At 45.8% G+C, this 60,948-nt stretch overlaps 2 protein-coding genes across 5 annotated transcripts; both read left to right on the plus strand.

Annotated features, from left to right (window-relative positions):
- Window positions 1-7,674: 7,674 nt before the first annotated feature.
- Window positions 7,675-22,543, plus strand: UBAC1 (UBA domain containing 1; the record flags this gene model as incomplete). Its single annotated transcript, XM_079544831.1, has 10 exons — window positions 7,675-7,812; window positions 13,246-13,366; window positions 14,781-14,854; window positions 16,123-16,230; window positions 16,734-16,836; window positions 17,527-17,635; window positions 18,931-19,162; window positions 19,854-19,940; window positions 20,080-20,218; window positions 22,428-22,543. The coding sequence occupies 10 exons, from the start codon at window positions 7,675-7,677 to the stop codon at window positions 22,541-22,543; spliced, it is 1,227 nt and encodes a 408-aa protein (XP_079400957.1).
- A 9,041-nt stretch (window positions 22,544-31,584) lies between these two features.
- On the plus strand, window positions 31,585-58,309 carry CAMSAP1 (calmodulin regulated spectrin associated protein 1; the record flags this gene model as incomplete). 4 transcript variants are annotated; one of them, XM_079544535.1, is made up of 19 exons in its annotated part: window positions 31,585-31,614; window positions 37,279-37,441; window positions 44,840-45,102; window positions 45,292-45,453; window positions 45,690-45,770; window positions 46,707-46,739; window positions 49,684-49,825; window positions 50,389-50,528; window positions 50,625-50,721; window positions 51,151-51,328; window positions 52,034-52,128; window positions 52,702-52,786; window positions 53,193-55,626; window positions 56,323-56,459; window positions 56,547-56,755; window positions 56,840-56,942; window positions 57,293-57,408; window positions 57,642-57,760; window positions 58,007-58,309. In XM_079544535.1, 19 exons carry the CDS (start codon window positions 31,606-31,608, stop codon window positions 58,307-58,309), a joined length of 4,869 nt encoding a protein of 1,622 aa, XP_079400661.1. The 4 variants fall into 4 exon arrangements, with proteins under 4 accessions (XP_079400661.1, XP_079400659.1, XP_079400658.1 ...); XM_079544533.1 differs by lacking the exon at window positions 31,585-31,614 and adding an exon at window positions 37,089-37,145; XM_079544532.1 differs by lacking the exon at window positions 31,585-31,614 and adding an exon at window positions 48,348-48,407.
- Between the last annotated feature and the right edge of the window lie 2,639 nt (window positions 58,310-60,948).

Genomic DNA, 60,948 nt, shown 5'->3' on the forward strand with positions numbered 1-60,948 from the left:
ATCCCAGCAACCCAGTGCTGCCCAAACCCAGTCTGATAGAGACCACGCTTGGGTGCCTCAATGGGCCTTCGTCCCAGCAGCACATCTAATACCTTTGCAGAAAAACCACCCTATTTTCTCTCTATGTTGAATGAAACATGAGATTCCTTAATAGAGAGGGAAATTAAAATCTAGTTTTATTGCAGTTCCTGTAACTGGTATCTAAGCTATTAATAATCAATCCATTCTTGCTTAAAAGCCAACATTTATCACGCCAGCTAAGATGAGCTGACGGGCACTGGGGGGAAAGTACAATTGACTGCAATTACACTTTGAAAAATGTTATCTGTGCCACTGACCACTGGGGATAAATGATGAGATTTCATTTGTTTCTTCGAGCTCGAGCTGCTCCTTCCCAACTTCTTCCTTTTGTTGCTGTTTCTTCCCTCTGGCTGCAGCTTGGGCAGGCAGGGAGGAGCTGAGAGCCTGCAGTGTGTGGGGTTGGGGCAGAGGGGAAGGGGTCAGGCAGCCCAGAGGGACCCTGCATACAGCAAGGGACACGTGGGGACACACTGCTCCCTGCACGTCCCTACGGGATGCTGCACATGGGACAGCACTCCTTGCACACCCCTGTGCAACACTGCACACAGGAACGTCACTCTGTGCTTCTCCCATGGGGTTTATTGGTTTTCTCTTTGTGTTCTACAATGGGGAGGAAGGGGCTGGTGCAGGAATTGCTTGGCCTGATTTGCTGGGACTTGGGACCCCATCCGGCCATCACCTCCTGCAGCAGAGTTCTGCACTCCTGACAGTTCTCCAGACTCCAAACTTTTCAAATGAGTTTTTGCAATTTAAAATTAATAATTGTTCTGTCTAGAACGGGGATAATTAAATGCCTGTTCATCCTCATTATTGTCAGCCTTGTGATTTGTTGTTTTCTCTGTAATAAAATTAACCGGTTTAACTAATGGGTGCCAAAACTCGATAATTAAAGCTGAACAAATAATTTGCAGCAAACAATTCACCCGCTGGGCCTGGCAGGGCTCAGGGCTTCTACCAGGGCCTTTCCCGAAGCTTTCTAAGAAAAAAGGGCTCCCATAGCAGGACGGGTTGTGCACAACCACCTGGTAATGAGGAATAGAACCGAAATTGGAACAGTTTCTGCCCTGTAAGAGCAATGGTGCACTGGCAGGGGCTGCCCATCCCCAGGCGTTTTCCAGTGCTGCACTGCGGGATGCGTTGGTGGCGTGGCTGCGGCTGGGCCTGGGGATTTCAGAGGGCTTTTCCAGCCTGAAAGGTTCCATGATTGCATGATTCTACGACTCCATCCTGGCTGCCCATCAGTAGAACCCAACGACGGCGTGTGGCGAGCCCAGCGCCTGTGATGGGGAGGGGGAAAATGCCACCTCCAACCAAGAACTGGACCTTAAAATGACTGCTATTGGCAAGGCTCCACTCTGCCGGCAGCTGAAGGGCCGTTCAGAGGTCCTGGAATTAAAGACAGAGGTTTTGATGCCCGTTACAACACAAGAGGCCACGGATGAGGCAGCGCCACGAGGCGCAGCGCAGTTTGCCGCTGCCCCAAAGGGTTTCGGGGTCCGGCGCTGCGTGAGGAGCAGCACAGCTCTGCCCCCAGCTGTGCACGCAGCCAGCGGGGCTCAGATGGAGCCGATAGGAAATGCCTCCTCCCTAGAACTTTAAATTAAAAAAGCAATGTGCTGTTTATTGGTTCTTGCCAGTGCCTCCGGAGCGGCGGGCTCATAAAGATCATATTACAGTACAAGCCATTATGCAAAGAGTTTACTATATATACATTTCTAAATGCTTCAGCAAACAGCAGCCTGCTTACGAGCAGAGCAGGATAACTGGTTCGTTTGGGGTAACAAATGATCCTTGATTTGATTTTAAATGCAATGACAGCAAAATTTATTTCTTATTTAATCACTTGCCGGAGCAGTTGAGGATGGGATGGCATTAAACCACACAATGCAGCATATGAGTACTGAATCCACTGAAATAGGCATAAGAATATATTATGTTTATAGGATAGAAAAAGATTGTACAGCAATGCGTATAACGAGAATGGGTATTTTTGTCATTTATACAGTAGCTTATATCATTATTTCTTCCCACTTCCAATTTTTCAGTAATAAAAATACAGGGGATGTGATTCTCTTTGCATTACAGATAAACCATCTTGATTCTTTATTAAATATTTTTATTAATCTGAAGTACTACAAAGCATTTGAGCAGATAAATCAGGCTCCGAATAGTCATTTCCTCTCCGCTATGGCTCTATAAAGTGGATTCATTTATGAGCGTGCAATACCAGAAAAGAAGGTTTCCATATTCATTAATGCATTCCCTTATGTTCCTATTTTCACACCCGCGCCGTGCAGGAGCGCTGGGCCAGCAGATCCCCCAGCAAAGCACAGCTCAGCCATCTCACTCTGCTGGCGGGGTGACCGTGCTGATGCTGAGTCCAGTTCCTGAGCCCAATCTTGGCACTGGAGCCAGCAGGCAGCCCTGGGGCTGGGGAGGGAATGGGGATGGGATGGGGATGGGGATGGGATGGAATGAAGAATGGGGATGAGGAATGGGGCTGGGGATGGGGATGGGGATGGGGATGGGGTTGAGGAATGGGGATGGGGTTGAGGAATGGGGATGGGGATGGGGATGAGGAATGGGGATGGAATGGGGATGGGGATGAGGAATGGGGTTGGGGATGGGGATGGGGATGGAGATGGGGATGGGAATGGGATGGGGATGGGGATGAGGAATGGGGATGGGGATGGGGATGAGGAATGGGGTTGGGGATGGGGATGGGGATGGGGATGGAGATGGGGATGGGGATGGGATGGGGATGGGATGGGGATGGGGATGAGGAATGGGAATGGGGATGGGGATGGGGATGGGGATGAGGAATGGGGATGGGGATGGGGATGGGGATGGAGATGGGGATGAGGATGGGGATGGGAATGGGGATGGGGATGAGGAATGGGGCTGGGGATGGGATGGGGATGAGGAATGGGGATGGGGCTCTCCCCATCACTGTCTGCATGCAGAGGGATGTGGTGATGGAGAGCTGTGCTGCGTTGGCAGCGCTCGGCAGCAACCGTCGCAGGAGGTGGGGGAGGCACAGAGGGATTAAAGCTATTTAAAACACAGCCAGGTGTGCAAACAAGTTTATTCTATTGTAGCAGCCAGCACATGAATCACGGGCACTGTGGAAAGGTTACGGCGTTATTTAGGGCTGCCAGGAAGATGTGACATTTGGTGAATGCCTTTGCTGAGGATGTTCCCTCCATGGATTCCGTGAATATCCACTGGGACCTCAGAAAGCCACTGCCCTGCAGCCCCATCCTGCTCCCAGCACCCGGCACCCAGCGGGGCTTTGGCATTTCAGCGCAGCAGCTGCCTGACAGCTGTTGGCTGTTGGCAATAGGAACACTGGAGCGGGGCAAAGCGCTGCTCCCCTCGCAGCCCGGCGTCCCACGGCCCCTTCCTGCCCTCACACTGCAGCTGATGAGCGGCACAGCAGAGCACAGCTGCTGGTTTTCCCCTTTTCCCCACTGACGGTGCTGGAAGTGGTGCAGGAGAGGTGGCACTGAGATTGCTTTCTCCCAGCTGTTCATCATCAGCATCGGAGCTGCCCTGAGCGGATCAGACCCAGCACAGCTGCAGGGAGCAGAGGAAAGCCCACGGGCAGGGCGGTGGGACTGCATCCAGGATGAACCCTAGCTCCAAAGCAGCAGCATCTCCTGGGGCCCGAGGCTGAGGAGTTTGGGAGGTCTCATGGAAGCGGCGCGTTGCAGGAAGGAAACGGTTATCGATGCAGAACGCCGTCCTCTCACTTCCCAGGCTGTTAGAGAGAGAAAGGACAGAGTGGAAGAGTTTTACACCTTTGCAAAACAGTGCTCAGGAAGGAAATGAGCAGCCAGGGCTTGTAATTGAGATGGATGAAAAGGCGTCCGGCTTCCCCCAAAGCGATTCAGGCAACGTACTTGAGGAGAATATGAAGTGCGCCGCTCTCTTAAGATCGCCACGCTGCAGCTAAATTATTAATGATGAGGAATGATTTCATATTTAATCTAAAGACTATTAATTACACTGCAGAAGAGCAACGCACCATCCTGAGAGCCCCTTCTCACCAGCTGAATAATTCAGCGCTGCCCCATATTTTACCTCCATGTCGAGGCGGGCAGCGCCGCGTTCCCATGCAGTGCGGAGGTGTTCAGGGCTGGAGGGGGCAGCCTATGGGGATAAGGATGACAGGGACAGATGTCAGCCCCCCATGAAGGCAGTAGGGCTGTGGGGCTGGGGGGGGAGGCTGCCATGGGGCTGAATGGGCCGGGGTGCAGCTACTCCCACGCCCAGCACAGCCCCGCTCTGTGCAGATGCAGAAGACAGATGTTTATTTGTCCAGGATTATTTGCTGATCACTGTTACGGTGATCCAAGATGATCATTAAAAAGGGCAATGGGCTGTTTAATAATAATGCTCAGAGCACGCAGCGTGCCTCGCATTATGAGGATGTTTAAGCACAAGCCCAATTAAGTCCCTTGCATCCCTGCAGAATTACCCCAGTTGTGCAAACTATTAGCCAAACTCCAGGCTCCTTGCACTTGAAGGCAATCCTGGAGGCTGGCACTCTGCTAGAGACCCATTTCTACCCTGAAGCTAAATTAAAATCCTATTGCGCTGGCGCTGCTAATATTTCCTGCTCTTGTTTCCAACAATTAAATTGTGACATCCTGCCAAAGCCTGCGAGGAGCCCAGGAAAGGATCTCCACGAGCTGCAAAGAATCCACAGCCTGCCTCTCTGCCCCCAGGTAACTGGTGGGGGGAAACAGAGGGAAGTAAAAGGTTGTTTAAGGAAGAGATGAGTATTTGGTCACGGCTTAAAAGTTGGTACTTAGAAATTCCATGAATTTTAAAATAAAGACATTGTGAGATTTGAACTTTCTTCTGAATGCTCGCAAGCAGCGGTGCCTAATACCTTCCCTGGCCATTAAGGAGCTGAGCTGGAGAGCAGCAAGCACTAAGCACCACGCTGATAGAGCAGTTACACACAGTAATAGAATTGTGTTTGGAGAGCTGCAAAGGCAGGTATGGAGACCATACATAAACAAGGCCATTACCAGCCAGAGTAAGCGGTGATAGAATTTCATGAATATCCCCACAAAAAGCTTTGTATATTTATAACAACCCACAGAGTCGTTTGGAGCTCAGTCAGGGCCTTTCGGAGTGATTCGGGAGGTAAATTGCGCAGCAGGGCTGTGCTGCCCTGCCCAGCTATGGGAGACGTGGGCTGCTGCCATGGGGCAGTGCTGGGACAGGGCACGGGGGATGGAAGCTGCTATGGGGCAGCCTTGGGGGCGCCCAAAAGGAACGATTGCTCCTCTGTCTGCCCACTGAAGTGGCTGAGGGGTGACAGACCGGCATTTCCACATCTCAGGAAAAGAATATCCAGGATTCATCGGCCTCAAAGCGCCAGGATGGGGCTTGGAATCCACACACCAGCCCTCCTCGGCATATTTATTGCTTCGATTTAAATAAATAGCTGCTTCAAACTCAGAAAAACTTCTTGCTGCAAGTTTTGCAAAACCCGAGCACGCGTGATAGCAGGCATGTAGCTCAAAGACGAGCCTAATAAAATGCTAATTGCAATTCATAAATTATATTGGGATGCCTGGGACTGTCGAAGATCCTGGATGAAGTGTAGTGTTCAATTTATCCTGCGCACGTTGCCGACAGTGCTGCCAGCCTCCTTCTTGTCCCCCTGTGTTGTTTTGTCATCTCTGTACTATCACCAATTCATCACAAAGGCAACTGAACTCTCCGATGTCCACCCACTGGGTGACTTTGTCTGCGCTACTCTATGACTTCTAAATTAAATTGTCAAAACACATTACTGAGAAAAATATTGCGAAGGGAAAGTTCTTTACCCTTTTATCCCATCTTAGGAGAGAATCAGTTTGACTTGAAGAAAACGTCGGCTTCATTATCCCTCCTGCTATCATATTTCTTCACTCAGCAGCGGCAGAAGAGAGTCAATAGGGAAGACTTGGATGACATGATGTAGCATCCCACAGGAGTTGTCTCAATAAATTCTGAGAGTGCCCAGAAATGCTGCTGGGGGGTACAGGGGGGAGGGCAGGGAAGAAGAAGGGATAATTTTCACTCTCTTTATTCCTCCCACTCTCAGACAATTTAGAAGAGATTACGGACCCGGTGGAGACTTCCCTGCTCCTCCCGCACCCGCCGGTCGGGGTGCAGCTCCTTGGGGTCCCTCCATCAGCAGACATCTGCCCAAGAGGGGCTGAGCCCAGGGCACCTGGAGGAGTCCTCACACGTGGGATCCCCCCAGAGGGCTGCCAGCATGGGGGAGCAGCTCCAAAACTGCTCCAATTCGCACCAGAGGAGAAGCCAGGCAGCACGGCCGGCTCCATCTGGCTCCTGCAGGGCTGGCGTCGTGCTCAGTACTGTGGGAGAGTCTGATGCTCGATGTGATCCCATAAAATCGTTCATCTGCAGACATCAAACAAAGGAAGCCATTCCTCCAAGGTAAAGACATGTTAGTTGCCACCTTGTCCCATTCACACGCTGGTCTTTTTGGGGCATAAAGTACCAGTCATAGGAAGCAAGTAACGCATTGTGCGCTCATTCTTTTGGCTTTAGACAACATGAACATAATAAATATATACTGTTTATTTATTCTACTGCGGTGCGAGTGCAGGAGGCAATGCCCACGTTTAAATGGGACATTTTTAAATGCTCACATTTCCTCGGCCGTTATGCATTAGCCATCAGTACTCAAATTGCCTCGTATTTGCAATTTTATGGCTACATTTCATCAAGCACACGGGAGCTGCATTCAAAGCATGAGAATAAAGCACTCCACTCGCGTTAGGCTCTGATGCAGGCGGTGGCTGCCCAGCAGAAATCTCTTTTTCCCTTTTTCTTTCTTTTTTCTTTCTTTCTTTTTTCTTTTTTTTTCTGCAGCAGTTTCAATTCCATCTGCAAATCCGAGCTCAGGGTTGAACTCAACCTGCGTGGAAATCAGTGCTGGAACGCGTCCCGACAGCTCCCAGCAGCGCCGGGGTCACCGGGTCGGTGTTCAGCCTCGCACCCAACCCGACCTTCAGCCCCTCTGTCGCATCCCAGACCCTTCAGCCGCTCCCCACAGCGCTGCGCTCCGGCCCATCACAGCTCGGGGCTGCGCTCCCCCCGCCCGGGCTTCTCTTCAGTGCCGCGTCCGCACGGGGCGCCCTCAGGCTGCGGCCGCCCGGCGCCACCTGCCGACGGAACGCGGAACCGCGCTCGACGCTGCCGGCAGGGGGCGGCATTGTGGGCGGCCTGCGGCTCCCGGCTTGCAGCGCGGCGGGAGATGCGGGGGGGGGGGGGGGAGGGCGCCTCGGCTCTTTCAGCCCCGCCCCCCCGCTCGGCTTTCACTTCCGCCGCCGAAAACTCCAACTCCCAGCAGGCACCGCGCCGCCGCGCCCTTCCGCTTCCGGCCGCCCGGTGCGCCCTCGTCCCCTCAGCGCAGCGCCGGGCCCAGCGGTGCCGGCGGCGCGGGTTCCTCGCGGCTCCTCCGGGGCTCCCGGGGTCACCTTCATGGGCCGGCGGTAGCGCGGCGGGGCCCGGGGCCGTGCTGAGGCGTCGGCGGGGCGGGGAGGAGCGGGACCGGCGGCGATGTTCGTGCAGGAGGAGAAGATCTTCGCGGGGAAGGTGCTGCGGCTGCAGGTGTGCACCATGGAGGGCGCCGAGTGGCTGGAGGAGGTACCCGAGGACACCACGGTGGAGAAGCTGAAGGAGCGCTGTCTGAAGCACGTAAGGAGTTGCCCGCCGCCTCGGGCCGAAATCGGTGCGAAAATCACGGCCTGGGAGCGGCGGGCGGAGCCCGAGCCGTGCGGGGTTACGGGAACGGCCCGGAGGGACGGCGAGAAACGGCAAACGGAGAGAAAAGCGGCTGCTGAGGGAGCGCCGAGTGACAGCGGAGCCCGTTTTGTCTGTTGGCGTTGGGGAACGAGCAGAAAACGCGGAGCGGTGGGGGGGATTTTCCCCTTTTGGAAGAAGCGCCCGCAGCCGCCGCGCTGTGTGTGAGCCTTTGGGCACCGCGGGCTCTGTGGCATCCTGTGCTCGCAGCGGTGCGGCCCTCGTGGATGTGCCGAAGGGGAGATGGGTGCTGGCTGCCTGCGAGAGAAAATGCTTAAAATGCGCTGGCGGTCCGTAAAAGTTGGGCTGGGAAATGCGCGGTTACCCCATTCCCATTTATGTCTATGGGTGTTAAAGGTGAAAGCGAATGGTTACAAAACTGCGGGGCTGAATTTCGAACGCGGTGTGAAGCTGTTGCTGATGCCAACGTCGGCTCTGCCTGCCTGGAATCGGCAGCAGGTCGGGCTGTTTGGGTCACAAACTGCAGCTGGGAGTCGGGCAGCTGTTGGCTTGGAAAGCAAAGGGCCTCCGGACGAGCAGTTTGTATCGATTGCTTTTAGTGGCTTTTGCCTTTGAAGTGTTACAAACATGTTAAGAAATGCTCTTAGTAAAGCAAAGTACCGGTGTGAGAAGCTGTGACAAGCAGCAGTCTGAGCGCTGTGTGAAGGCTGGGAGTTGGCTGCCAGTGTGGCCCGCAGCCCTGTTGCCCTCTGCTTTGTGCCTTCTGGCTGGTTGCTTCCAGATAGAAGCCTTGGAATCTACAGCTCACAGTGCACGCTGTTCCTCTAGAGCCTTGGTCTTTGTGCTTCTTGATTTGGGGATGAGAACGGCTGCAAATGGGTTTGCTTTATTTGTGGGAGGTGTGATCCTTTCTGAGGCAAAGTGAAGATGCTGTGCTCCCCACGTTGTGACATTCCTGAAGGAAGTGCTCCTGTATTGTCCCTGTTCAGTGCAGCTGAAGGATTAGACAAAGACGTAGGGTGGGGTAATGATTACATGCATATGTGCAGAGCTGAAAAGCCTTTAATTATCAGGAAACATAATTGAATAGATGCTTGCATTGCAGTGCGAGTCAGAGTGGAAGACAATTGATAACTTGGCAAGATGTTTGATTTCATTCTCCTGGCTGCTTTGTGCTAATGGTTTGGATTTGCATAACCATTATGGATAATATATAGTTTTATGGAGGGGATAAATAGAAATGGAAAAATCATGACTCCTGATGCGGGTGCATTGCAATGAATCTTGATGGCACCTTGAGGTAATTTATGCAGCCGTCTCTCCTCAGATGCTGATTAGTGTATTCTCTGAAGTCCTTGAAACCATTCTTTCAGGAGGTGAAGGGAGGCAATTCCATTAGAATGCCTAGTTTGGGGTTAGGAAGGTGGGTGCTGTTCCTCTAGCATTTCAGTGCTTACTGCTCTCTCTAGTGTCACTTGTGATGTGTTTTTTCTCTCATAACTGATGAGAGGGTTGGGTGGTATTTATTTTTTTTGCTGTATCTGTTGCCCTGTAACAATGTAGTGGTGGTCCTATGCCAGGAAACTGCTCCCTTCAGTAACACTGTCTGGTCTGTGAGTAAACACCTGGCAGTGTTGTTTTCTTTCCTAGTTATTTCTGTATGCAGATTTCACAACCAAAGTGTTCTCATGGAGCAGTGCCTTTCCTCCGTGCCAGGCTGAGGTCGCTGTGCAGTGCAGCTGGCAGGATCGAGCCCCACGCTCCCCTGTGGCTTCCTTAAAAATCCACTGTTGGTTTCAGAGCCAGAACTGAGAAAGCTCAGTATAACCACGGCAGCCCAAGCGTAACTTCCATATGTGTTTTCATGATCTGTGATTCTTGTACCCAAAGCTGACACTTCAAGCTCTGCTTTGGCTGAAGGTGCCATGGGAAGTCCTGGTTCTAACACTTCAGTTGGAGAACTGTAAGAACTGCTCCTTGCTGAGGCTTGGTAGTATTTCTGGTAGAAATTATGGCCGTGCACTTGAGATGTACCAATGCGATCTGTGAGCTTTTAATGCTCCTGTGCTTCTGTCCTCCTTTCTCTTAAGCTGCCTCAGTGGTTTTCATGTGGGTTTTAAGGTGTGTTAAAGGTTGTCCTAGGAACAGAGGTGTGAGGTGCTAACTGTCAGAGCACAGGGATATGGGAGGTTCCTGACCCTCTGTATGCTTTGCATACTTGGAGGGTTGCTGATTGTTTAAGCCACCCAAGCTTAGTAATAAGGAGTGGCAGAACTGTGCTCTTTTTTTTTTTTTTTTTTAAAGCGTCGTAAATAAATAAAAATCTAAAAATAAGCAACAAGCTTTGTGGTCTGTCAGGATTCCAAGCTCTGCAAATAGCATTCAGCGTTCATCACCAGGGCTTGTAAGTCCAGCAGTTGCTCAAGCATCTGCAAAAATAGGTTTCTCACCTGTGCTGTAGGAAATGCAAATATTTGTGCTGGAAGCAAAATCGTGAGGCAACAGATCCTCTCCTTAGGGTCCTTCTTTATGAAAAGATGCAGGAGAGCTCATCTTCCAGCATGCTGCACCTCTGCGTGGTGCCACAGCCACCTCCCTCTGAGCAGGGAATTCTCTTGCTGTGGGTCGGCAGCGCTCTGCTCTCTGGGCAGGATGCTGTTTTCAGCCTGTGATACAAGAATGCTGGCTGTCGTCTGGTGTTCCCAGGAAGCAGGGCTGTGCAGCCAGGTCTGATCAGCCCAGCTGCCCATTCCAGGTGGTTTGCTGAGAGCTCGCACAGGTGCTGCTGTGAAGATGGCCTTCCTGTTTCCAGGGCATGTTAAAAGAGGCCAAGATGTGCTGGGTATTTCACAGAGCATTCCCTCTCATAGAGGTGCTGTTTTCATTTGCCTTACTGTTCTACACGGTTGTCAAGCAGTGATCAAAGAAATGGGGAATAAGAACAGATGATTGCAGGACTTTTGTTTTAAAACAGCTTTATTGTGAATTCATAGGGTTTAAGCGAGTCTAGTCTTTCACTTACACGTTGATGTCATTAGTAAGTGTTGTGATTGCATGCACACTGTATGCACAGCTTGGTGTGCCAGGTAGCAAGCAGCTGTTAGGTACATCCTTTGCTCCCCCCTGTGGGTGCTTCCCAGCTCCCAGTTCTTCCTTTCTGGGCTCTGACTCTGAGGATCTGTAAAAATAGTATTTTGAGCTTGTTTGGAGATATGTCCAACTGATGTATTCCTAAGTATAACTTATCAGATCAATTAGAGGAGCTACTGCCTGTTACTTCTAAGCTTTAATGCGTTGTTTGGCTTTTGTTCAGCAGTTAATATGCTGAAGGATTGGTAAGCAGCTGCTGCTATGCAAAGCAGGACTCTAAGGTTCTCACCTTAATCCTGCCGAGGCATCAGAGCAGCACGGAAGTTGAGGTGAGGAACTGAAGGTCTGTGTTGAGAACAAGTGTAACCTTTGGGGAGAAAAGCCAAGGAACGAACAAGTTCTCCAGCAGCAGAAAAAGTGACGATGGATCCAAAGGGATTCCTCTGAGGGGGGCTGCATTGTGACCAAATGCTATGTTTGAAGCAAAGCACTGATGTCGGTGGGGCTTCTGGAAATGGCTTCCTTACCTGAAGGGTGGGGATGTTGTTCTACACGGGGTAGAAGTGGCTCAATAGAGATGTGTTCTGAAAGAGGAGTCATCGAGAGCTGTTTTCTGTGAGCAGAGCAGGCGAGGTCAGAATTAAGTGTCCTATTTTGTGGTGAGAGCAGCAGCATCCATTTCAGGGTTCTGGTAGGTGGTTATTTTTAATTCTGCCTTTCTGGAGTTGCATCCATTATGCTTTGTTTTTTTCACCCAAACAAATTAGAAGTCTCTAGATGCACTGATGTAATGTTCTTGAAATCTCTCGCTGTGGATCTGCAGCCACTCCAGTGTGAAGATGAGTCAATTCAAGTTCTGCATGCGTTTTTCTTAATTTTCTGTTGCAGCACTAAAATACCAGGAGATTTAAACCATTCAGTAAGGCTGGGGCTCAAATGCTGGGGGATTCGTGCTTGATTACATAAACAGCATGGCATTTCAGCTTGTAGTTTTCTTAGGGGATCAAAATGCTCCCTTGCATTGTTGGTGGGATATGTGGGTCCATCAGGCTCTTTGTCCCAGCAAAACTCCTCAGCTGTAGGCAAAATGTGTGTTTGGTACTGGGGATCAGCTCTCTATATTTGAGTTTCTGTGCCTAGAAAAAGGAGAACTTGTTGTGCCTACACGCACAAATATTCCTCATGCTCCTTAGTGTAGCTCTAAAACAAATCTCTGATGATGCTCGTATTGTGAGCTTTTGGGGATTCAAAGTGGAATTTTTGGTGAATAAACACAACGTATGATTTAGAAATGTAATAGAAAGTAGAGCACAGTGTTAATATATGGAGATTAGCACATGCTGATTATTTATAGTGGGGAAGAAAAGTTGTGAAACTGACTTCTGTTCAGTGCTTTCAGCAAGAAGCCCAGACAGGGCTCCAGCATCAAGGCTTTGGCTTCAATCTGCAGACTGCTGCCTCCTTCCCAATTTAAGGTCAGGCACTCCAAACTCGCTGCTGCCAGTTGCTTGTTTGGTCTGACAGTGTGTGTAAATAACAATTACTGGATGAAGCAGAGTCTCTCTGTTCTGACACAAGCTGCAAATGAGAAGTGTGCTGCATTATTGCAGTCCCCTCTCTGCAAAAACACTGGCAGTGGATTTCCCCTCCAGCTTCACCACACAACTTGTTACTCCTCAGCTTCTCCCTGAGAGCGAGTGACCTTTGTGACCTGCTGCAGAGCTGACACTGCAGCTCCATCCTCGCTGTACTCGCAGTCTCCATGGGCTGAGCGTAGGACCAGGCACTCTGAGTTTGGATTATGATGGAGATGCACCGTTCTGCAGCAGTCTCCCATCTGCTCGTGTAGACAGGCTGTGTGTGCCCTTGGAGGGCTCGTGTGGAATGAATGGGATGTAACATCAGGTCTTTGAAACTGACAGTTGTGAGTAAGTTCTGTGGAGTGTCATCATCAGTTAGAACTTAAACATAGCTATTGATTTAACAGCATTGAGGAAGGAAAGCTAGAATCCTACCTTAGCTGGTTATTCTTCCCAGCCAGGAGCTTGGATGTGCAGGCAGAAACCAACCCCATTACAGCACAGTTCAACCCTCAGTTTCTTTAATAATACATTATGTTCACATGTACACCCCTGGTGTGTTGTGCCATTACTGAAGCTATTGGGAAGGAGGAAATGGTGGCACAGTTTGCAGGTGGAGAATCTTAAGTGTGAAGTGCAGTGATTCACACAATAGGTTTATTTCTTTCTTCTGATCTTCAGTATTTGTCTTCTGCAGTGTGTGCCTGGGAGCTTGGAGGATCCGAAAACTGTGACACATCATAAGTTGATACATGCTACTTCTGAGAAGGTGCTAACAGACACAAAAACAGTGCTGGAGGAGAACATTCAAGACAGAGGTAAGGTTGTCCTTTTTATCTCACCAGCCTGGAAACGAGAAACTGAGTTGTAATTTGTGACTTTTCGTTAGCAGCACTCTGTTTTGACATGGGAAACTAACAAGGTGACAAAAATGAAGAGACTTTTTCTCCACTTCATGAGAATACACAGTGAATGGTTTTCGTTCCTTAACTCCTTTTAAGAGTCACACAGGATATAAAGAGTGTTCATTAAGTCAAAATGTTAAATTATTTTTCTCTCCCATAAAGTAATGTCTAAGCCCTCAAGGCAGCAGTTATCCTTCACATTGATCCAAAAATGGCCTGAGCATTTCAAGAAAGGCAGCCTGAAACCTTTGGGGCTTTTCTTGAGGTCTGCAGGTCAAGTGGAATGTTGTTTGCTGAAGTACATCTGAGCATCACGGTTTACATCCCGTTCAGTCCTCTCCAAGTGTAGCTCAGAACTCCCCACACTGCAGCACTGCTGACTGCAACAGAGTGTGTGAACTTTACAGATGTCAGGGATTAACATGAAACAAAAGAAGGCTTAAAGATGAGAGCTGTCAGGGTAGCTGGAGTCACTTTTTACTGGACGGCTTAAACTGATGGTCCCTTGTGGAGACAAAAGGCAGTGGTCCAGAAAGTATGAGAAACAGGACTGCTGTAAAATGGGCTACTGCCTGAACCAGAAACTGCAGGAGTAGTGTTCCTGTACTTATGCAGGAGTTCACACAGGTTGGAAAGCTGTTGCTATGATCATCAGCAATTTTGTCTTTCTCTTCCAAGGGAGTGTCACCCTTGGAGCAGGGCAGGAGCTGAGAGCTTAGGCAGGGCACAGCTTTATTTTGCTGATTGGTGATGTATTGTTTCTAGGTGAGGCACCAGCTCCTATAGACCTTTGAATTGCAGTTTGTGGCCACTAAGCAGTATTAAGCTGTCATGCGAATGCTTCTTTACCCCTCCTTCCCCTGCAATGTGCTCTACCTTTAAGTGCCTAGCTGCTGTCAGGGAGGCAGGATGGCAGCCAACAGCTGACTGCCACTGGCTGACTCCACTTGCTGCTGGGCAGGGCAGCCAAAAGTCAGCGTGTGAATCTTTTCACGCTCTTGTCAGCTGGATAAGTGAGGGTTAACAGCCTGCACCAGCTGCTGTTCTTGGCTGCTCTGTGTCAACGAAACTTGTTGCACAAAGCATGATTTGTTTGCTTTTTACCCTCTTAATGTGATAGACTGAGAACTGCGTGTCAGGCTCTGTCTGGCTGAAGGACTGCAGATGCTGCACCGGGCTGTTCTGGGCTCTGAGCTGAGAACCTCTGTGGTAATAACTGAGATGCTACAACAGTGGAGTTAATAGAAAAGTCATCTCTAGGAAAACTTGAGTTCATGACTTATCTTGCAAGAGCTGTTTTACATCATCAGTATCGTTCTCTTTGTAGATGTCTTGCTCTTAATAAAGAAGCGTGCGCCGCCTCCGCTCCCCAAAATGGCAGATGTGTCTGCAGAGGAGAAAGTGAGTTTGAAAAGATTCCTTGACTTGTCCAATTTGATTAACTGCTTTATTAATGAGCTACAGAAATACTGTCACGGTGTATTCTTTGTGTAGGGACAAATACACCCAGTTAAGCAGTAAAGTAAATATTTCATCCTCCTTCCGAACTTTGAAGAATTATTTTACTTTTTTTTTTTTTAACTTGGATTGTGAGAACACGTGCTGTGGAGTAAGACATGCAGATGCACTCTGTGCAAGTGGTGTAGATTTCATCTTCAAAAAATATATATATTTAGTGACTGTATAGCAAGTGCCTCACTGCATCTCTGTTGAAAACTTTATAGAAATCCATTAATTTGCTTGAGGCTGTGTTCTGTCTTCAATAATGTCTGGCTTATCATCCCCTAACGAGGTCCAGAGTGTTGTCCCCATGCTATTCTTGTTTGTTTGTTTTCTTTTCCTCAGAATGTAGTTTTTAATGAGGGTCAGTGATATGCAGGATGACACTCAGACACGAGTGGTACTGCAGTGGGTGTTACTGTGTGAACACTTGGAGCAATGCTTGTGCCTAACGCTGTGAATTCCTGGGTCTGTCTGCCTTCTTGCACAGCTTTGTTTTTTCTTGCTTCCTGTAGGTATTGGTGTATGTCTCTGTATCCCTTCCTGTAGGTATTGGTGTATGTCTCTATCTCCATTATGGTCTTGCTGTGCAGAATGTCACCATAAGAGCCTAAGATATAAGACTGTGAAATGTTTATGTTTGTACCCCTGCTATGTTTTGTCCTGGACTATTAGCATGTTCTAAATGTCAGAGGCACCGTATATCTCTGCATGATACTTGCAAGCAATAAAGCACTTCCAGTGTGAAGCAGTTAAGTGTTAGTCTGTTCACAGTATTGATACAGCTCTTGGCAAGCCCTGGATTTGAAGAGAGTGCTCTGAGCAGATAGTATAGAGTATGGTCCTGGGAATTGAGGCCCTCCAAGTTCTCTCCATGTTTGGCACATCACTTTTCCTCTTTATGCTGGAATTTCCCCATGTTTAAATAACAGAAATAGATACAAGGACTGAAAGTGGGGCAACCCAGCAGGTCCTGTTTTGCTCTATAATTGCAAAGTGACGTTAGTGCTATTAATCCATTGTATTGCTAGGCTGCTGTTTCTTAGTTGCAAGTTACAGAGCACTGCTTGATGCCTTGGTAAAGAATATGAAACTGCTCTCAGCAATGCTATGTTCTTTGTTCTGTGGATAATGGGTTATGAAACCTGACCGTGTTTCCCATCCTTCAGAGGAAACAAGAGCAGAAAGCTCCTGATAAGGATGCTATCCTCAAAGCAACTGCAAATCTGCCCTCTCGCAATGTAGATCGCACTGTGGCCCAGCACAACATGAGGGATGTAAGTATTGGACTTGACTTCAACTCACACGCTGGTATCCAAGTAGACTTTTATCTTATAATCTCTTCTCTTCCATATGAATGTGGTTAGGCTTTCTCTGTGGGAGAAACTGAAGTGTGTACAGTGTATATGAAAGTAGATAGCACAGTCTGTGTGTAAACCCTAAGTTATTTAGTGATTATGAAACGCTGCACTAAATTATGACTTAAAATGTTTTATTTCTCCCTGGGAAAGCCTCAGTACGCTCTGAAGATCTGGCAGATGTGCAATTCAGTCTTGAATAGTTCACGTTTTCACAAAGTTTTCTCTGCCGTGGCTTTGAAGAGACATCAGTCATAAATCTTGAACTTCAGTAGTCGACTGCTGTCTGCAATACTTCCAGCTGTGTCTTCAACAGCGTGGGGGCTACTTTTTCTCTTCTGATATTAACAGCTTCTCTATTAATATTTAGTGATGTCTGGTAGCCTCCTATCTAAATGTTTTGACAGTTTCCTTTTTTGCAGTTCCAGACAGAGCTCCGGAAGATCTTAGTTTCTCTCATTGAAGTTGCACAGAAATTGCTAGCACTGAACCCAGATGCAGTTGAACTATTTAAGAAGGCAAACGGTATGAACATATCTTTACAGTTACTAGTTCAATCCCAGGAACTTGTTTTCTTACACAGCAGAAGAGTAGACTTGCAGGATTAAGTCCAAACTTCAGTGTAGCAGCAGAGCTACTAATGACATTGCGGCAGAGATTTCAACTTGTGGTGTAGGTTTATAAAACTGGGCGATTTATGAGGTCCCTTTGGGATAGATAAGAAGTTCCATTTAAAAACAAAATCATCAGCAGTGGAATAACTGGAGGACTTTGCAAGAGTTGGTAAAGAACAGTTGGAAATGCATGAGGAAACAGTAAAATGGGGAGAAATTGGAGCTGTTGATTCAGTCTGTGGGGAAATACCCTTGAGATCTGCTAGGACCGGGTCCAAATTGCTTTCTGGATTATTGATAAACTTCAGTGAATTTCCCATATACTTAACTATGTGGACATGTAGTCATATGAGAGTTTGCTGTCTGTTGTTTGAGACCTTGAATGTATCTGGAATAAGTCTTTGTCCTGGAAGAATTTGTCTGAGCCTGATCAAGCTGAGTACAGCACATTAAATGATGAGATAGCAAATTCTGGCCGGAAACAAAAGCAGGGATGGAAGAGAAGAATGGGGTTTGAACTTAACACATGCCATTCCATTGAGAAGGGGTTTTATTTTAGCTTGAAGTTAGTCTCAACATTGTTCTGTTTGTGTATGTGTAGCCATGCTGGATGAGGATGAGGAAGACAGAGTGGATGAGATAGCTCTGCGGCAACTTACAGAAATGGGGTTTCCAGAGAGCAGAGCTGTCAAAGCCCTTCGATTAAATCAGTAAGTGTACTTGGCATGCTGCCTGTAAATCACTTGGTATGGTTTAAAAAAAAAAACAAAATACATTTTTTTAGGGAAATCTCCTTATGTGGGTCACCTAGAACTAGCAAAAAGCATTGGCTCAAGGAAGAGTGCTGCCTCGGGCAACCTGCAGGTGCAGCTGGCAGAGGAAAGGGGAAGCTATGTTGTATTTGCTGTGGAGAGAAGTCAGTCTGCAGTTCCCAAGGCTGACAAGCTCTCTCTGTTTCCAAGTATTAAACTCACATCTTCTGCTCTAAAATTTTACAGAGGGGAAAAAAAAGCAAGCTAAGCCCTTCCAGACTGGTTTGTCAACTGTAACAAAATACTTTATGCTGATCTTTTAAATAAAGCATTCCAAGAATATTACAGAGCCCAGATAGCAACTGTAGAGAAATAGGAGGTAATATAGTTCTTGTGCCATAAGAAGAAAGAGTTGTGCTCCCTCACTTCTGAGATGGGTTTCTTAGGTTATTCACTAAAATGTCTAATGATATCAAATCCAAATAATAGTCCTTCTTTTTCAGTAGCTCTCCTTTGGTCTTCGAAGGACTTTCTCCCTCAATATCCTCCATCTTTCATGTTGTAACTGAAAAGCCAGATAGGCAAGGGCTTCCCTTTCCTTTTTAAGAACATCCAATTACCGTGTGGTCAAATGAAATTGCACGTTCAGTTGCTCTGTTATCTTTGCTTCCTATGAATTCAGTGGGAAGGCATGTGCTGGATCTCTCCCATGATCTCTTAGCTTGAGCTCTTGCAGTCAATTGCCTGTGTTAAATTTTGTTCTTGCTCAGGGTGTATGGTGCATGTGTAATGTTTGTCCCACTCTTTCTTCCACTGTTAACGGCGTTCCTTTATCACTAGATGTCTGAGATCTCCCTAGGATGCAACAGAATAGCTTCTCTCAGAGATGTGGTTCCATTGGGAACATGCTTTGTAGTTTTGTCAGCAGTTGTTGACAGTCAGTGTGTGTTTGTTGTGAAATAGAGCTGCTGATGTGGAGAACAAGATGCCTCCCCATGAAGTGGCCTTTAAAACCTGAATTACAACTGACCAGGTTGGACTTCACTCCTCTGTCATCCTGGCTTTAGAGATTACTGTGCAGCCTCAAGTGCATGGAGTATTAAGGTGCTTCAAAATTTGCTCCAATACTTTGTATGACTACGCAGATAATAATTAATCAGCTAGTCAAGATGCCACGGGAAGCAAAAATGTGTGTGCAGTGCTGCTGTGTGTCTGGAGCGTTCCTCATCCCTTTGTTTTGATTTTCTTCTCAGTATGTCAGTGACACAGGCCATGGAGTGGTTGATAGAACACGCAGATGACCCTGCAGTGGATGCTCCGCTGCCAGGTCAGACGCCTTCCGAAGCTGCAGCTGAAGCTGGTGCATCGTCTGCTGAAGCAACTGCAGGTCCAAGTTCAGAAGCAGATGGGGAAGAAGCCAAAGATGAGCTGACTGAAATATTTAAGAAGATACGAAGGAAAAGAGAGTTTCGTCCAGACCCACGGGTGTGTACTGCTTGCCTCGCTGCTCCTTCATTCTGCATCCACTGCAGAAGTTGTCCTTTACTGATAACGTCATGTTAGCTGGAAGGAGGAGGCGTGCTGTTATCGCACTGTGAGCTCACCAGGAGGTGCTCTTTAGAATCCACCACTGGGCTTTCATAAATAGGTGTTTTTTGTGATTTAAGTCAAAAGCTGCAAATACTGCATTGAATGACCCAGGCACAATTTCTAAGTGATGAAGCATTCTTATAGCATTATCTGGGTGCACTTGTCAAAATATATAATTCATACTAGCAACATAATAAAGCCAGGAAGTGAAATGAAATCCAGTGAATAAAGCTGCAGGTTGGGGTCTTGGAGCTTCTGGAGCTCAATCTCTCAGTGAGACATCAGCAAAAGCTTTGTGATGTGAGAGAAGTTTAAAAATATTTCAGTCTTGCTCTTTCCCACACCAGGTGCTTCCTCTTTGCCTCGTGTCCATCTTTCATTACTGAATAGGAACTGTCTTCAGTCTTGCTTCCCATAATAAAGACACTTTTGATGTACAGTATTCGAAAACCTTGTAGCAAAGTTTACTTAGTGGTCTGCAAATGGAAACAATTGAGTTCTTACCCCACAAAAAGCTCCCGTGCAGAAAGTGAAGCATTTGGTTGTTCTCGTTTGTTTTAAACATTAATCCATGCAAATCTTATAGGCTGTCATTGCCCTCATGGAGATGGGATTTGATGAAAAAGAAGTGGTGGATGCACTCAGAGTGAACAACAACCAGCAAAATGCAGCCGTGAGTACAATGTCATTTCTTTTCCTTGCTGCTGTAGTAGTCTGTGCAGCTGGTTGTTTTCACTGTAGAATTGGTTGATCTTGTTACTGGGGTGAAGTGATCAATCATGGAATCTGTCGTGCCTGATGATTTCTTTCAGTGTGAATGGCTGCTGGGAGACAGAAAGCCTTCTCCAGAGGACTTAGATAAGGGAATTGACACGAACAGCCCTCTCTTCCAAGCCATCTTAGAAAACCCAGTGGTACAGTTAGGGTTAACCAACCCTAAAACTCTACTAGGTAAGTCCTGATTGGGTTCCCGCTAAATATATTCCATCTCTGCAGTTCCTAGCAAATAAGAACAGAGGCAGGATGATGACAACACGTACCATGAAATGAGTGCAGCTCTGTACCTTTTTTCTGACTACTGGCAGCTCATTTCATTTTGCAACTCAGCTATAACCTGAACTGAGCTTGGGATGTCCCAGAAATGATGCTAATTTCTTAGGCTACTGATTTACCCTTGCTGAACTCAGAACTTTAATAGCTGCTGCTCTTGTGGTTTTAGGAGAGCTTTAGTGTGCTCTCTTTGGCCATGGAGAATGAAAAAAAAAAAAAAAAAAAAAAGGAATGTCTGTTTAGAACCCTGATGACTTCACAGGAAAAACAAGGCTGTCTCCTGCTGTACAGCTTACTGTGTTTTGTGCTCTGATCATTGAAGTGGAAGATAACTCGTGTAACCAAACAAGAAGTCAGTGCTAAGGCTTTGCCTATCACAACTCAGATAGTGCTTGTGAAAATATATTTTCCTCTTCTTGAGTATCAGCTCTGTGAGAAAGTCTGTGTTCTTGCTCAAAAATGCTGTGAGCACAGCAAGTACTCAACTGATAAAATCAATGGTGAAATGCAGATCTCTTGTGCATTGGCCTCTATGGTACTGGAGGGCAATGCAGAAGACTGGCAACAATTGTGTTGTATATATAAAATTTTGCATTTAGTGTTTGGCTTCAAACTTTATTCAAAACTCTGCTTTGAAATAAAGGGTGTTTACATGGCTTTTTCAGGAGAGCTTTTTAAGATGCTGCTTTAAACGTAATTGGGAATGTTTGCAAGACTTAAAATAATTCAAGAGCAGAACCTTCCCTTCCCACTCTCATTTCTGAGCAAATGGTCTCCTTATTTCCAAAGACGGTTCCCCACTGCAGCTCAGAATATAAATAGAAAATGAAATGTCATTATATGTGCTTGGAAAGCTTGGATGAACATCAGAATATATTCGCAATGATACATAAGCAAATTGCTTATGCCGTAGATTTTAACCATAAATGTTTGTGTTTAATTAGATACCTAAGGAATGTTGAGAAATGTTTAGTTTTAAGCTCTTGAGTCTGTGTAAAAGAGGACACTTGAAATGGTGAAAGGTGAGATCTGTACATTATTCTGGGCTTTGCAGCAAGCTTGCAGCATGACCTTGAGCAAGGTGTTAATGATGAGCCTTCAGAGGTGCTGGGTGCTTATGGCTCCCACTAAGGTCACTGAGAGCTTTGTACACTAATGCTCCTGGAAAGGTTCAGGCTGGCACCCTGATGCTGGACTGCCAGACTCTTCTAGCACTGACCTTTTGGTGACTTCTGAATAGGTCAGATATGCAACTGCTTTTTTTCTGTTCTGTAATGACTGCTCTGAATGCCCACAAGTCTGGCGCAGTATCCGTCAAAAAGGTTATAAATTATTCATTCTTTTGCCAAATTTGTAACTCAGCTCTTGCACCAAATGTCTAGTTCCTTCAAAATAAAGAGGAAAGTGGAAACCGTCATGTAAAAAATAAAAGTAAACCAAACTAATTCAGTGTAAAGACAAAATAAAAAAAGAAAGTGCTGCCCAAACGTCCTCGTTCTAAGATGGACATTCAGAACCCAGTTACGTGCTGTGTTCCCTGCTACTGCTGCCAGCGTGGATGTAAGCAGAGAAATCCTTTCCAGCCCTCTGTGAATACAGTACTGGAGGTTACTCGGCCTCCTCAGTATCAGTGGCTGGAAGAAGCCACTCTGCAAACCCAGAAGAGCCCTATTCCTAAGGAGGGACTGAGGCACCTCCGTTTGTCCTGGGGCATGTCAATCTGAAGAGCGTTATTACACTGAGTGCAAAACTGCTCTGTGAAGGAAAAGTTCTGCCTGTAGGCTTTTGCAAAGATTTGGCTCTTCAAACCCATGTCACTGAGGTTATGTAAGATGGACTGTAATCCAGACTGAGTATTTAATCGGCCTCTGCCTGTGGTAAATTTAATACTGAGCAGTGAGGAAAGAGTAACAGCATGTAGCACCCAGTGTGGAGATGCAGGAGAACAAATGGTAACCATGTGATGGATTCTCACCGTTTCCAGGGGCTGCTTGCCCACTGCCTTGGATAAGCTGTAAGTGTTTCTGACTTCCTTGCTGCTGAAGCATCCCAAACCTGCAGCGCGTGCTGCTGAAAGACCAGTAACGTGCTGGTTTCCTTCTCTTGGCAGCCTTTGAAGATATGCTTGAAAACCCCTTGAACAGCACTCAGTGGATGAACGATCCGGAAACTGGGCCTGTCATGCTGCAGATCTCTCGAATCTTCCAGACGCTGAATCGCACGTAGAGGGGAATGCCAGACCACTGTGCCACTTCCTGCTGTCCCTTGTGTCACCTTCTCAATGGGGAGGGTGCATGGATTGTTTGGGGAGGGGGGGGGATGCTGTCTGATAGGGGTCTCACGTGAGAGCTTATGTAGTTATGGCCGACTGAAGTTAATTGCCTTGTGAATTTAGTGTTAGTGGAAGAGGTTTGAAGACTTGTCTATGTTTTCAGGTGTTAGGTTAAAAATAAAGTGTATCAAAAAATAGGAAAAGGTTTTGTGAAAACAATTAAGAATATGCTTGTCAGAAAGAAATATGATATTGCTTGTTAAAAAAAGGCCTGTGACAGTAGTTTTCTAGCCAGTTTTACTAGCATCTGGCTAGTGTTTACAAAAGGTCACTGACCACTAGCATAGGATATTAATCATCTCCATGCAGTATTAATTTATGGCTATATCAAATGACAAAATGCTTTTAAAAATTGATTCTTAGGAAATATTTTTTAAAAGTCCAAATATTGGGAGTGCAAGCACAGTTCTGTCCAGACTTGTTCGTCTTGCATAATGATTCAAACAGAATAATTCATAGATGGAATTCGTCTAATAAATAGCATTACTTTTTCCTATTTATTTCCTGCATTAGTGTTCTTCCAGCCCAATGGTAGTTACACTTCTCAGAGGTTGTCAGCTATGTTGAAGATGCAGCATCTCTTTGATGGCAGAACTTGTTACACCGACACTTGGATTCTCCAGTAGGCTGCAGATCATAAGGTTATCCTATGCCATATCTTCGTGCAAGGGGGGTATTTTCATGTGGGTTTTTTTCCATTTTTGTGTGCACAGTTTTGCAAAGGGGAACTTGTGCTGTTGACTGTTTCAAACTGTTAACAAAAAAGCAACTCATCTGCATGGATTTCCCTTGAATGGTGATCTGCAAAGAAGCAGAAACACTTTGGGGTTTGTATTGTTTTTTAACATATTTAAAAGCACGCTCAAAATTAATTACTTTGGCATAGAAGTGGTTGTCCTCAACGCTTTCTCTTTGGAAATATCAAGAAAGTCAGGCCATGTCTTTCTTAGTTTTGTTGGAAGAGTGGAGATTTCAGACAGGTGCCGTGAGCTTTTAAGAACTCACTGGTGAGTATTGAGCCCATTTCTCGTGGTTGGGCCATGCAGGCTTTTGTTTGCAAGGTAGTGAAACGCAGCTGACGTCTCACAATCCCTGCTGCAGTTGTGTTGTGTAGCCTTTTTTTTTCTTTTTGAAAGGTGTCTGTCAAATAGATCCCAGATAGCTCTGCCAAGTTCCTTTCTAAGTGTATGTTTTTGTTTTAAGAAGGAAAATGCTACAAGATGCAACCTGAAACCCTATGACAAGTTTTGGCCTGAACTTGGCACCTCGTCTGTGCTATTGTGCAGCCGAGGCACTGAAGTTGCCAATTTCTCATAATTAAGATGAAGGGTGGGGAAACAAAACAGCATGAGATTTTATCTTCACTTAGTATCCCAGGATTTTTTTTTTAATTTGTTATCTGTAGTTTCATGTTAAGTTTTATGGTTCGCAACTGCTGAAATATTTACTTTTGTGTTTAGAAATGCCAGGGTTTATAGAGGCGTTTGTTCAGGTTGGTTGTTCCAACACCCAGCTTCTCCTGGGGCTGCCTGCTGCCACTGCCAAGGCACTGTGGGTGATGAATGTGAGCAGGCTCTCTGGTTTTCGTGTGGTTGAAGCTGAATGCTGTCCAACCTCCTTCACAGGAGCAGAGTGGCTCCTCCTAAGCGTGAAGATTCTGCTACTCGTCCATTTCTGCAGAGTGCAGCACTGCCAGGATCTGCTACTGAGCTTGTTCTCTGTGTCAGTTTGGTAGGAGTGGTAAAAGTTATCAGAGTTGCCTCCCTTGGTATGCCAGAACAGAGTCAGAGCCATTGCTGGCTTATAAGGAAGAAAGTATGAGTAAAACAAGGAATGCACGTGTAATAGGTGAAGATAAGGATGCCAGGGTTCAGCAACATCACCTGGTGCTGTAGCAGCAGTTAGAAACTGTGTGGATAAAGGAATACTGCATCTTTAAAATGTGTGAAGGCTTGAGAATATGTGGTTGTTTCTGGCTTTGCGTATTTCAGAGCTCAAAGCTTGTGCAGCTGAAATGTTGGAGGGGTTAAGGTTCCAGTGGCCAGTCTCTGAAAGAGGCCAGGACTTAGGAGGTGTGAGGTTTGCAGCAAGGCTTAAGAGTTGAACTAAAGGCAGCCAAAACTGCCCTTAAGGTTGAACAAACCCTTTGAGGAGCTAATGAAGACACCAGCATTGTTCTGTGGGTATGAATTGGCAGCAGACTTGAGGAGCTGTGCGTCCCTGTGACAACTGGGTATATTGCTGCTTGATGAGTTACCAGTGGGAGGATGGCTGCAAGTTCATTATGCTTGTAGAAGCATTGATTTGTCCCAATTTTTACTGCAAATCTGCAAAAATCTTGATCACTGCTTGTTAGTCAGAAGGTGTGTAGGCAGATCTCCAGGCCAGAGGAGTCTCTGTATCAAGAGTGCTTCCTGGGCACAAACCTGCCTGTTCTGTGGCTAAAGGATAAAAGGCTGATGGATCTGCTCTGTAAGCGAGAGGTCCCTAAGCATATTGGAATAGAAGTTTTTGTTCTAATAAATAAGTTAATTTTGTGAAGAATTACTCGTGGGAGTAAGGATTTACAGGTTCAGGTCCTGTGCTGGCATCTCTGGTGTTCACGTGGTAACTAGTAAAGACATGCCATGTGTAAGTGTCACATAACAGCCAAAGGAACGATTGGAAGCCTGTGAAATCAAGGAGAAATAAGGAAATGGAACAGTAGGTGGTTCTTACAATGCAGTGTCTGTTCCTTACAACTCTCCTAGCTCTTTCCCCTATCCATTGATCAAGACAATCTTCTGCCTTTTGATATTACACGACTCTTGAAAGCTAGCTATTTATTTAAATAGATATAATTTATAATTTTGTCATCAAAACACTGATATTTTTAATAGAACTGTATTATGTGGAAGTTTGTTCTCAGGGCTTCGTGTTTATCCTCGAGGGGGGTGCACTTAAAGGGATGTACTTGGAAAAAATGCCAGTGGCCACTTTGCAGCTTGGACCTTGGTCAGTTGTGATCTGTGAGCCTGAGATAGCGTAATGCTCCTGTCAACCTCTAGGAACAGTCCAAAGAAAATGCCATTCTTTTCTCAGTGTGAGCAGTGGCATGAGTCTTCCTTTAAGATTGCTGCATCACTGTATGGAAATGGCCACACCAGATCATCCTTGCACGGTTTGCTGATCTTTACCACCATTTCAAGGACACCTCTGTTCTCCGTGCAGCTGGAGAACAAACTTGCGCTGTTTCCAAAGCAGTCATCACTGCATTCTTGCTCTTCTGGGAAAGTGCAAGGTTCGCTCCTGCAAGAGCTGTGAAAGCTGCTGCTAATTGCTGCTTTGGGCTGCTCCCGGCCTGTCCCAGATGTGTCCCAGAACCTTGACCCCCATTTCTCTCCTCCCTCTCCTGGAACCAACTTGTCTTTTGAAAACTGATGTTCATATCCAAGACGCTTGGGTGGTGATAAGAATCCTTTGTACTTGAGACTGTTAGTTTTTGGACATTGTAATTCAAGCACTGAGGACCTCGAATATATTTTGCAAGTTGTTTGAATAAGCATTGCACCAAAGGAATGTATTGTAACGCTGTCAGCAAGCGTTGCCTGTAGGGGAGATAAGGAGGTTCCCAGTGACTTCAGCAGCGATTTTCTTGAAGTACAGTGAGCATTTCCAAAGTTCTCCCCCATTTTTCTACTTGCAGTAAGTAGCGTTTTTATTAACTGGCAGAATAGCAGCACTTGGAGCTGGATCTTTCCATCCAGTTGTAAGTCATTATGCTTTAAGGCATGAGCAGACCACTGACTGTGTCCTCTCCTTTGAGACAATTGGTTTGCTGTCAGAATTAGGACAGTGAGCTTGGCCAGGATGGCAGCCCCAGTGCTGCAGAGGAAGGAGCAAGCAGTGCACATGGTGCCTGTGTGAATGTGTTCTCGTGGCAGTCAGTCTCACCTGCATCCTGATAACAAAAGGGGATTTGAAGGGCCTTTTTTCCTAGATTTAAAGATCTTCAATGCAGATCCTGTTTTCAGCATGTGAACTTCAATAAATATAGGTGCATTAAATGATTTCTGGATTTAGGTATAGTTTTATATCGTGTTCTGGGGAGAGGGAAGAAATTGAATCATGTTTTAAATGAAGCCCCACAGAACAAAGTGTCTTTGCAGTGGATAACAGAGGCCTGTGGAGATCTTTAACTTGCAGATTTGTATTGTAATTTAACAACCTGTACAAGAATGTGATTTGCCATTTCAGCACTTACCACAAAGTAGCACCGGTAAAATTATATCGCGATTTCACCTGTGTACAAAATCATGAGGTATGGCATATGATAATTTTTATATGAAGCTGACACTGGTGTGTGGCATGCACAGCTGTTTCCAAGATGTAACATTACTTTTATGAAGCTTAACTAGGGCAGACATCGCTGAGCCTGTGGAATTCAGGGTTCATTCTGGACACACTGATGTGGGTCACTGACTTCTCCCTGCCTGGGGAGCCCCGGCTTCGCTCCAATATGGAGCCCTTCAGACAGCAAGGAAGAAGTGCTACTGACTTGTTTTTCTTCTAAACGTTTGCTGTTGTCCACTGAAGTGTTTTCCTAGAGGTTATTGAGGTCTTGAGCTAAGCCAGACCTGTTCAGATTGGAACAGTTACGTACCTTTAGCAGGTGGAGAAGTCATACCCATGAGCAAGACTGGAATGAATGCTGAGTCTTTAAGCCTGCTCACACATACACACTAAAGACACTGATGTTGTGTGTGCTGTAAATTTATATTATAACTTAAAAATAAAGGTTTTTTGATTTATTACAAGGTGTTCTGAAACATCATTTTTAGGGGTAGCAAACATTTCTGAACTGCTCAGATACAGTTTTCTCTGTTCCTGCAGACTGCTGGAGTTGTTTCTCAGGAAATAAGGCCCTTTGGTAGCTGATCGGTAACCCTGTAACAAAACTTGAGTGGCAAATGGTGATTCAGTTACTGTTTTTGCATCTGGAAACCATTTCTCCATTGCTCAGGACAAAGTTTCATTGGTAGGTTTCACTGTGAGAGCTGTGTGAGGCAGCATTTGGTGCTTCCCTGTGATGGACTGATGCTAAAGAGGAATTTAACTTGAATGTCATCGAAGAAAAGGCTTCCAATTCATCAATCTGCAACAGGGGAACCCTCATGAAGGAAAACAGCTTGAGCAAATAGCAGCTGTCAGTGTAGTGGGATGCAGCACACGGCTAAATGCAAATGCTCCCACTTGTGCCAGTGCTGCTGGCTATCTGGCACCGCACCGGGAAGCACCTGTGAGCTGTGCCCACTTGTGTGCAGTTGCCATGGAGGCAATTGAGTAAGAGTGTAAGTGAGTGAGGTTTTCCTCTGAAGAATAGGTGGGGGCTATTGGCATTTTCACACAATGTTCAGAGCAAGGAAGAGCACCTGCCAGCAGCCGGTTGGTTTAGCGCATGTTGCAGCCACTAGTGAGGCATTCACAGTAATTTTCATTGCATCCCGTGGAAGGTGGGGGATTAGAACACGAGGCATCCAAGTGCTTGTTGCTCTGTGCAGGTTTCTGAATGCGGTGTTATTAATTGCAGGTGTTCTCTTGGTGCCACGTGGCCCAGAGCTGAAATTCCCTTCAATGCACAAATCCGACAGGAGGGTGAGGACAGTTCAAAGGGCAGCTCTCCATAACTTCAAATTAAAACAAAAACAAATAAAACACTGCAAACAGCCTGTGGTATATCATTAGATAATGGTACTTCAGCACCTGAACAGGTACAGCAGGTCTAGGCAGAAATCCACACCTTAAAGAATGAAGAAGTGCCTGCCATGTCAGCGACAGGACGGCTGGTAATGGCCCAGTGTTTGTCAGTGCTGGAGACGAGCCGTGCTCAGCACACAGAAGTGCTGCTGGCGTTCTTCAGCAGTGATGCAGGGAAGGGCTCTCCACTGCCCTGCCCCCCAAGTCACCTCCTGCTGCCATCAGAGCCAAAATCCGTGCTGCAGGAGGTGGGACAGGTAAGTACAGGTTGTGCTCAGCTGTAGGAATTCATCTTTGTTGGTAGCATCTCACTTCAGCATCGCCAACAGAATCGGCGTGGTAAGAGGTGTTCCAATTTCCTCAGTGAGTGGTTCAGCAGAACTGCTCCTGTGTTCTGGCTTTTTCCTTTCGTGTATTTTCTCTTCTCCCATGACCAAATGGTTGATAGTAGCACTGATCCTTAAGAAAGAGCAGAACAGTGTGAATAGACGTGGCTGCCTCCTCTAACATATCTCTTGTGCTGGGCTCCAGCAGAGCAGAAGAAAGGGCAGATGCTGTCCCTGTGAGCTCTGCTGGCCTGGCAGCCCAGCATGAGGGATGTGCAGGATGTGACCCAATCTCTTGTTCTGCCTTGATCTCGCTGTTTTGTGATCTTTCTGTAAGAGGGGAATTGGCCAAAAGAAGCAGCAGAAGCTGCAGAGGATGCAAGACACGCACTTGTGAGCTGAACTGCAGCTTCTGGGATTTGCTCCTGGAAAATGGCTTGGAAAGGACAGGACAGGGCTGTGTGCGTGAGCAGGACAGCAGTGGTGGTAAGCTGCCAGGGAGGTGACCTGAGCAGAGCTGTCTGTAGCCCTATCCAGTGTCACCAGGAATCCTGTCCCTTGTGGGGGGAGGAACATCCAGTAACTTGAGCTGTGCTGAACCACATCAGCTGCACCAAAATAACCCTGGAGAGGTGAGCAGCACTCAGACCTGGGCTGTGCGCTGTGTGCAGCTGGTGCCCAGGTGGCAGGACTGGCTGCAGTGGCTCTGAGTGCTTGGCTCAGCCCTGGGATCCTGCAGCCGGGGCACCATGCTGGGTTTCCTATGACTTCCATAGGGAAGTTGTAATCCTCAGATGGGTTTTGTGGAACCCAGCCAGCGTGATGCCATCAGGCATTGCACAACGTGCTGGTTGGGCTAGTTGGGTGCGAGGGCCCCGCGGCCGTGCCGACCTCGTGCTCTGCAAGCACAGCTCGGAGCTGTGGGTTGTTTCTGGGTGTGCTTTGCAGGTACCTCCTGAAAATATTCATGGATGAGGTGTAGTGCTTATGCATGATGTGGTTACTTGGCTTTTGTGAGCTGTAGCTTGGGTATAACCCGCACTTAGGTTCAGATGAGCTTCTGTGCCCTCTGAGAAAGGGCCACTCCGCATGGAATCTGGGCCTGGCAGTCTCACAGCTCCCACACACCCAGGATTTGGCTGAATTACTCAGCTCCTTGTTGCTGTGTGCATAGGAATAGCAGAGCCCGTGGTGCCATGCTGTAGCTGCCAGCTGCATGCCCCAGTGTGCAGCCTCTGCACTCCATCTCCTTGCGTGAAGCTGGGAGGGTTTGGGACATCTCCCTGCACCTCTTGGCATTGAGGACTTGATTATTTCTCTGTTCCCTTGCAGTACCTGCAGATGCAGGCTGCCACCCCTCTGTGCAACATGCTAAAGGAAAATCATTGGGGCCCTTCTAAATTCCCCTCACAAGGCCAGCAGGCACTATTTCCGAGCAGCTGGCTCTCCACTGCAGCAAGTCCCTTCTGTCTGTGTTTTCCCCTCTAGACAAGCTCGTTGCCAGGCTGCATGCAATGAATCACGGCCTTCTTTCTCCACTTACCTCGATGCACAGCAGCGCTCGCCTTCCTCCCATGCTCCCACTCTTGAACACGCACTGAGAAGCGGGGAAAAAAGCAGAAAGCTCCATGAGATCCATGCCCTGTGCCTCCCTCCTGTGTCCCTGCCCTGCGCAGGCAGCGCTCATGGCTGCAGGATTCCCAGTGCCATCACTGCCCGAGCCCATGAGGTCTCCTACAATGTATTTATAGCTCACTGTGCTGGAAATATCCACAGGGTGTCTGATTCCCTGCCCTGCGTTGGTGCCAGCGGGACGGGCTGAGCCCCCCGAGCAGCACTGGGGCAGGGGCTCACTGCTGCCCTCGGGGTGTTGGTTCCTTGCTGAAAGCTCACAGAGCTGTGCCATCGCCAGGGTCGCTCACGCAGGACTTTTCGTCTCACTAGAAATATTTCTTTGTGTCCTGTCAGGGTAGATCTAACGAAGGCAGCGAGAGAGAGATAACAAAGTGTCAGTGCTGTATTGCATAACGGATCCCTGCAGAGCGCAGGTACTACCGAAATGTCCAGATGTGGAGATGGTGGTGATGATGGTGGTGATGCCTAAACAAGCCCGCATCTGTGCTGAGGTAACTCTGTTTCTCAGCAGCTTCCAATCAAGGCCTCTTCAGGGCTCCTCTTAGTGGGTCAGGTGCTGTGGGGCTGCAGAGGCTCGCTCACAGTCGGTGAGCGCTCAGTGGGGACGTCTCAGCACTGAGCACTGCACTCAAGCACAAAGCAAGGAAGTGCTTTGATTTATTGCTTTTCAGAAATAGCTCTGTTCCATGAAGCATCAGAGCCGTGGCTGGTCCTGTCCTGCTGCCCCCACCGCAGCCTGGTCCATGGCCGGGCCACTGCAGCGAGCAGTGCTACTGGTGATGCAGGTGCCAGCAGCAGGGTATCCTGCTTTAAAGTCATTTCGTCTGGTGCTTGTTTAAGTCACTACAAGAAAATAGATGAAGGCTATAATATAAGAGGCTCCAGCCACCACTCTTGCAGGCAGGTGCACACTGGGACCAGCAGCACAGCCAATACGGTTGATCTGCTGCTTCTCTGGCTGGCCTGAATTGGAGCACTTTCCTTGGACAAAGCGTTCCAGCTTTAATGAGCAAAACCAAACTAGGATCATCCAACCCCAGTCCCCTCCTCTGATGTCACTGGTACCTGGTGAGTCATCCTGCGTTGCCATGGTGATGCAGTGATGCTGGAGAGCGTGGGGATGCTGCTGCCCTGCCTGGGGAGCAGAGGCGGCCGAGCTCCCCCCCGGCACTGAGCCCCCCACCCTGCCATGGGCTGCCACACTGCGAGCTGCTGCCCATGGCCCTCTGCCACCTCCGAGGCTGACAGGATGCCGGCGGATGCCAGCGGTAAGTCAGCGCTGCCGGGGGTTGTGCTGGCTGTAGGGCATTGATGGGGTCCTACAGAGGCTGTCTCCCAGCAGGACAGGAAGGAGGCCGTAAGGACATCACCTGAGGCTGCCCTCTGCAGTCCGACCCCCTCGATGTGCTCCTGGCAGCCCCAGGGGCTCGTGACCCCGATTCCCAGCAATGCCCTCAGCCGGTCCCAGGAGCAAGGGGAGCAGAGCAGAGAGGCACAGGGTTGGGGTCTGCATGGGGACCGTGTCAGTGGCGTTGGTCGGGCATAGTGGGAACAGCAGCATCATGCTTCAACCCGTCCCCATCTGTTCAGAGCCGTTGCTGTTAGGAAGTTTGTTTCTGTAATCCGTGGCATGTGCCAAATCCTTTGTACGTGACTAAAGGTGCTGCCTTGCTCAGGGCATCCCAGGGCGTGCTGACAACCCTGTGAGCCCCGCAGTGAGAGGACGTGTTGTACATCCCTGCGCATCTCATCCCTGCTGGGGAGTGCTGCCCCACTGCTCAGCTGCTGTGTGCCATGCTGGGGGTGCTCACGGGTGCCACCCTGGCTTTCCTTTCTGCTCAGGTTGGAGTTTTATGGTCATAAAGTTCTTGCTGTAAGTAGGGCCTGGATAAGCAGGATTGAGATGTTTCAATTGCTCTGACTAATTTTCACATTAACATATTTCTTTAGCTACAGATTTAAGAGCATTAAAGTGCAACATGCGCAAGCTGGCGGGGACCCAAGGGCGGGAGGCAGTTCAGGTTTGTTTTGGCATGTCTGGAGACAGGAGCAGAGGGAAGGACAGGGCTGCCAGGTGAGGAAGGAGCCCTGCAAGCCTGGTAAACTGGGAGCTGCGTGCAGGAGAAATAGCTGAATAGGCACTGCACCCCATCATCATAACAGCTCAACTCCACACATGTTACCTTCAAAGCTGAATGAATGGAATACAGTATTGTGGTCTGGAATTAATTGGTTTTCCTTATTTACATGAAAAATATCCCACATGGCGTGTGGTTCCCCAGTGCACACAACTGTTGTGCTGCACATTCCTTATGATTACAGAAATGAATATAAATAATTACTGATAACTGCTTTATGCCACAGAAACTGTTCCTGTGTCGTTGGTAATTACGCTGAAGCGACTGCTCTTTTGCTAAGAATAATGCTCTGCTCCCTCTTCTGAAGGCTGAATACATGATGCACTGTCATGGGGATCTGTTTTGTACCAGGGAGAAAAAGGCATTTTGAAACTGTTAGAGCAGCAGCTGAATAGGGTTCTGCCCATTCCCTCCTTTCATCCTCAGGTTACGTTAGCCTGGCTTCATTCATTCATGGGACAGTTTTTGACCACATCTTTGTTTACTTAGCGAATTCAGAGTAAGACAACTTTTCTAAACCACAAAACAGAACACCTCTGTGCTGTGTGCTGGGACCTGAGAGTCGATTTGTTCAGCCTTCTTCTCCTGCTGCTGCTGGCAGTACATGCAAGAGCCAAGCAGAAGGCAAGAGAGAGGTGAAGCTCTTCCAGCAGAGCCACCCACTCCTGTGCTGTGGCTGGAGGGATGTGAGAGCTCCACAGCAAAGCCAGCAAGCACACTGGCTGCTGGGCCCCTGTGGGATGTGGGTTATCAGCCAGCTGGAGGGAAGAGAGTGCACTGCATAACCCAGACCAACGTGGTTTCTCCCTGTTTGCTCAGTGGCTGCACTGCCTGCAGCAAACCAAGCTTTATGGTGTTTATACTCAGGCTATGGTAAACCTGGCTTGACTGCAGGCAGTTTTTAAGGATCTGGTGGAGGGAAAGTTTCTCTCTTCTGCTAAGTGTGCTTTTCCTGGGGAAAAGAAGGAAGGAAGTGAAATATTAGTAACCTTTGGAAACCGTGCTGAGTCCTAACAGAGGAAAGTAAACTGAGCAGGAGTCGAGCTGTGTATGATACAGACAAACTTCCCAGTGTGCTGGAATTCCCAAGCTGTGATTCTTTTTGCCCTGCTTTAACTGGGAGCATTATCTGTCTGGTAGAGACATTCTGCCGTGTCCTCCTCCATAAGTAGCTACAGGGAGACAGTGAAGCATAGGATCTCCATGCAGTCTCCTGCACAGTGCTCCTTCCTTCATCTGAAGGTGCTTTTTGCAGTGCTGAGGGAGGATTCCATTCACTGCTGGCCTTTCTAATAGGAAGGTGCTACTGCTAATTAGTGCCACCGATGGGTCAGCTCCTGACTCCATCCCCAGGAAGTATCCCTAACCCATACAATCCCAGTGCACAGCAGGTTTATATTCCTACAAACAATACGTATTTATTTTTTACAATATAATCTGATGTCCTTGGGATGACAAGGGACTGATATTCTGTGTTTTTATCTCTCATATTGATAAATGAAACATGGTAGAATAAAGTGAAATCCTAGGCATTCTTCCACTGAGGCAGAAAGCAAGCACAAGGGTTAGCTTTGTTACATGTAATAGGTGTTGTGCTTGAATACGGTAATTTGTCAAAGGTATTACCTCCCACTAATTAATCTCAGAGTTCTGCTGGAAGACAGGCTGTGCAGTATTTGTCAGTTCACATGTACACCCACTCTGAATGGTGGAGGGAGCCAGGAGAATGCTCCAAGAGGAAAATTATTGCATATAGAAAAGCAACCTGTTCACATTTTCCCAAAGCCTTAAAGAATCTTTTATATGGAGTACAGGAAAGAAACAAGTGTTCTGCAAATTAAAGATGAATTTGCTGCCGTTGAACTGGGGAGTCATTTATTTTCGCTTGGAAAAAGCAAACCTATTTAGCCATCTACTGAGGATCCTCCCATTTTAAGTGCAGGCTTTTTATCTCCAGGACAGTTTTGAGGATGCTGATGTTACAGTTCTGACCAAACTTCTCAAACTACAAAGTTTCCCCAAACGTCAAATTCAGGTTTTGCTTAAGGACACACAAATGCCCTAAAGTAGCACAGTTACATGAGGTATTACTATGAAGGAAGAAGTCACAGCATATTTCTCATAGACAGTGATACATGAATGTAAATCCAAAGGACAGCGCTGTATAAAGGAAAGAGGTAGAAAGGTAGTAATAAAGTCAAGGTTTTAAGTTCAGCTGTAGCCTGTAAAAGGATGGCATTTTCTTTACCCCTACACTTCCTTCATGCTTTTTTCCCACAGTGTTCATTTTCTTGACCCAAACATTTCCACTTTTTTTTTTTATATATTCAGTTTCAGGTGTCTTAGTAATACTTGTTTTGCAGGAGTATCTGCCACTCTCTTAAATCATAATTTGTTTTTAAGTGGTTCTGACCGGTTTAGCAACTACATCCATTCTTCATCTATAGCAAAAATATATCAGAGGAAAAAGTAGGGCAGCTTTCTCCCAGCGTGTGCCTTCACCCTCACATACAGGTCACCTGCTGAGTCAAAGGGCCGTCCTGTTTCTGCAGCCCAATCCACTACCTAAATGAAAACATTCTTCTTGAGTTTAAGGGGATTTGGATTGGGCCTTAATACTTAATCTGGAAACAAGAGCTGCTTGTTACAGTGGTAACGTCATAAATTGACAGCCTGCTTTAAAAAAATTTGTGCTGAAAACCAAACTCTTCAGAGATTATAAAACAATGAGCAAGTTGTTTACAAGGGACATCCACTTTAATTGCATACAATCTTGCAATTAAGTAGGCTGGGATAACCTTTGGACACCAGATCATACTGCCTGAATCACACTAGATCATACTCCTGAAATAGGTTGCCTGGCACTTTGAAAAGATACAGGGAAACGAATGCTGAATCTTAAGACTGATCCAAGTTAATCAAGAATTTGAAATGTGTGTCTTCCACATACATAGCAGAAGTATGAGACTCATAACGAAAAGTTAGGTAGGGAAAAGTCTGCTATCGCCGCGTGAGGCCAAGCTTATCATCACATTTTCACAAGACAGCTATTAAGATAATTCATCGATCCAGTGTGTGCATTAGAGACTCAAACCTTTTAATCATGTAACTTCACTTTTCAGCTGAGCCCCGCTGCCATCAGTGAACCTCATCAGCTCAGTTAATCTGCAGGGTCACCATGCAGGGTGAGCTTGCTGCTTCCAGCAGGTATCTGTGAGCTTTCAGATGGCGGCCGGTGGGCAGCAGTGTCTGCAGGGCACCCAGGAGAAGGCCTCTATGGTGCTTGTGATGGCTTACCTACAGCCAAAAAGAAAAAAAGAAAATCATTTTATGCCTGTCAACCATTTCTTGTTGTTTATCATGACACAAATTATTTGCTATGGAATGCACGGGCTGCGTAAGCCAGTCTTCTGCCTAGAAACCACCTCTGGCATCCTTTGATCAGGAGCAGATAGCAGCAGACCGAGCCCTGGGGGAGGTTGTTCCTAATAACCTGAAGAGAAGCATCACGGAGCTGCACCGCAAAGGGTTCCCACGAGGTGCTGCGGGGCTGGCTGGTGAGGGAGATGTGCATCCTTCACAGGACGAAGAAACGTCTGACTGCAGCACTGCAGCAGTTCCTGTGTACCTGGAGGGTTTCCCGGTTAACGATTCACAGCAGAGAGCTGGAAATTCTTTGCCGTTTATATGCAATAAGGGTGGCCGGGAGGAAACCAGCCGTGCGGTGCGGGGTGAGCAGTGCAGGCCGCAAAGCCCCGCTCTGTGCGTCTGACAATGCGCATCTTCCAGCCGGGGCTCCTCCATCTCACGGCTCGGTCCTCCCCACACACCCGCCGCGCACACGGGCCGCCCTCGCTTTCCTCGACGCCCTCGCAGAGCCGGGCTCGCAGCGGCGGAGCTCCGCCCGTCCCTCGTCGGGAGCGACGCCTCGGTTCCCCTCAGCAGCCCCGAGGCCGCCGCGCTCAGGCCGCGGATCCGCGTTGCCGCGCTCCCCGTCGCCGTGGTAACGCCGTGGTAACGCCGTGGTAACGGTCGCCGAGCGAGGCCCGCGGGCGGCCCGGCTCTCATCGCGGCGCCTGCGCAGCGCCGGCCGGCACCAAACCCCGCCTTTCTTCTCTCCGAGCGCGCCGCCGCGTCCGGGCGGGAGGCGGGCGGCGGGAGCGCGCATCGAGGCGGGCGCATGCGCGCGCGCGCGGTCCCGAGCGTTGCCAGCCCCGGCCCGGCAGCGGCGGGCTGCCTTCCCTCCTCCTCCTCCTCATCCTCCTCCTCCTCTCCCTTCTCCCCTCACGGCGCTCTCCCGCTCTGCACCGCCCGCTCGCGGCCCCGTTCAGCGCTGCCTCCCGTCTCCCTCCGCTCCGGAGGACGCGGGGCTCCGCCGGCCGCGGTTCGGGGATGAGGCGGCGATAGCGGCAAGGTGAGGCGGCGCGGGGCCTGCAGGCCGCGGCGGGGGGGCGGCGGGGCGGTGGGCTGCGCCCCGATCCTTCCTCCTCCTCCCTCCTCCTCCTTCTCCCATTGAGAGGAGGGGGCGCCGCGCCGCTGCCTTCCTCCTCCTCCTCTTCCTCCTCCTCCCCCCTCTCCTCCTCGCCCCGCGCCGAGGGCCGAGCATGGGCGTGCGGGCGCTGTGCTGCTGCGGGCGGGCGCGGCGGGGCCGGGGGCCGCAGGTGCTGCCCGTCGGGGGGTGAGGCTGCGGGCGGGAGAGATGCTGTGCTGGCCGGGGTCGGAGGGGCGCGGCCCGGCCCGGCCCGGGGGAGCCGGGCGATGTGATGGAACCGCTGCCTTTTGTTTTGCTCCTAGATGGTGGATGTTGACGTTGGTGCGGGTGGAGAGAGCGGCAGAAGGAAGATGGATGCCTTGGGTGATAGCGCGGTGGAGATCGTCCCTTTGGAGCTGTATGATTCAGCCAGAGCGAAAATAGCCGCTAATCTACAATGGATCTGCGCTAAAGCCTATGGAATAGGTGAGGTGGCGGCCGGTTTTGTTCTGCGTTCGGCAGCTCCGCTCCCCTGCCAGGAGTGGTTAAATTCAGCATAAATCGCCTTTGTCTTTGGCATCAGCGATGCGATGGTCCGTTCTGTTGGAATATTCATGATGCACATCCCGGTACCTTCGGCAGAACAATGGAGCTACCTACGGGAGCTGCTGGGAACCAGCAAACAGAGCAGTGAACGCTCTGGGGTTATTGTTACAAAGGATGCAAAGGATGCACGTCTCCGAAGGTGTGACCTCACACTTCAGACAAGCACGCTGGCAGCACCTGCAGGCCCGAGGCCCCGGCGTGCTCCCTCATCCCGTTGTCTCTTCCAAGAGATGCTGGGGCCTTGATGCTCTTTGTATGTTCTGTTGGCATCCCCAGCTCGGGGTTCTGGGTTCTGCAGCATTTCTGGGTACGTTTTGTTTTGTTGGATCGTGTCATTGGTTTTAAGGTGAACCGAAAAACAGTCCATTGGTGATCGGTAAAATTCTGTCATGTCGAAGCCATGTTGCGTGCACGGAGTTTGGTGGTGTGGTGTGACATCAGACAGCACGGTGTGGGTGATGGAGAAGTCCTCCTTTCCCAGATGGGAAATCATGGGCCAATACAGCCCAATGTGGACAAATTCAGGTTGTTGTACAGCAGAGGCATTTGTACGCTATTTTCCTGGCATCTGTTGGAATCACTTCTTTGTTTTGAGCTAGATTTACCTGTCTATTCAGAACTGTTGCTGCAGGATGCTTCTTGAGCTCGAGTAGCTTCATTACTAAGAAATACACCGGAGTCCTTGTTTTTGCTCATGCAAAAGAAAACGTATGCTAAAACATGTACAAAATCTTGTTTTGGAAAATGAGGTAGCCCTGTTAATCTAAGTCTAATTCGCCAAACTCGTAATGTGCTTAATGGATTAGTGCTAGCTTACTTTGTGGCAAGGCTGAAGAAAAGCAGTCCATTCCTGCAGCAAAAAATTATCCTTGTGGAAATATTTCCTGAACTGTTTTTCTTTTAATATTGTCAGCTCTGTGCGTGGTCTCATCACAGTGATGGTTGTGGGAGAAATAGGAGGAAAACTGGGATTTTTGTAACACTTTGTTAGTAAATTTTGTTATAGGCAACGGGAGACCAAAAAATACATAGATCAAGTTGAAAAATGTGGGAATTTTAGTGCAATGATGATGAACTGTTGGTAACACAAGAGAGATAAGTGGATGTTTCTTCATGTAAATATTTTTCAGTTGCTGGGACTGTTTGTGATGTTTCCTGAAGGTTTTTTTGGTAGTCAGAGGTAAAATAGATCCTCCAGCCCTGAAGACGCACTGTTTCTTTTGTGGCTTTGTTTCAAAAGGAAGCCAGCTCTGACTTAGGGCTGACTGGTGTGGGTTGTATGCTGCTTGAGGAGAAAGCTTTGGGCCCCTCGTGCTTTGATAGAGTCATCTGGGGCTGCAGGGTGCAGGGCTGTGTCTGTAGCTCTGGGCTCAGCTGGCTGCCACAGGTCTGTGTGCACCTCACAGCATGGACCTGCATGGAATTGTTAGTAAATTGGACCTGCTTGGCTTTTCCTTGGCTAAAAAGGTCAGAGAGGAACCCCGCTTCTGCAGTGTTCACAGCAGGCACAGGGGTGGTCTCCAGCGTGGAGAAAGCCATAGCATCACTTGCCATTTTCCCACTTGTGTTTCAGCTTGTTCAGGTTGTGCATTAACCGGAGTTAAATGCCATGGATGTCAGGAGGTGTTGTTGCTGGGACTTCTGGGGTTGAATATCCTTGGTTAGCTTCAGCATGTAAGGCTTCTGTATGTCTTTTCAGGCCTGTGGCCTGTGGAAATGTAGTTTGATTTTGAAAAGGCTCCAGCGGTTGTCATGTGGTAACCATTGCTTTGAGAAAAGCATTGCAAAATACTTAGAAATTTATAAGCCTCTTTAATTCACAGAGAGATGAATTAAAGCTTAAGGAGGCTTTCTACATGATTATCATTTTGTGTAATATTTGAATCTGTTACTTGTCATCTCCGTGGTGTTGGTGGGATGTCTTTGGTTTGCTTTAAGATACTGGATGTGTGGTGAGGCGTGGGCAGCTCCCAAGAACTTCTTTTTTCAGTATCTCACTGTGAAGGTGTTTTCTGGGGGAGAGCTGTGTTGTTTCTCTGGGCTTAGTTCTGGTCAAGCTGATGAAGAAAACCCAGCAGTTCTCTGTTGGAATGTGAAAGCTCTGTCTCACGTTCCAAAGTCATTCCTATCAGATAGGGTTTTCAGCACGGCCTTCAGGTGGCTGAGTAAAGAGTATTGTTAGGAAATGTTCAATTTGAAATTGAACTCATGAATTGATGTAATTTTGTGCTGGAATCTTGCAGATGCTGCTGTGTATCCTGAATTTCATCTGAGTAAAACTAAGCTTGTGCAGAAGTGTGGGAATGGCCAAGAGCAGGAATTAGATTCTGGTGTGGACTATAACTATTAATCATTCCCCACTGTAGATTTTACCTAAATCTAAAATTTCCTATTTACTGTTGCAGTGTATGTGAATTTTCCATGTCAAAGCTGGCACCTAAGTGGAAAAATTCTCCATCCTTTGTTGTTATTCTCAAGGACAAATCAGCGAGGCCATCCCTGGCATCACTTGGAGCTGCAGCTCTAGTTTGGGATTTGTTTCATTTGATGATGCTTTCTTTTGTTCTCCGCTGCCCATGAGAAGAGTTTTGGGAACCAAACAGCTGAGCGCAGCTCTCATCTCTCTTCAGCACAAACAGCTGCTGCTGCAGAACTCCCTTTCTGCTGTTTGCACAGGGATTGAGCTGACTGCTTTGTTTCTGGCTGCACGGGGCTCCTCCTGCCCATCTCTGGTGCCTGCTTGTCATAGACGGACACGAGAGGCAGGCTGTACAACCGTTGTCCACACAGCAGAAGAGAGAAGGGGGTGGAGCAGTGCAGGAGGTGTTTCCCCACTCGCTGTCATCCCTCTCTCCCAGAGTAAATCCAGGTGTGCTGTCACAGATCCACACTGAGATCTGTGCACAAACATCTGGAAACCTTCTGCACTTCTGAAGGACTGGAAGGCCATTTGGCTGAGACGGTAGTTTGAAGGAATCAGAATGTGTTAGAGCAGAATTGTCTCTCTTTTTCATCAGCAAACGTTGATTAAAACCAAACGTACACTTTAAGGAACTCTGGTAGCAGTGTGAAAACACAGCTCTTAATGCTCAGGAGGTCTAGGAGCAAAGGTGCTGCCAGGTTTCTGTGCAACTTGAGTTCACAGGGCGCTTAAATCCCTTTGAGAGCTTCATCCTGGCCTTGCAGAAGGCAGTGCAGGAGGCTTAGAGCAGCTTGGCAAGTTGTGCTCCTGCACCAGTGCTGTCCTTGCTGTGCTGCTTCCGCATGGTGCAGCTTCTGAAGGTGGGCCGCAGCTGAACTTCCATTTCTCAGGCTGAGTTAGGACTGCGTTCATTTGTGTGTCGAGGTTGTTTGCGTCATGGTTTTGATGTTAAAATTTAGAGAGGGAAGGACTAAATGAGAGTTCCCCTGTGTTGCAGCCTGCTGTGAGCACGTGTCGTTTCCAACCCGCTCCATAACAAACTTCACTGCTTTTTAAATGCAATTTGTAAAATTCAGGTTGCTGAAATGAAGCTGAACTTATTAGGGTGAGGAGCTGTGTGTAGGTTCCACACTCAGTGCTAACGTGAGCCTGAGGGTTTGACCTGGTACAGGAGGGAGGGCAAAGCACTGCTACAATGCACTGTGGAGGAAGGGCACGTTGTGGCTTTTCTTGTCTTTGAAGTCCTTCATGTTCACCTGCTAAGGGAGGTTTTGCAGTACCATAATAGCTGCCTGCAGTTACCAGTTGGCACCAGCAGTGTGAAAATGTTTCCAGGGCTGAACTAAGCAAACCCTGGTGTTCCTTGTTCCTCTTCCCTCGCCTCAGTGAGGTCTGTAATAAAAATATTTTTGAGAAACCTGTTGTGTTTGGCAAACACTCGAGTAGTTAAACATTTGGTTTCTTTAACAGGGCCTGTTTATAAACACAGGCTATTACCTGGGTGAACTTTACAGGGTTGAAAACTATTGTAGTTATTTCCTTTCTTCTGCTTTGTCCAGGCTCATGGCTTTTTGTTTGATCCAAAGATAGGATAACAGAAGGGCAGCCTCACTGCATGGCACCATGCCTCATCTTTAGTGTGGGGGTTTTTTTGTGCCCACATTACATAGATTTCCACGAGTGATGTGAGAGACGACTTCTGGAGTTCATAATATGGATTGATAATTAGAACCAAGGGTAGATGTCTTTATTGCAGTGAAGCTGAGGAAGTGTAGCTTCTGCTTTGTGTTCTGCAGCTTAGCAGACATCCAAGCAGCACTAAATAATTCTGTGAGCGGATACTGATACCAATGAAACCCTACTCAGAATCTGAATGAGCCCCATTCTGTGTGCTGCCATGCTTTGGCTCTCTTTCCATGTGAAACCAGTTCTTCGCTCTTCCAGAGGTAAAATAAGATCTGGCTGGTTTCCACTTCTCCAGTTCAAGGGATAAGTCAAATTTGTTCAGATTACAACGTGATAAAGAAAAGCACAGCAATCGGGTGATCATCTCTGAGCCAGTGTTTGTCAGTGAGACAGTGAAGAAATGATCCCTACCCTAAAATGAGGAGGGGAGTCCGGGCAGAATTGCTGCTGTTCTCATTGCTGCTACACATGAACTCATTTTTGTAGTCCTGTAACTCCCTTGTATGCAAAATGATTTATACTTGGAACTGACAGGTTTTTTTTGAACGATGAGAATTCACTGACGTGGTACCAAAAACCATTGCTTCATGAGTGATTATGCAGATTGATTTTTGAATGCTTCGTTTCTTATGAAAACGGGCAGCCCAGATATGTCCCTGCTGGGCTCCCTGGGATGAGAGCACTTCAGATTACGTGCTGCTGAGAGTTGGGAAGCATGATACTGCTCTGCTTCCACAAGTGCTGGAGATAGCAAGACTGGGCATCTTTGCTCTGCAAGTCAACTGCGTGCAGCTAAGCAGCATGGTGTCAAATGAGCATGGAATCAGCATCCAGCCAGCTCTGGTCAATCTCTGCAATTCCTCATAGGAAGCTGAGGACAAGCTGCTTTTGTGAATGCCCTTTGCCTCTGACAGCTCTAATCATCACTTGTGTACCAGCGTTCTGAAGGTGCTGTTAAACCACCAGTAGCTGAAAGCTGTCAAAAGAAAAACGCTCATCAAAAACTGGTGGCTGCAAAGCGTGCCTGCAAGTTGATGCTGATGTTTTCCTGGGGGTAACTGCTGAGAAAGCACGTTAGGAGCAACAGAAGGTGTGTGCAGGCTCTTTGGTAACGTGTAGTAGATGTGGAAGTGGCTTCCTTTTGTATTCAAGGTGCTATTGAAGACCTTAAAGTAGGCAAAAAGAAAAAAAGGACGTGGTTTAATTGTTTCTGTTTTGCTTTGGTGGGTCTTGTTAAACTCAATTCCAGCTGATTTTTATTTTGTATTTTTTTTTAGCTGTAGCTTAGCTGGTAGTTGCTCTGAATGATGTTTTCATGTTCATTTTCTGCATTCCATGGCGCACACATGTAAAAGTACAAGTTTTAATGACTGCAGGTTTCTTCACACCTGAGTACTGTTACAGGTCTCGAAAGTAAAACGTTGCAAAAGGTGCTCATGGAAACTGGGGCTGGACAGATGGGTGTTGTGTTCAAGCAGGGCCTTGGCACGTTGATCAGTGATGGCAGTGAGAGCTGGGGCACATCTGGGGGTCGTGTGGCTGCTGCAGATTGGAGAACAGCACTGTCATTTGGAGGTGCAGGTGTTGAGGGAGAGGTCTCAGCAGCCGTTGTTGTGATGGGAGTTGGATGTAGACCAGAGCGTACTGCTCTCATCAGACCTCTCATGCACATTTTTGCACATTTTTGCTTTTGTTTGTTTGTTTTAACTCTGCATTTTATTTTCTGTGTTCTGGGCTTTTGAGTCCTTAAACTAATTTGATTGGACGCAGCATCAAACTAGAATCTGGTCGGCTCTGAAAGAGAAGGTAATGCATATGTGTGTGTGTGAATCCGTGTGCGTGTGTGTGTGTGTGTGTGAATCCATGTGCATGTTTGTGCTACTGCCGTGCTCTGTAGGTTGAAGTGCTGAGGGTTTTGCACTGTGACAGAGGCAGCACGCTCAGGTCTTTTTGAGCAGTGGAATGCAGTGCTGCAGTGGGGAAAGGCTGAGTTTTGGATGTTCCCCAGTCGTTAGCAGTGGAGGCCCTACTTCAGTGTTAAACGTCTGTTAAATGGAATTACCTTTCAGCAGCCTTGCATTTCTGGGTCAGGTTGTCTAATATTAAGGAGATTAGAAATATTTGAATTTGCTGTCTGTTCACTAACAAATGGGCAACTCTGTTAACCAGTACCTCTGATGCGGTGCCAGCAAGGTTTTATTGTTCCTGTCCCCATGTCTTCAGTATTACTTATATGCTGACTGCATATATCTGTGTAACAGAGCAGTCAATGCCATGTAAAGGAAAATAATCTTCTTAATTCTTGAAAACTCCTAAAACCTTTCAATTTTGACAAGTAGTGGCAGTATTGTGTGGCAGAGTGTGAGTAGCTGTTGGGGATATTATTACAGTACTGGTTTACTACGTGTTTTTATTGAAGTGAGATGTACTTTTAGCTCTTATACTTGATACAACCCTGTGTCAGTTTCTCTTCTTTATACGAACATAGTGTGGCTCATTTTGTAGTTCTGAGAGATGCTGTGGCTCAGAGTTTTTTTGAATGGGGAAATGTGTTTATTCTAGAAATGAGCTGAAGGAAAGTGAACGTGCTGCCAGATCAGTGGTTCCTTCAGCTTTAGATGTGCTTATTAACATGAACGGTTGGAGTGACTTCAGGGGGAGATCTTCAGTGATTGGGTGACATGGGATCAAACCCTGTGTTCGAGTACAATACAATGTCAGGCTTCTTGTAGGAAAACACAGGTGAGGCTGGCAAGTACTGCTGGTGTGGAGACTCCTGTTCTTACTGCTGGGCTCCAGTCTGATTGCTGGATATGGTACAAGCATTTATTTTAGAACACATCTAATTTTAACTTGTTTTGCATCCCTAGAATAATACCGAGGAAATGTTGCTCACAAGAACTTTCCCTGCCACTTTGGGCTGTTGGAATTGGCCTGGAGCTGTAGCATTGCAACTGTTAGCACTGACAGTGCTTCAGCTAGCGGTGCGTGATTTGAAATGATAGAATTGCTGCCAGCTGTGTGGATCTGCTGATTAGCAGCAAATGTGCAGGTCTTGGTGAGGGTGGGAGCCACTGGGGGAGAAGCACAGTGCAAGCATTGACCCTTCTGCTCTGCTGCCTGCGAATTACACCCTTAGTGATGCGCTTGTTGAAACCCCTTTGTTCCAGATAACGTCCCCGAGGAGCTGAAGGACCCGTTCTACATAGACCAGTATGAGCAGGAGCACATCAAGCCTCCCGTCATCAAGCTGCTGCTGTCCAGTGAGCTGTACTGCCGCGTCTGCAGCCTGATCCTCAAGGGCGACCAGGTGGCAGCACTGCAGGGCCACCAGTCGGTGATCCAGGCGCTGTCTCGAAAGGGGATTTACGTCATGGAGGGCGATGACACACCTGTGTCTGAATCTGATCTGGGCTGCGCACCGATCAAAATGGTTAGCTTAATTAAATCCACCTAATGATCTTTTTATTTAACGCGATTTAAAATCGTTCATGGAAGGAAGGGATTCTCGTTTCTAGGCCGCTAACCTCGGGAATTTTTCAGTGTAAATACAGTCAGAGTATACAGAGGTTTTTTTCCTGCAGGATTTTGGTTTTCGGTACTCATTGCGTTCTTGTTTCAGAGCTCTCACATGGCGATGATTGACGCCCTTATGATGGCCTACACCGTAGAAATGATCAGCATTGAAAAGGTGGTCGCCAGCGTCAAGCGTTTCTCTACGTTCAGTGCCTCAAAAGAACTGCCCTATGATCTGGAGGATGCAATGGTTTTCTGGATTAACAAGGTAAAATTTGCTTCAAGGGCAGTGTCTGTTCCTTGTGCAATTTTCACAGAGCTTCTGATGAGTGCATTCTGTCCATCTTTCTTAACTGCCCCTTTCTGTCATCCTTTCTACTTCAAAGAACTGCTTGTGATTATCGTGTTACTTGTTCCACAAGATTATTTTTTGTTACTTGAGGCAAACGTATATTTGGATGTATTTATCCCGATGTTAATCCTTTCTGTGCTTTGCCCTTTTAGGTGAACCTTAAAATGAGAGAGATAACAGAGAAGGAGATCAAATTAAAACAGCAGTTAATGGAAAGTCCAGGGCATCAGAAGGTAAAACAGTTTTGTCTTCAGTCAGAACTCAGTGCATTAGTGATCAGTGGCTTTGGGTATAAACATCTCAGCCTTTTCTTTGTCGGATAAATGTGAGGCATCCAGTCCTCAAAACTCCTGAGATTCTGTGCATGCAATTTGTGTTTCTTGGTGCCCTTCCTTTCCTTTCAATCCCTGTAGGATCTTTTGACTTTCCTTTTAGTTGGACTAAAATAACTTGTGTTAGTGTAATAATTTCAGTAGACTTCACTCAGCTTTCACAGAACAAAATATATAGCATATATTTTGAAAGCTTTTGGGGGCGTATTCATTTTGCATGAATTTGTTATCTAATTTCAATTTAGAAGCTCACTCCAGCTCTGTCTGGTGAGCATACTTTTGGTATGTTACATGTTTGTGACTCTTTTCTACCTTCTCCCCTGAAGATATATCGCAATGCATCATGTTGCAAAAACACTGTACACTTTCATTGCTGGAGAATGTAAAATAGACTTCTTTTTTTTTTTTTGCAAACATAGCACACCACTATCAGTGCTCCCAATTAATGGCTTCACAAAGCCTTTAGAAGAGCTCCATGCTCTTTCCTCTAGTTGGCATTGCTGTGCAAAGGGGGTAAAATTGTAATGTACGAACAAGGCACTATTACTTGATTTCCACGTTGTGGCAAAGGTTTTGTGTGCTTTATGTAAAATCTTCTGATGATGAGGGACCTGAGAGCTGTTCAGTTCACAAGTTGATGTCTGCTCCAAAGGATCCCATGTTACCAATTTGACCTGCTGACTTTGGGGCCTCTTCCTTAATTTAAACTTCTGGACTACAAACCCTTTGAATATGAAAGTGTTTCTTGCTGAAGTGCATTGAAGTATTACTGCTTATAACTTGCATTGCTGATGTTCCTTTCCTATTCCTACATTCCTTTCCTTGCTTCCTGAGCAGTCTCCTTCCAAATGGTATTGGAAATTAGTACCTGTAAGTGATTTACTTTTACGCCAGTTGTCATCTACAAAATCATGGCTTTTTAAATTTCTTGGGATTGTTTGCTTCCATTTGCAATGCTGCTTAGGCATTCTTTATAAAAACCAACAAACCCTCTGCATAAGCTTTCCGGTCATCAGGCTTTATTTTCATAACATGATTTCTGCATACTGTACAGCATACAGCATAATCACTTTACAGCACTTCAAAATTGTTTCCACAGTGCAGGAGTGAGGAATATGGAGTAGCAGCAAAAAGCTGGGAGATTAACAGTGGTTGAAACAGTTACACTCAGTATTTCTGTTGTAAATAGGCAATGGATGGCAGCACTAAGGTGATACAAAAGCTGGTCAGTTTAAATGGTTGCTTAATCTTTGAATCCATTGTTAAGATAAGTAGATGTCTGCACTGGTTCATTGTGTGGTGCTCTTGCGTTCCCATAGTTGGTAAATCCAACCCAGAACACCGTTATTCATTGAGAGGAGGTAAGAAGATTTGACCAACCGGTAGCAGTGGAACTGTATGGTGAATTAAACTGAAGCTGGCATAATGGGAGGAAAGACAGTATTCTTATTTTAGGGGAAGTGTGAAAATGGAAATAGAAACATGTAGGTTTTGGCTTTATACAAAGTGGAATTGATGTTGCTTGCTTTTAGTTGAGCTTCCTGGTTTTATCTGAATTTGCAGAGGTTCTCGTTTGTTCCTCAGTTTTCTCTTGGCCTCGGTGCCCTTCGTCCTGCACTTTGCTGGATGTGGTGCTTCTCATTTTCTGCTTGGGAGGATGAGAGCTGTTGTCTCAGTTGCAGATTCCCAAGAGTGGTGCAGCTGGAGAAGGCAGGCGTGCTCTGGCCATTTCTGCCTTTGCACACTGAGCTCCATCGCTCCCTTCTTGCTCCTAATACTGGAAGAAGCATTGACAGCTCTGCCTGTGGCAGTGGGGTTGAAACCTGATGATCCTTGAGGTTCTTTCCAACCCAAGCTGTTCTATGATTCTACAATCTTGGGTTTGTTTCAACCGAGTGGACCGCACCGAAAACTTGAAGTATCTGAAATAAAGAGAATGGGAGTAGGGAGCTGCAGGCTGATGAAATCTGTGCCAGAGCCCTGGCAGCCTCGTTTAATGACTCGTGACAACGTAATCAAGTATTGACCTGCAGTTTGTCTCTTGTGTTCTGTGTGCTCAAAGGTCCCATCTGTATCGGAGGCCTACATTTGATAGCATTGCCAAGAAGCTGCATAGGTTCACGTTATATTTAGAGACTCCTAAGTGAGAGTAGAAGAAACAGATACAGTATTGACCGTGGTTGGTTTAAATTCCATTTAAATTCCTTTCCCATTAGAACAGAAATACGTTCCTATTTTAAATAGCGGAGCAACCAAAATGCAAAACGAAATTCCTGACGTTTCTTTTAATTTGTTTACTTCAACTAAGTGGATGAACGATGAACCTTTTAAGCTAACCAGATCACCTTAGTGTGCACACTTGTTTTATCAGACTTAATGACCGCCTTTCCAGTGCATAATGGATGTTGCTGATGCCTTTGATTTGTTTCGTGTGTGAATAACCACCATCCTATATCTCGCTATTTCTTTTTGTGTAAGCCTGATCTGATGCATGCCATATCGCACTGCATGCAGGAACCAGTGGAATATGCTCGTGTGGTACAGTATGATTCACATTCCATTACGTATTTGTGGAGTGCTCCAGGCTGGGGAAAAAAGATCATTTGCACCTGGGAAAATAGCAATAGCATTGCTTTTAGACATACTTACCTTTGCCAGAGAAACACAACGTGCTGTATTTACACTTGTTCAAAATAAATGGAGCTGTTCCTTATTATGAAATTCTTATTATTAAATTGCTTATGAGCGACCTTCTTTCTTTTGAATATAATTTTTCTCAGCCTGTGCCATCCTAAATTGACACGAGTGTGTGTGTGTGTGTGTGTGTGTGTGTGTGTGCACAGAGAGCTTGCCCAGGTTATCTTGGAAAGTTTATGGTACTATGGATAAAACAAAACTTTGTTACGCTCCTTAAGGATGTTCTCTGCATAGCACTATGCTAGGCCAGCACGTGCATGAAGAGAGTTCATGAGATGTTAAGTGCTGTTAACGTGCTGGTGTGAAAGGAATCTTTTCCATCGCTGTAAATTACTTCTGATGGGCTCTGCACTGTATTATTTTTTGTTGCTGGATCATTTTGCTGCTGGGACTTGGATGTAGCCCTCCAGTCCGGCACATGGATTGTTAGTAAACATCATGCTAAAACTTTTCTTGAAAGAATTGCAGGACATGTTCTTTAGATACTCGTCAACTAAGCTCAAAATCATGTGAGGGTCCAGAGGTAACCAGTAGGAGTTCGGTGCTGATGTGTGGTGAAATCAAGGAGAGTTGTGCCATTGATTTCAGCCCTTCCCCCTCCTCTCGCAGAGCGTTTTTGAGAAAAGCCACATTTTTTCCTTTGCACATTGCTGTTGCATACAATGCTCTGAATCTCTCCAAGAAACCTTTGCTCTCTGGTGATATGGTGGCAAGTCTGTGTGTGGGTAACACATGAGAAATCACTAGTTCATCTTAATTTTTTCCCCTGAAACTTTATATGTATGTGTGTAAGTTGTCTGTTTCTCTTTCTTTGAGTCTGCTGCATTTGTGCATCTGCGTGGAAGGATTCTGACTTAAATTAGTTTGCATTAAGTTAAAACCTGTCTATGAAGCTAGGAATCCCACGTGGACTGCTTCCAGATATGAGAATGTTTAAAACGGAAGCACTGTATTCTTCTGAATTGGCCTCTATGGAGGGGAGAGTATAACCTCATACGTTGTTTTTGACTTAGATAAAGTAGAATGCTATGAAGGATCCACCATAAGGAACTTTCAGTACTTAACTACAGCTCCTGTGTTCCTTGGCATCACATGAACACCAGTTTTCTTTTTTCAGGTGCGTTACCGAAGAGACCATCTGTCAAGCAGGCAGTTACCTTACTTTCCTTTGCTGGAGGATTTGATGAAGGATGGTAGCGATGGTGCTGCTCTGTTAGCTGTGATACACTATTATTGTCCAGAGCAAATGAAGCTAGATGGTATGTAGAAAAGTTTCTTAGATAGTATTCTGAAGTATTTAAAAGTTGAACTGGAAATGAATTATCAAATGAAAAAGCAGGAGATGTTATAGGAGGTAGTCTGTTTTTTAATAGATGTTGTCTCTTAATATTGCTGAGCTTGGTCTGATTAAACCTTCAGAAGAAATAAACACTCATTACTGTTGGCTCACAGTTCTTGTGGTGATCAGCAGATGTATACAACTTGAACTGCCAGCCTGTGTTATTTGCAAACCTGGTTTTATTTGCTTTTTTTCTTTACCACTGGGTATCGTTTGTGGCCTGTTCACCTCTTCTGTGATATGAAAATCATATATGGTTTGTAAAACAAACACCAAATTGATACTTGGTTGTGTGTGCCTTTCTTCTCCCTTCTTTTCCTATCCTCTGGTATTTAAGAGGTAGAAAGATTCACTGTTGGCCATTAAATATGAAGTGATGCTTTGTAAGCACTCTGAAGTTCCTGTGCATAGTATTTCTGTTAGCTGTGGATGGAAGTTTAACTCACTGGTTAGTGCCATAACTTGTCTTTCTTACCTTTCTAGATATTTGTTTGAAGGAGGTGACATCAATCGCTGACAGCCTTTATAATATTCAGCTCTTGAGAGAATTCTCAAATGAATATCTAAACAAATGCTTTTATCTCACACTGGAGGACATGTTGTATGCTCCTTTAGTTTTAAAGGTAAGGAACATAATGAAGGACACATTTCTGAACAAAATGTAGGCACATCACTAGCAGTTATTTTGTTACTGTGAGGAGCATTGTTTTCTCTTCTAGCCTAACGTCATGGTATTCATTGCGGAACTCTTCTGGTGGTTTGAGAATGTCAAACCAGACTTTGTGCAACCAAGAGATGTTCAGGAAATAAAAGATGGTAAGTCTTTTATGTTTCATAAATATTAGTGAGTTATTTCAAAATATTTACATCAGAATGAAAAGCCGTTACGCGTTGCTGTTTGCTTTGGAGCTTTGCTGTTTGCTTTGGAGCTTTCTGCGTGCTGCGGTGGCCTTTGAAAGCAGGGAAAAAAGGAAAGGCAGGTTAGTCCTTGTGGATTGGGTTCTAAGTTTTGCAGTGTGATAAGCAGATTATTTTTTTTTTACTCCAACACACTCATCATTTACTTCCTTTCCAATAAAACCACCAGAATATATGTTTTTTAAATCCAGGTTATTACTTCTACTGCATTTCAGTTTTGTGTCACAAAATGGTCACTGTAGTGTACTGCAGTTTGAAACTTCCTTTTCTGCTTTGTTATTTTAGTGGTTATTTATAACAGTAACACAATTTTTAATATATATGCAGTTAAAACAGTGTTGCAGCAGAAGAGCAGCCGCCCACCCGTTCCCATCTCCAATGCAACTAAGAGGAGTTTCATGGCCAGTCCTGCTAGTACCAATCCAGCAGACATGCAGCCCTCAACTCAGGCAGGCTCTGAAGCTTGCAGTAGGTACTACCTGCACCCTGAAGAACCTGACTACCTGTAAGTCTGTTCTCATGTTGTTTAGATGGATCTTATACTGGATTATTTTGGATCACATAGAAAATTCTGCTTCTAGCTGTTTTGATTCTGCTGCAGATTTTCTGCACACAGCTTGAATTCACTCAATATGTAAAATACTCTGAAGTTCAGAGAAATACTTGGCACTGTTATGTTTGATCTTTGGCAAATTCCAGTGAGCCTCAACACCAAATGTCACTGTTGTGTTATAGAAGAAATTCTTCTAATTTTTATTTTGAAGATAGTGTGAAATGTGAAAACTGTCCAAGCATCTGATCTTTGCTGGCCGTGTTCTTTAAATGTTGGTATGAAAAAACTTAACTGATTCAATGCACAAGGAAGTCAGTGACAAGGTTTTTCAGCTGTACCAAATGTGAGAGCTGTAAGAAAGTTAATTCAGCCTTTACTTTGTCTCAAGTGTACTGTTACCTGAGCTACGTTTTAAAGTCACTGTATTTAACAACATAAAACACTTTGATTTCAGATAGTAGTTTACTTTTCTATTGTTTCATGTGAAAACCTTAATTTTTAAGTTCTTTAATACTGATGATGTGATCTTGTGTTTTAGGGGAGAATGGGGGCAACTCTTACTACTGTAACTTCTCTGCTGTATAACCTTTTTCTGTTGTTATAGGAAAAAAAAATCTTCTATTAATGAATTCTTACTGTTCTGATTTTCTCAATTAGTGGCAAAGGAGGAAGCCCTGCCTTTAGCCCTTCCCATCCACTGCTCCCTTTGAGACAGAAACAGCAAAAATCTTTACAGGGTGAAGAGAGCCCTGGTAAGTCTACTTTGAATTTACATTTCAAAAGGCAATGCCCATCACTGTCAATGCAGCAAAGAAATACACATGCTAAGTGAAGACAGTAAACTTAATTTGAAGGTACTTTTGGAAAATTTGGGTTTTATACAGAGTTACTTAGATCTTATTTTCTTTTATCAGCAATAGTACTGACCAAACTTCATCTCAACTGGCTGGGCTCTCACAACATGCCATGATGGAGACTGTTTAAACCCAAATAAAAAAAGAAAAAAAAGATGGGGCTGGGAATTGAATGGGAAGGATGAAGAAAGCAAACTGAGCACTTCCATGCTTGGAAATGCAGAATTCACATCTGTGTATAAATAGATACAGATGTGTATGCACATGTGTCTATATATATTTATGTATACAGTGCCATTTTTTCAGTGTATTTTACCAGGCTTTTGTTTAATTTTCTTTAATAGTTTGTGCAAATTTGTTTTTTGCTGCCATCTCTTGGTGAAATAATGTATTATATTTGCTATTAAAGGCAATGATTCTCTTAGCTTAAAGGTTGTTTCTAAAACATTGCCCATTTAAAAAATATTGTAGGTCATCGACATCGTTCAAATTCTCTGACCCGTGTTGATGGGCAGCCACGAGGTTCAGTTCTTGCATGGCCAGAGAAGAAACCCAGGTAATGTGTGCTTGTGGGTATTATTGCAGCACTGTTTAATGGAAGGATAGTCCATACTGTGACAAATGTCCTTGTAGTAATATGGTATCACTTCCTTAGAAATGGACTCAGTTGCTTAACTTTGTTTTCTTTAATTAAAAAAAAAAAAGCATTTTCAGGGATGACTGATTTTAGTGTCACAGTTGAACATATTTCAAGCGTGATTTGCAATAAGCATTGATTGCAGTAAGCATTGTTGAGAATTTAAGTATCTGGAGTTGCTGTCTCACTGTTGGTGGTCGCTCTTGCTACAGGCTGCCATTTTCAGATAGAACAGAAATGTTGGCTTTGTCTATTATGCTCCTTAACTCAGCAAGTCATAACTTCTTGTACTTTCTCTTCAGTAGACTGTTCTTATGTTTTCTAGGCCTCTGTCTCAGCCAACACCATTTGCTCTTCATCATTCTGCCAGTACTGATGTGGACCCTGGGTCTGGTGATAGCATTAGTCTGGCTAGATCAATCAGCAAAGACAGTCTTGCTTCAAACATCGTTAACGTAACTCCAAAAAACCAGCCCCATCCTCCATCATTGAAAACTAATGGGAAGAGCTTGCTGAACAATGTTGAAATTGAGGATGAAGATGAAGAGCTTATTGCAATAATCAGATCTGAAGAAAGGCCAAACCGTGGTGACGTGGAATTGCAGAATGCAGCAGCCAGAGTACCCAGCATAGTGGCAACTGCGTGGTCTCCAAAAATAAACAGCGAGTCTTCAGAAAGCAAACCAGACAGTTTCTACTTGGAGCCTTTAATGCCTGCAGTTCTAAAGCCAGCAAAGGAGAAACAAATAATAAATAAAGAGGATGAATGTGGGGAGGGGAAACAAAGGAGTTTTATAACAAAGAGATTAAATGAGGGACACTTGCCTTTGATTCGCAAGAAAACAAGTAGCGGTCATGGTGACCATGATCTCAGTAGGACTTTTACTCCAATTTCTAGTTCTGATTTCACTCCAGTTACTGAGTCCGGTGTTGCAGACTCAGTAGCCCTGGTGGAGGCAGGGTTGGAAGCCTCCAGACCGTTAGCTAGTAGCAGTTTAGATCCTTCTGCTCAGGATCAACCCACTGGAGGATTTTTTCTTCATGCTGCTAAATCTGATGATGACATAGCTAGTAAAGTCAATGTGAGTTATGTAAAGAGTCTCAATTTACATGTTCCAGATACTACGTGGACTATGGTGAGACAGGACTCTGATTCTGATCTCTTAGACATAGAGGACGCTGAACAGGACCTGGGAGTCTTAGACGACCATCCTATAGTCGCTAAATACATAGGTGAGGAAGAATCTGCAAAGCTGCAAGAAGACATGAAGGTAAAAGAACACGAAGATAAAGATGACGCAAGCGGGCGCTCCAGCCCGTGTCTGAGTACGATCTCCCAAGTGAGCAGCGTGTCCATGGCCAGTGGCAGTGTCCGCATGACCAATTTTGCAGAACGAAAGCTTCAGAGGCTTAACAGCTATGAAACTAAATCCAGCACAAGTAGTTCACAAAAGACCACGCCAGATGGATCAGAAAGCTGCCCAGCACCGCTGACCACGTGGAAACAGAAGCGAGAGCAAAGCCCCAACAGACCAAATAAAGATAATGTTAATCTTCTAGCTTCTGAATTGGTGCAGCTTCATATGCAGTTGGAAGAGAAACGAAGAGCAATAGAAGCTCAGAAGAAGAAGATGGAAGCCTTATCAGCAAGGCAGCGACTAAAATTGGGCAAGGCAGCTTTCTTGCATGTTGTTAAGAAAGGGAAATCTCCCGATGTTCCACAACCACTTAAACCAGAACATTTTCCAAAAGAATACCCTCGGCAGAATGGTGAAGACTTAGATGAAGTTTCTTTGGGTTCTAAGTCTGAAGAGTATTTTGTGAAGGAGGAGGAAAGAGAAGACGTGCTTAACGATTCTCAAGAGGTAACAAAAGTAAAAATGCAAGAAAGCATAGCTTTTGAGCAACATAAACCAAAAGACTCTGCTGCTATACATGAATTGGAAAAAAGTAAAATTATTTCTGCTGCCCTTCTGGAAGACAGCGTTACAGAAGTAGATATTAATGAATGTGATCTTTCTATTGAAAAGCTCAATGAGACAATCAGCACACTTCAGCAGGCTATATTAAAGATTTCTCAGCAACAGGAACTGCTTATGAAATCTCCATCAGTGCCGTCACCAGGAACCAGAAGTAACTCTCAGGACCAAAAGGTAAAACCATCGATCCATTTTGTTGAGCCCCTGTCACCAACTGGAATGAACAGTCTTCGTAAACCGCCTCGCTTCGGTCAGGGCAGGAGTCCTCGATCAGGAAGACCAGCTGATTTGAAAGTCCCTAAAGACAGACAGCAGAACTCAGCACGTGTTAAAACCCCAACACAAAGTCTCGAAACCTTGCCGCATTTAAGACCATTTCCATCCAATAGCTTGTCGAAGACGCCGACAGAAATAGGCTCTGAAATCAGTCCTGATCTGGGAAGTGGGTCTCAAGAAAAGTGTTTCTTTGATACCTACAGACTTCATGATGAGAGTAATCAGCGGGCACTTGTTCTCTCCACCTCTAAGGATGCAAATATCATTTCTGAGATGAGCAAAGAGGTGAATAACAGCTTCAAAGAAACAGGGTTGAATTCTTCTGATGGCTCAGGAAAAGAAAATGTCCCTGTGGATGAGCCACTGAGGAGCAAGGCTAATCTCATTGAAGTAGATTTGTCTGACTTAAAAGCTCCAGATGAAGGAGAACTTGAGAACCAGGATAGCTCTGCAGATATAATTAGCGACAGTGACCAGAAGTCTGGTGTGGGATTTTTCTTCAAGGTAAATATGTTACCTTTATGTATTTAGGGATTGGTACACTTTTGTCCAGCATTAAGAACTTGGTTTTGCCTCTTCATTCTTGAGTCATCTGGTGGAGCCGGATGCATTTTGGTTGCAATATTAGGATTTGAAAAAAACACATTTGAGGAGAAAAGTTCTTTACATTGTATGAAAGCAGTCTTCTGACAGGGAGCAATCTCCTGGCAACTTTATGTGCTGACATGACAATACCTTCTTTGTCCATTTCTGTTTTAAAAAGAACTCCAGGTTTTACTTCAGTAACTTTGTCTTCTGATGCTGTGCACTGTCGTGCATGTTTATTGCTGTAAAGGCTATCATTGTGCTGGGGTTATCTATGTTCTCCACTCTAGGCAACACTGCAGTTCCATGATACTTACAGTTTTACAAGGTTTTGTGCTGTTTACTTAAAACGAATCGGGGTAAGGTGAGCCCCTGCATTGTTTTCCTTTTATGGACTTAAAGGAAAATTTTGGTGTTGAAGTTCTCTTGGAGAACACCAAAAAATTCAGTATGGTTCTCTGACTTGTACTCTTCAATTCTGATCATCAAGATTTCCAAAAGTACTGCCGTATGTTTTCCTTAAAAATCTTCCTGGAATCCTCAGCAATCCTTGATGCTCATGTTGATGTGTTTTCCTGTAGTCTTTACGACTTTCTATCCCTGTGAATCTTGCAGGATGAACAGAAAGCAGAAGATGAGTTGGCAAAAAAACGTGCGGCGTTCCTTCTAAAACAGCAGCGCAAAGCTGAGGAGGCTCGGCTTCGGAAGCAGCAGCTGGAGGCTGAAGTAGAGCAAAAAAGAGATGAAGCTCGGTAATAGCATGTGGAAAAGGATGGCTCCTCAGACCTTTAAAAATGAGGAAAATCATCACATATTGAATGTTGTGGTTTGCTTTTCAGTCGCAAAGCTGAGGAGGACAGGATACGCAAAGAAGAGGAGAAGGCTCGTAGGGAACTTATCAAGCAAGAGTATCTAAGGAAAAAACAGCAACAAATCTTGGAGGAGCAAGGGCTTGGAAAGCCCAAATCAAAGCCCAAGAAACCCAGGCCCAAGTCGGTCCATCGTGAGGAATCTTACAGTGATTCAGGGACAAAGTGTTCTTCGACTCGTAAGAATTTTGAGTTGTTTGTTCTCAATGAGTCTGCTGATCTGCTTTAATAAATGTATTCACGTCTTCTCTTCTTCTTTGTAGCTGATAATTTGAGCAGCGCTCAGTCTGGTTCCAGTCTTTCTTTGGCCTCAGCAGCAACAACAGAACCTGAAAGCGTACACTCTGGTGGCACGCCGTCTCAGAGGTAGAGAGATTTAAAAATAAAGAAAGAAACTTTTATCTTGCCTTATGAGAGTGTTAGGATTCAGTGTTGTTTGCTTTGGTTTGCAGGAATAGAGGCACGACAGTAGTTGGCTAATTCATCTGCTGTTTCACTTGGGTGCCAAATTTAATCTATACGAACTTGGAATTTTATTTGTTTGGGAAAAAGAAAAACAAGAGAAAGTTTGCCTCAGTAATGTGGTAGGAAGAGTCTGACAGCTCTGAGGAGGAAGAGGGACAGCAATCTGGTTTTTCTTCAGGGCTGGTGTCTGGTGAATTTACTGGAGATTTGAGGGGAAAGCAATGCTTATTTTCTCTCTCCCTCCCCAACAGAGTTGAATCTATGGAGTCGTTACCAATATTGAGCAGAAATCCTAGCAGAAACACAGAAAGAGACTGGGAGAATGCTTCAACTGCATCTTCTATTGCTTCAGTGGCAGAATACACAGGTAACCATTTTCATTTTAGTGTGAGCATTTATTGTGACTAGCAGGCTATGTAAAGCTCTGGTGGGTTTGGTGTGACCCGTTACTTTTGAGACATTATCAAGCCTGTTTTGTTCTGTTTGATATCTACAAGTTATTGAAGAAAATGTTTATTTTTTTCTAGCACTTCTGATGAATTGAATTCTTAATGTTCTTAAGAGTTGGACAACTAAAGTTTGCTTGCTTCTCTTCCTTAGGTCCAAAATTATTTAAGGAACCCAGCAGCAAATCAAACAAACCTATCATTCACAATGCTATATCTCACTGCTGTCTTGCTGGAAAAGTGAATGAACCACATAAGAATTCAATATTAGAGGTAAGCAATGAAATATGAAATCATGAATGCACTCACAGTCAAGTTCACCTGTAGTGCTCGCTTCAGAACCCCACTCATCCATGGTGCTAATTTCCTAAGGTGTACCTGTGAAATGAGGAATGCTATTCAAGAAGAACCCACTTTTTTTTAGCTATGTGGGAAAGCTAAAAACTGGGCACACCATATGGGAGTTTTCACTGTGAGCTGAAGTCTCCATGTATGTTTACTTGCTTATTTTTAATGCAGGAGCTTGAAAAATGTGATGCCAACCACTACATCATTTTGTTCCGTGACGCTGGCTGCCAGTTCAGAGCACTTTACTGCTACTACCCAGATACTGAAGAAATCTACAAGCTGACTGGAACGGGGCCAAAGAGCATCACCAAGAAAATGATTGACAAACTTTACAAATACAGTTCAGACAGAAAACAGTTCAATGTGATTCCAGCCAAAACCATGTCTGTTAGCGTGGATGCTCTTACCATCCATAACCACTTGTGGCAAGCCAAGCGACCTGCAGTGCCAAAGAAGACTCAGACTCGTAAATGACACTGAGCTCCTGGGGAGGAGATTGCTGAATGGGATTGCATCAAACGAAGACATGTTTACTGTTTTCCTCTGGTTTGGTATGAAATGTGCAGAACCATAAACATTTTTTAAGAAGTTTCTAAACAGAAACCGTGGATGCAAGTAATTAAGAATGAAGGAACATTATCAGTGTTTTTTATGAATGAGAAATCTGCTGTTACACCCAATGCTAACTACTGTGGCTTTCAACTGATGAGGGACTGTGCATGTAGCAAGATCTTTAACGAGTGGGTTTCCTTTTACTTGAAGCTTTCCATCGGTACAAATTGGGAATTACTCGGTTTTGTTTCCGCCTCATTGCCGCCTCCTTCCTGTCGTTCTTAAAGCTGGCAAGCTCTGAACTTCAGTAGAAGATGGAACAGATCTCGGGTGAAGTGCTTCGGGTTTGGTTTGGTTTTTTAAAGCAGTCTTTAGGGAAATCTTCCTTTCAGACTTTTTTGAGGCCCTGTTTGATACGTCCAATAGCTGCTCTGTATCGACTGCCAACGCGAGCCCAGCTCTCAGATCTCTGAAAAAGAGCCCCAACCTGTGCTGCTCAGAACAGAGTTCTTGCAGTGTCTGTTTAGAATAAGCATTGCAAAAGCCAGTCTTTTTTAAAAACAAACAAAAAACGACTAAAAGTTGTTCACAAATGGAAAGATCTGTGGAATACAATCATGAAGAGGCATACAGGTGCTGCTGGCTGGAATGTGCCTGGTTGAAACTTGAGGCAAGCAAGCTGAACGGAGCACAGTTGTTATCAGTTTCAGGTAGTGTCCTAAGGATTTGTTTGCTTTGATAAAGATGGATTCTGGTAGGTATAGAACATGTCCACTCTGAGCACGCTACTCTGTACGATGGTGCACTTAAGGATCACAAATTTTAATGTTTTTATTATATCATGAAATGTAATTCTACTTTCTCTGTCCTGTCTTTCTTCTGAATGAGCAGCATGCTCGAAAATGAAGAGTGTGTACGTTTTTTTTATTTTGGGTGATATATTAATATATATTGATTTGTTTTTCTCATTTAAGAGCGATTTTTAAACAGAGATGTTTGCATTTGTTTCAAAAGCCCAAAAAAGTCGAATGGCTTGGATTTCTTTTCATGTTGAAATATTAAATCTTGAGTCATGACCTTAAAAATCCTCGTGTTTCAGCAGGTTACGTTTCTCTCTGTGGTGACAGGGTGTATTTGCAGTTCCCTTCCAGTTCTTAAGGTCTTGTCTGCTCAGGCTGGACCTCCCAGTAGGTTTCTGTGGCTCCTACACGACTCCACCTGCTGAGCAGCCCCTGCTCCATCTGGGTGACTGCCTGCAGGGCGCCTCGCTTTCTAACTTTGGTTTGCACATGTTTACTTTTCTTTGGAGTGTTACTTGAAAACATCCCTTGTGAGTGCTGGAGGCACCGCACCAACCTAGAGGTGAACTGAGCTCTGCAATAGAATGCAGTGTAATTAGTCAGCATTGAGAGTAATGGAAGTCACGAGAAGTTATGTACATCAGGGGAAAGTAGGGTACGTAATGAAGAGCTAACTAGGTAGAGTGGAGTGAGGGTCTTCCATGGTGATCTCTCCATCTTTTTGTCCCCTTCCAGTACTTCTTGATAGGCTGCTGCAACTTTGTAAATGATGTTAGATAGTTTGCTGCTTGTAAATAATTAAAGGCTTTATGGTTTCTAAAGTGCTAAGTATTAAACACCGTCATGAGTGTAACTTTTGTTACCATGCTTTTCATGCTTGTGCTTTATTTCTCACTGTTTGATATTATATACCATATTTATTTTATGAAAGCACTGAAATTTAATAAAAATCATTAACTGATTTCCTTTTTATTTCATGTGTACCTTTTGTTGTTGTGATGCTTCATCCCGTCAAAGAACTAACATGCTTTAAAGATGTGCTATTCTGTTCAGTTGTGCTCCTAGAAAGCTCATCTGTCAGCAGCTGCAATATCTTTGTGACTGCAGCTTAGCTCTCCTGACCTTGGTTGAAACGTGCTGCAATTTGACCAGCAGGCTTTCAGAAAATTGGGAAGTTATTTAAATCGTCTAAAGGATTTATTTTGTCAGCCTTCAGACTCCTGAGTCTGGCCAGTGTGTTTTCTGGGATCCGAGTGCTCAGGCAGTGGCAGAAGCATCAGTAGAATGTCTTCTGCTGAGCTGCTGGCTGTTAGCTTGCTTGTGACCTGCAAGGACCAACCTCTGGAATTTAAATATGAATTGACTATTGAGCCTCATAATGCACCTCTATTGGCCTCCGCAAAAGCATCTAAATCTCGAAGCTGCAGCCTTTTCCAACTCAGAAATACTTTTGAATTTTGGCTGTCGTGCAGAACAGTCCCTGTTCATAGAGGCCGGTTGTTTTAATGTGTCTTTTTTCAACATTATTTTTAGTTTCCTATATTATTTCCTACAGCCTGAAATCTTGCTGCTCAGAGGAAGGAGTGGACTGAAAGGTTCAGTGCCATCAAATCTGCTGCCTGGCCTGGCTGTTGAGCTCAGCCTTCCCCAGAGCTGCCTGCAGCTGCTCCTGTTGTGCCACGTGAAGGCATTGGTTCTGGTGGTGCCCGATGGCAGTGGGCTGCAGGCTGTGCTGCACTCCTGCCCTAAGCAATGAGCACA

This window comes from Tetrao urogallus (assembly GCF_951394365.1).
Source record: "Tetrao urogallus genome assembly, chromosome: 19".
Classification (NCBI taxonomy): Eukaryota; Metazoa; Chordata; class Aves; order Galliformes; family Phasianidae; genus Tetrao; species Tetrao urogallus.